This window comes from Rhododendron vialii, chromosome 6a (assembly GCF_030253575.1).
Source record: "Rhododendron vialii isolate Sample 1 chromosome 6a, ASM3025357v1".
In the NCBI taxonomy this organism is placed as follows: domain Eukaryota; kingdom Viridiplantae; phylum Streptophyta; class Magnoliopsida; order Ericales; family Ericaceae; genus Rhododendron; species Rhododendron vialii.
In genome coordinates, this window is record NC_080562.1 from 27063127 (window position 1) to 27134694 (window position 71568).

General features: G+C 41.4%; 7 protein-coding genes and 1 non-coding gene across 33 annotated transcripts in view; 3 read left to right on the forward strand and 5 right to left on the reverse strand.

The window, feature by feature from the left end:
- The first annotated feature begins 2956 nt into the window (after positions 1-2956).
- LOC131331621 (small nucleolar RNA snoR100) lies at positions 2957-3064 on the forward strand. Its single transcript, XR_009201431.1, has one exon. It is a non-coding gene; the product is annotated as a small nucleolar RNA snoR100 (small nucleolar RNA).
- A 10036-nt stretch (positions 3065-13100) lies between these two features.
- LOC131328553 (uncharacterized) lies at positions 13101-13451 on the forward strand. The gene has a single exon (XM_058361488.1). The coding sequence runs from the start codon at positions 13101-13103 to the stop codon at positions 13449-13451; it is 351 nt and encodes a 116-aa protein (XP_058217471.1).
- Positions 13452-16626: 3175 nt separating this feature from the next.
- Positions 16627-19315, reverse strand: LOC131328554 (uncharacterized). The gene is made up of 3 exons (XM_058361489.1): positions 18439-19315; positions 16878-16963; positions 16627-16689 (listed from the first exon to the last, which is right to left on the reverse strand). Exons 1-3 carry the CDS (start codon positions 19313-19315, stop codon positions 16627-16629), a joined length of 1026 nt encoding a protein of 341 aa, XP_058217472.1.
- Positions 19316-34860: 15545 nt separating this feature from the next.
- On the forward strand, positions 34861-40325 carry LOC131329997 (uncharacterized). 26 transcript variants are annotated; one of them, XM_058363445.1, is made up of 6 exons: positions 35112-35304; positions 35420-35559; positions 36559-36632; positions 37090-37147; positions 37297-37426; positions 38330-40325. In XM_058363445.1, the coding sequence occupies exons 1-5, from the start codon at positions 35257-35259 to the stop codon at positions 37403-37405; spliced, it is 429 nt and encodes a 142-aa protein (XP_058219428.1). In that variant the 5' UTR covers positions 35112-35256; the 3' UTR covers positions 37406-37426; positions 38330-40325. The 26 variants fall into 26 exon arrangements, 17 of the variants coding, with proteins under 17 accessions (XP_058219419.1, XP_058219420.1, XP_058219428.1 ...); XM_058363446.1 differs by having other exon boundaries at positions 38354-40325; XM_058363448.1 differs by having other exon boundaries at positions 38584-40325.
- Positions 40326-40613: 288 nt separating this feature from the next.
- On the reverse strand, positions 40614-43379 carry LOC131330003 (G-type lectin S-receptor-like serine/threonine-protein kinase SD2-5). Its single transcript, XM_058363458.1, has one exon. The coding sequence runs from the start codon at positions 43377-43379 to the stop codon at positions 42006-42008; it is 1374 nt and encodes a 457-aa protein (XP_058219441.1). The 3' UTR covers positions 40614-42005.
- LOC131330005 (EP1-like glycoprotein 4) lies at positions 43238-44570 on the reverse strand. Its single transcript, XM_058363460.1, has one exon. It carries the CDS (start codon positions 44537-44539, stop codon positions 43352-43354), a length of 1188 nt encoding a protein of 395 aa, XP_058219443.1. The 5' UTR covers positions 44540-44570; the 3' UTR covers positions 43238-43351.
- A 4592-nt stretch (positions 44571-49162) lies between these two features.
- LOC131330004 (G-type lectin S-receptor-like serine/threonine-protein kinase SD2-5) lies at positions 49163-50843 on the reverse strand. The gene has a single exon (XM_058363459.1). The coding sequence runs from the start codon at positions 50733-50735 to the stop codon at positions 49530-49532; it is 1206 nt and encodes a 401-aa protein (XP_058219442.1). The 5' UTR covers positions 50736-50843; the 3' UTR covers positions 49163-49529.
- Positions 50844-71440: 20597 nt separating this feature from the next.
- LOC131328555 (uncharacterized) overlaps positions 71441-71568 on the reverse strand; it is a 903-nt gene continuing 775 nt past the window's right edge. The window contains exon 2 of the mRNA XM_058361490.1: positions 71441-71568. This exon is cut by the window's right edge and continues 609 nt beyond it. Within this exon, the coding sequence (XP_058217473.1) occupies positions 71441-71568 (128 nt within the window).

Consider the following 71568-nt stretch of genomic DNA (forward strand, 5'->3'; position numbering starts at 1 on the left):
CAAGTTTCAACTTGTGTGTGAACAGAAATAGAACAGTACAGGATGGGGCCTAGTGTTGTATCACGTTCGTTTGATAGGTGCGAGTACATTATTGCAATGGTGGTCTATCAGTTTCCTTGGCCAGGTTTAAGTTTTGGGATTTCTTGGGGTTTGTTTGGGCCTTGTCTTTTTTGGGTTTTACACTTGGGCTGTTAGAGCTTTGTCCTCTTAGGTGTTTCGGGCTTGCCTATTGAGTATGGATTTTGTTCCATTTGCTTTTCTTTTCTTTTTTTTCAACCGGTGGTTGAATCCCTCTCTCCCTCTCCCAACTTGATGTGCTATTTGTCAAGTTTTCTTAATAAATTTAGTTGCCGATCAGAAAAAAAAACGACACAACTCTAACCCCATCACCATCCAACACCCCATTAGGAATCAAAGCCCTTCATTCTCCATGTGCAGATAAAATCCCTTACTTCTAATTAAACTAGTTTTTTTTTTTTTTTAAATTGGGGTGTCATGAAAAGTAGTATTCAAAGAATGAAAGGGGACGAGTGTTCAACCTAGCTTGCCCGGCTAGCCAAAGTATGGATGCTTTTTAATGGGGGAACTTAATTAGTCATTCTTTTTATCCTACTTATTTAGGTGCTCATCCTAATGTATTTAGATACTTATCTTTCTATCCTCAAATTCAATTAAATCCTAAACTACCATTTCTTTCTCCTGATTTTTCAAATCTTTCTCTTTTTTTTTTTTTTTATCTTTTCTAATTATCTCAATTCTCTCTCCTCTTTCAAACATTTCTCTCACCTAAATTTTTGAATTTTTTCTCTCTCCTAATCTTCTCTCTCATATTTTCATTTCCCAAAAATCTAAAAAGAAAATACTACTCTTACAAAAACGACTGTGTAAGCCGGAAAACATGATCAATTCACAAAACATGGCAAAACCTGATCGAGGTAGATGAACAAGACAAGATCAATTAAAAAACATGACAAAATCGAAAAACATGGCAAGTTTCGAGAAGTGTAGGTTTCGATCAAGGTAGATGAACAAAACATGATCAAATAAAAAACATTACAAAAATCAGAAAACATGACAAGTTTTGAGAAGTGTAGGTTTCAATCGAGGTAGATGAACAAAAACATGATCAAATAAAAAACATGACAAAAATCAGAAAATGTGACAAATTTTGAGAAGTGTAGGTTTCAATCGAGGTAGATGAACAAAACATCATCAATTCACAAACATGACAAAAATTCAAAAAATATAATACCTAAAACTGATATTCCTGCAAGGCAATCCGGTAACGGCGGCGATTAAGAGGACGAAAGCGATGTGACTCAACCTTAGAACCTCGACCATTCATGACTGTTTTGATGTCGTCCACTCTTATTTCTAACTATCAATGAAACGAAAAATTGATGACGACGGTGCCGTTCCGGGTTCTTCTCCAAGATCAATGACTACAATGGCGCTATTTTAGAACGTCGCCGTCGACTTTTTTTTTTTAATAACCCGGATGCGCCGCCGTTGACTTGAAACCCAGATCTAGAGTGGTTCGAAGTGGTAGGTCACCTCGGGTGCGGAGTGGGACGAACGGGGTGGGTCGCCAAAACACAAATCCAATCCATGGCTTCGATTTGAAACGTGCGTGCACGTGTGGTGGTGGTGATGGGGTCAAGAGGAGTTGTTTTGTTCGGTGCATTATTGGTTTGATTCATGTTGGAATGTATGGGGATTGACAGAGAAAAGAGCAAAGAGGAAGAGGGAGTAACGGGGGACCCCTTACTAGATTATGCATACGTGTTTGAGAGAAATGAGACTTCTCCGGCTATGTATTCTCCGAGATTTGAGAGAGAGAATGTGTTTGGATAGACATTAAATTTGAAGAGAGAGAGAGAGTTAATTAATGAAGAAATTAAATAAGGGCAAAATTGGTCATTCAACCAATTTAAGGATGAAAACATAAATATTTAAACTCACTAGGATGGACACCTAAATAAGATTTCCATATAGGATGTCTATTTAATTTTCTTTTTTAATGCCAATAAATGCGCATATCCCTGTACAAGTATGAAGGAAGGTGTTCAAGAAAAAGAAAAGAAAAGAAATCACAAACCTCAACTTAAGTTGGCATAATTCTATTTGCTTAAGTGGTCCTAATGAGGTGGATGGAAGCGATATATATCCCCGTACAACTGACATTAATTGGGGCCTTTGAGTACATATCACTATGTAGGAACTGTTGGGAAAAACTACAAAATCTTAGGGATATCAAACAAAAATCATCAAGGATCGATGAGGGGAAAAAGAAAATCTTCTCTCATACTTGGAGGAAAGTTCATCATCTTCCATGAGCTTAGAAGAATTTAGAGTGTTCTGTCCCATGTGAGGGTTATTTTCAGCCGATGGGATAAAAGTGGACGTAAGACTCTTTTATAAAAGTGGGAGCTTACACAAAAATAACTTCATCGGGGACGGCTTCTTTACGACGGGTACACCATATGTTTCTCTTCCCATCATAGAAACAATGAAATCAATGGTAAAGAATTAATCTCACCCATTATAATTGGGAAACTACTACCCAATAGGAAAAAAACCCATGCGAGGGTAATTTTCAGCCGATGGGATAAAAGTGGGCGTAAGACCCTTTTATAAAAGTGGGAGCTTACACAAAAAATAACCTCATCTGGGACGGCTTCTCTACGACGGGTACATCATATGTTTCTCTTCCCATCATAAAACAATGAAATCAATGGTAAAGCATTAATCTCACCCATTATAATTGGGAAACTACTACCCAATAGGGAAAAAAAACCCATGCTATCAAGTAGATCACATAATTGACTAGCATGACCCAATCTATTAAGTCCAACAATCAATCTAATTTAGAAAACACAATGCTTAGGACCACATAAAAAATAAATACTCTTTGTTTTTTTCCCAACATTGTGTGCATACCGATGATCTGGACTATCAATGAAAGAAGTATGGTAATGTGCACATAAATTGATTTGGATCTCTAGGCCTGCCCTCTCTGATGCCATTTGGCTTTGATTTGGGGGCATGTTTCTACAACAAAATGTCCCTGTAGCTCCTTGGTTCTTGGAGGTTTAGGGGGGCCACTGTTTCAGTGGTATTAGGTGAGCAGTCTTTGTGCATATATTGCTAAAGGTTAGGTCTGTCTTCAATCATCCCCCCCTATACCCCCAATGACTGGGGACTAGATGGGTTATGTTATGTTGTTTTATGTTGTTTTTGCCCAACAGGAACAACACAACGCTCCCCCAGGGGCGGAGGTAGCCATGGACGGAATTAAGGAGGCCCAACACTGCTAACACTCATCCTTGTACAGACGCGTAGTCCTCTCCTTGTATACACCCAAATTTTACTTCTTCAAGAAAATCATGTATGTTAAAAAGTTGTTATATAAGTACGAAATTGGCTTTTAATATTGTACTAAATAAGATTAAATTTGCTCTTCAATTCAGATAACTTCACCTTGACACTTTGGAAATTTCCATATTTCTTTTCGAAAAAAACAAACAAGTGCTATCTGACTAGATTGCCCGAGGATCTTTGACTGGTACCACCTGGTTTAAGAACTAGTTTTGCAGGTGTCGGATGAGAGAATGGAGTGGCCAACCATTTTTTTTGGCGGCGCCATATGTGGAAATGATTTGATTTCCATTTGATTCGTTGGAGTCTGAACAGTCGCAACTGAGATTTAGATTTGACAAATTTTGGGGGGCTTAGTATGGGCACATGATCTCCGCAACTTATGCTCCATTTAACTACCTGTCCTCACTCTTTTCAGAGATATATATGTATTTCCAAGAGTTGCCCGTCATCTCCTCTTCTATTGAAAAGACTATGTGTAGACACCCTATTCTGGATCATCTGGAATAGTCTATTGATACCCCAATGATGATTAAGGTCAAGAACATTCCGAGATTATTGGTGTGTTTGAGCTCTGAGCTTTTTCAAGCCTCATTCAAACTCTTTCGAACCTCGTTTCAAACCCTTCGAGCCAAAACCAAATGGCCTCAACCAAATCCTGCTTGCTTACGCCAGTACTACTCTGGCGTGCGCTGGTAAACTGCCACGTGTCGGTCATCAGCCGTTGACTCATTTGACACTGGCGCACGCAAGTACTCTCATGGCGTACACCAATCAAAGCCGGTCAAATCGTCACTATTCAACCACGTGCTCGAGATTTTTGTGCCCACCTTAACGTAGGCTACAGTCTCCTGATGATTATAATCGCGCAGCCGGCTCCCCCTCTCTCCTACACCACCTTTCAAGCCAAGTCTCATGCATTTAATGCATGGAGGCTCACTCACTAACCAAACCAAACCAACCCTTAACCCATCTGGTTACAGCCCCTCCTCAGTCATCTTTTGGCTATAAATACATCCCTTGCATTCATTTGCAAGGGGTTACTTCCTTTAAGAGCTTTCAAGCCTCTTCTTCCCTTTGTTGTTGGTCTCCTTGCTTCCTCACTCCCCCTCCATTGAAAGAGAAAGCAAGAAGCCCCTCTGATACACCACCCACACTCATACACTCATCATTCACCTCTCAAACATCAAGTTCAAGGCTCAAATCTCCTATCAACCTCAAAACCAAAGGTATACCACATTTGCGTAACTCTCTGTTCTGACCCTGAGTGGAGCTAGTGAGGACCAAGCTGGTAATCAATACCAGTCCTGGCTTCAAGCTGGTGGAATATTAACAGCCGTATGAAATGAACAATGGCGCACGCCAGTACTAACAAGCCGTATGCCAGTTGTGGCAGTACGTGCACTACTGGAATGGGGATCATTGATCATCTGTTTCTTGCTTTATTGCCTTTCTTTTATCACCATATAGCATGCTAAGAATCATTGTCCAGCTTTCTGTATTTTAGAACTGTGTAGTTGTAGTATCTCAATATTTACTTTCATTTGCTTTGGAAGGCCTCTGGGATCCTTCTGATCATATTCCAGAGCCCAGGTGATGCAAAGCCAAGCACTGGACAAGAGGCACAAATGGCGTACGGTCAAACATGACTGGCGTACGGTAGTGATGTCTTGGTCCAGTGGCTGGCCCTTGCATGGTAGCTAGTTCTAGCCTCTATCTATCTCCCCACACTATTTATGGGGTGTACTGTCCATCTTATTTCTTTAGATCCATTGTTGTTAGCCGTAACTGCTTAGTATATGATTGATAAACTGCGTGGTTTGTCCTGGGTGTGCACTAGTCCTTTCCAGAGCCCAAAGGGTTGAAAACAAGAACTGTGGGTCAGTGACAACTGGAGTACGCTGGTAATATAGTGGCGTGCGCAGGTCGTGCTAGCATGTAGTGGCCTATCCAATGTATGCTGGTGTGCTGCCTGCGCACGTTCTTTTGGGTCAGCGTACCTCAGTTTGTTTAAATCACCTGCAAGTGCTTGTTTTCAATCTATTTCCTATATCCATCATTTTAGTCAAGCATCCATAAACATTTTGCCACATAACTACAATTTGTTATGGTATTTAATCCCCATTAACTGTTTCCCCGCCCTAATTGGCTAAAAAGTGATCAATGAGAGAAAAATGCAAATGTTTTTACAAAATTGCCGAGTAGAGACCGATCTCCGGATTGGGCGAGAGGGGTGCCATAAAACCCTTCCCCTCTCGTAACCTGGCTCCCGAACCTCAGATATCGAAGGTGACGACGGACCAGTCTATGCCTTTTCAAAATCAAACAACGTAGCAAACGTTTTCAAGTTCGGTTCCTTGGGTGTTTTACCGCAAAACCCGAGTGACGACTCTGAATTGTGAGCGTTTCACCTCGCTTTCAAAAAGGGCGCACCCAATTTTAACATAAACGGAAGATTTTTGGGGCATGTGCCCACAGTGGCGACTCTGCTGGGGAACTCATTGCATTGATCAATATTTGGCAATTAATACATAAATGAACAATTTTCAAAAAGTTTGTCAAAACAGTACGCTCCGCGCTGCTGAAGAACGAAATGGTAACGTAACAGGATCTCAGCATTCGACCAATCCGAATTGGGGCTTTTACTATTGTTCGCTTGTGTAGTTTTCTCCAAGTATCGATTAATAAAATTGAGCCAAACTTAAAAGGGCATTTTTTTCAAAGTATTGCGATTCTCTCTCCTTCATCATTCTTTGGCACTCTCCATTTGCATCAAAGTTGGTCAGCCCCAATGAGGCGTTTTGGGTAACCGGCACAGTTTACTGGAGCTCGGGGCCCTCGAATGCCTAACAACCTTGGACGATGATGAGTCGTACTACCGTTCGACCATTACTTTGCTCTACGCATTGCAGCGGGAGGTATATCGCGGCTCTAGTCAGAGGAACCCCTTTAAGTCAAAATCGGCCTCTTCATGTGTACAAAGCAATAGAACCTTCCAACCTAGGACAGGAACCCGCAGGGTAGGATTATTTGCATCTAACCCCATATACTGTCTACGTGTTACTGCTTTCCATATCGCATGCCTGTACATACATTCATACCGTTTTGCGTAGAAGCATGCTAGGGCAGCTTTTAGGTAGTCTGTCTCATGCCTAAAAGGACGTTGTCTTGGCCCGATGACAAGTCGTGCATCTTGATGGTGCACGTTATCAATTTTCAAAAGTCCTTGAATCAACGAGACTTTGGGAAATCAATGTTCTCTAAATCCTTGTATAAACACTCGGTCGAAGTTTCAAACAGAAAACCAGGAACAACGGAGAGAATGCCGTGATACTTACACCATCCAGGTTAAAAGTGCTAATCACTTACACCACTCAAGGCTCCGGCACAGTGCTGCTTACGCCACCCCGGTTATGGTATCACGACATCTACACCGAGTTTTTCCGACTCTAAAAGTTGAGACTTCGAGAACGGGGTAGTCAAAGGCTTAGTCTGTGTTGACATCTCTTAGTGTTGATCGATTCAAATAAGGATACATTATCGAAAAGAGTGTTCGAGGATCTCTTGGCAACATCCAAATGGCACGAGACAGACTCTCCCTAGTTATAGAGTCTAGGAGGACACCGACGACGTTGACATGTGCATTTTCCAAATTCTTTCAAAATAAATTGCTGCAGGCTATCATTGAGCTCTTGTACTTTGCTGTCTAGCCATTCCACCATCAAAGCAGAACTTTAAGATCAAGAGCCAAACCTACTTGGGAACGTCCGTCAGGTCTGTCTGAAGATTTGGTTTGGGGTTAGCTTCTCGGTCAGTCACAACGGAAGCTCTTGCCTGTGCTTTGTCAAGAAAGGATTCGCCATCGACTACTTCGCACAAATCCCCTCCATCAACTCCACCCACATCACCAAAGCTTGTCAAGATAGAATTGCTAGTCATGGCTGACGTACCACCTCCGAATCTCGCTACAGATTTTGCAAACCTCCAGCATAACCTAGCCATCATGCAACAGAGGGCAGACCAGGCCGATGCCTCCATGGCTAACCTTCGTGCCTTGCTTGAAGAACGACTTCTGCCCGCAGCAGAAGGGGGTGGTGGTGAAAGACGAGAGCGTGAGATTGCTGTCGAAGAGGCTCCTCTGATTGAGAATCTCGCTCCGAGTCCAGAGATGGCCGCTTTGATCGCTAAAATGGCAAAACTCGAGGAGACGGTCTCTAAATTTGAGAAGATTGGTGCAGGAGGACTAGACATGGATCAACATTGCCCATTCCCGAATGCCAAATTGCCCGAAAGGTTTAAAATGCTAGACTTCGCAAAGTTCGACGAATCCGGGGATCAAAAAACCCACCTTTTAGCCTATCACGGTGCAATGAAACTACACGGAGTTGAGGAAGAAGCAATGGCCCAACTGTTCCCACAAACTCTAGCCGGCCCCGCCTTCTAGTGGTTCTTGTCGCTTGACATTTCCAAACGGAGAACATGGAAGGATATTGGTGCAGCGTTCAACACTCAATACGGTTACAATGCTTAGCTCAAAATGACCACCCGGGAGTTGGAGTCGACCAAGATGAACGCAAAGGAGTCAGTCTTTTACGGACTTCATTAAGAGATGAAGGGCCAAGGCAACACTCAAGACTGATCGTCCGAGCGAAAAGGACCAAATCCGTATCATCTCCCGCAACCTGCAGCCCGACTTTGCCAAAAATCTTGTATTGGTCCAACGAGCTAGCTTTGAGACTTTCTTCGACTCCGGTCTAGCAATCGAGGAAGCTCTCCAAACTGGTGTTCTGCCACGAAGTGATACCTCATCTTCCTCGGCTCCAAAGTCAAAGCCCCGAGCTTACACCGGAAATAGTACTGCACTGTTTGGTGGAAACAACTACGCCAACGCAACATCTGCCAACAACAATGCCTACTCTCCAAGCTTCAATCACATCGCTGATGTCAACCAAGTTCAAACTCCTCACAAGCCTCGGAATGGGAACCAACCCCGGAACTTTGCCAATTTCGAAGGTCCACTCTCCTCAGTATTGGAAAAGTTGATCAAGACCGGCCACCTTAGGCCCCTAGCTCCAACTTCACTTCCTCAAAATCTACCCCCGAGCCATAACCCAAGTGCTTTCTGTGCTTCTCATCAAATGCCTGGCCATTACACCGACTCTTGTTATCGGCTTTGTCACGCGATACAGGACTCAGTGGACAATGAAACCCTTCCAGCCCCACCTACCAAACCTAACGTCATTACCAATTCCATGCCCAAGCACAATACTAACCCTCAAATAAACCAGATAACTCTCAGCTCCACCATATTCAATCCCACCGACCATATTACCCCAGAAGACAACCCTAAAACGATCGTACCCTTTCCCTCTGAGGCAAGTGTTAACATGATGGCGGCTGGATGGGCCATGGAGGACAAGGCTAAGGAATGGGAGGAACTTTGCTCGGATTGGATCGAGCAGTACAACATAGGTTTCCCAGCATAGCCCCTTGTCAATCAAGTGTGGCTCGATCAATGGGAAGGAGCATGGAATGCCGCACAGGCAGACCTTTTGGATGGCCTATCCTTATTCATACTATTCCGCCAACCCGAACTAGACCAGCCTAAGGCAGAGGTCGAGGAATATGTATGGGATCCTCAGCCTGATAAAGGACAAATGGAATGGGGCCTCAAGGCTGATCTGGATCAAGGAGATATCAGCGAGGAGTATTGGGACTATTGTCAGGAAGGAGAGATGATTCCTGATGTCCGTCGGCCGCTTGGCGCCGTGCTTCCTACGGTAAACTCAATTGCAAATGCGCTTGATCGCCGTATTCACAAGTTTGACGTTACCCTTGACATCGTTTCCGAGGAACAGCCTCGTCCCGTTGTTTCAACTCCTGGGGATGATTGCTCAATTATGGTTTTGGAAGCACCTCCGAGTGATCTTTGGGATGCAGATAAGGCCGTTAAAACTTCGCCGCCCGCTGACTTGTGGGACGTGGACAACATTGTGGATCTAAACATGGGTGGCGAGGTGTGGACAGTCAACACCGCCTTGGTCGATGGGGGATTCTGGGACGTCCCGTTTGTTACCAACCTAGGGACACCATTCGAGGAAGCTACCGCTCAAGACCCCGCTTTTCGGGAGGGTTTGGTGATGGAGGATTTAGAAGGAAATGCACTCCCAGGCTAGGAATCACCAGCAACGGTCGCATCGCTCGACAAAGAGAAGCGCAAATTAGAAGATATACCGCAGACTTATGGGATTCTGATGATCTGTCCTTCTGGGGGGACATAGCCAACGTTACAAGAAGTGGTCGAGTTTTTCAGCTGCCAAACTACAGGCAGGGAGCTCATCCAATCCGACTATTCAAAGGTCTACCACTCCCGCTGCCCAGAAGAATGATCAGATCTTTCCGAGTGGGGCACCGGAAGAGGATGCCAGCCTAAAACAACTTGAACGGATTCCCGCCGCCGTATCTATCTGAGGACTGATATTGTCATCAAAGGAGCATCGCGAAAAGCTGTCCTCAGCTTTGGCCCGTCTCACAGTACCAATTGACATCACTCTCAAAGCCATGATTGCTCTGGTACTTCTGCTCCTTTCCAAACACTCAGTCACATTCACCGAGAAGGACTTGCCTGTCGAAGGGACCGCGCACAACCGCCCGTTGCACATCACTACCAAATACAGGGGACATTGGGTGTCGACTGTGCTAATTGATAATTGTTCCGCCATTAATGTTTGCCTGATGAGGGTCGCTTACCGCTTGGGCCTTACAAAGAAGGACTTCACGCCATTCAATCTAGCAGTTAAAGCGTATGACAGCACCCGCCGTGTGGTTGAAGGTACCATAATGCTCAAGCTCGATGCGGAGGGCTTTGAAATGGATGTGGAATTCCATGTGGTCGACATCCCCTCCACTTTCAATCTGCTGCTCGGAAGGCCGTGGCTCCATAGGCCCGACATCATGGCTGTACCATCCACACTGCACCAAAAGGTTATGCTAGGGCTCCCTACTGGAACGCTGACGATCTGCGGGGACTCTGGGATACGCCTGCTGAAGGAAGATGGAACACCCGTCTTAGGGATCATGCATGGGGAGGAGGATTCCGACTTTGGGGGCTTCTCTTTCGACACATCTGGCTCAGCCCTGTCCATCGCCATGGATGACGACTTTACTATCAGTTCAACCGCCCTTGAGATAATGAGGAAGATGTCATTCATGCCCGATTTTGGACTCGGCATTAATCAGCAGGGTATTGCTCAATTCCCTACATTCCCTTTTACTGAAGGCCACTGTGGTCTAAGGTATGTCCCACCTGCAAAGGGAGCTAAAGCTAGCAAGGACACGGGAAAGCCTCAAAGTTTGAAGGTGGAGGATTTGCTTATTCAGGGCAGATAGAGCCGTTTTGGGATGCAAAGATTAGCGCTTGGCTATCAGGCTTCGAAATTTTTGCTAACGACACCTGGTCGGACGATGAAGAAGACTTGGCAAAAGAAAAGCTCGCTGTAGAGGAGTTCCAAAGGAAGTTGACTCAGATCAAGGAGGAGGCCGATTGGCAGGGAGTTTTTGACTAGGGAAGCTTGGAAGTGCTATTCTCCCAAGTAGGTTTGGTTGGCGGAGGTGAAGAGGCGAAAGTGCTGATGCTTGGGCCCGACTCTCCAGACACTCCAGCAGATCCCACCACTCTCATCACAGTGGTGAAGGGAAGTATAAATAATTGCATCTTCACTCCACGCTTAACATGCATTGACGACATGTCTGAATCTGACACGAAGTCTATCGAGTCTAGGTCTAGCTCATAGTCGGAGTTTGTGCCTCTCGGCCCTTCACGTCATAGCTTTTACTTTGAGTTCGAGTCGTCTGTACTTGGCAACCCTGTTGGGTTTTATGAAATGCATGATCCTACTTCGGACTACTTTGCTAGCTTCTATATAAACTGAGTCGACCCCGACGATGAAGGAACAGACTTTGACGAGAGCATCCCGGTTGGGTTGCGTTCCCTCATCGAAAGGGAAGACGAAATGCATGCTCAGCCGTTAAAAGAAGAAGTGATTTCTATAAACCTGAAAAACGATGATGACCCTCGCATGATGCAAATTGGTTCAAATCTGTCTCCGGAAAACCACGCTGGAACAATTGAGCTACTCAAGGAATTCTCCAAAGTTTTCGCTTGGTCTCACAAGGACATGCCCGGCATTGACCCTGAGATAGTACAACATCGAATTCCGTTGGAACATGGAGCTATTCCTGTCAAGTAGAAGCTCCGCACGATGAGGCCGAATTGGGTTCAGAAGATCAAAGAAGAGGTCACCAAGAAAATTGACGCAGGGTTCCTAAGGGTTGCTAAATATCCCAAACGGGTTGCCAACATCGTGCCAGTATCGAAGAAAGACGGAAGAATCCGGGTATGTGTCGATTTCAAGGATTTGAACAGAGCCAGCCCGAAGGATAGTTTTCCTCTGCCACACATCGACGTGCTCGTGGACAACATGGCGAGATATGCCTTGCTCTCTTTTGTCAACGGCTTCTCAGGTTACAATCTGATCTTCGTGGTGCCAGAGGATCAGGAAAAGACAACCTTTGTCACTAAATGGGGTACCTACTGCTATGTGATGATGCCGTTTGGGCTGAAGAACGCTGGTTGCACCTTTCAAAGAGCACAAATAACTCTGTTTCACAATTTCATCCATAAGATAGTCGAAATCTACGTCGATGACATGATAGTAAAAGCAAAAGAGGAAAAAGACTACCTTCCCGCACTCAGGCAGTTTCTCGAAAGGCTCTGGAAATACAAGGTACGTCTCAATCCGTAGAAGTGCACGTTCGGAGTCACAGCAGGAAAGATGTTGGGGTTTTTAATTACCGCAAGGGGAATTGAGGTCGATCCTTCCAAAATCAAAGCAATTCTCGAAATGGAGCCACCACGGTCAGAAAAAAAGGGAGTGCGTAGCTTTCTGGGGAAAGGTCCATTTCATCAGCCGGTTCATTGCCAAGCTAACTCTGACTTGTGAGCCACTATTCCGTTTGCTCAAGAAGGATGTCCCGTTCGAGTGGACAGACAAATGCCAAGCAGCTTTCGAATCTCTTCAAAGGTACTTGCAAATCCGCCAGTGCTAATGCCGCCCACGCCGGGCCGACCTTTGATTCTGTATCTATTTGCGAATGCAATGGCCATGTGATGTCTACTGGCACAGGAAGGAGATAGCGGGGTCGAAAAAGCCATTTACTACCTGAGCAAGAAGATGGTAGGATGCGAGGAGCGCTATACCTCTTTGGAAAAACATGTTGGGCGCTAGTCTGGGCCACCAAAAAGCTCAGACACTATATGTTGGCGTATTCAGTTCGGTTGATTTCACAGATGGATCCCATCAAGTATCTATTTGAAAAACCAGCACTCACCCACAAGCTTGCACATTGGCTACTTCTGCTAGCCGAATTCGATCTCCAACATGTCACGAGGAAATCAGTAAAAAGGACGTGCTGTGGCAGAATTCTTGGCTGATCACCCGATTGATGGCCCAGCAGATGTGGATTTCACCTTCCCTGATGAAGATGTGCTAACGGTAGTCGAAGAAGTATGGATGCTCTACTTTGATGGAGCTGCCAATCAAAAAGGGTTTAGGATCGGGGTGTTACTGATCACGCCAGCCGGTGCGCATATTCCGCTTGCCTTCAAGTTGAATTTCGATGTCACCAACAATCAAGTTGAGTACGAGGCCTGCATCGTTGGAATGGAGGCTGCTATCGCTCTGGGAGTCGAGAAACTCGAAGTAATTGGGGATTCAAACTTGGTAGTCTCTCAGGCCAATGGAGATTGGAAGGTCCGTGAGGAAAAGCTGAAACCGTATCACCAAGATCTGGAAGAGCTGATCCCTCGCTTCAATAAGGTGACATTCACCCATGTCCCTCGATTAAAGAACCAGTTCGCCGATGCCTTGGCCACTTTGGCTTCTATGATTGAACTCCCGATTGGTGTCAAGCTGCGATCAATTGTGATCAAACAGAGGGATTTCCCTGCTTACGAGTACATCAACGCCATCGATGATGTAGATGATGGCCTACCTTGGTATCATGACATTTGAAACTTCGTGGAACCTGAAGAGTTCCCCGCTGAGGCCACTAGGAAGGATCGAATTGCATTGCAGCGACTTACTGCTCAATACATTATCTATGGAGGTAAGCTGTACCGAAGGTCTCATTATGGTACGCACAAACTATGTGTCAATGGCGCAGAAGCAACTAAGATTGTCACGTCCTCGAATTTTTAACATAATTATAAATGATTTTCAAAAAAAAATACTCACAAATATCCGTACGGTACCCAAAAGGTCACTGTGTTCCCATTCCCTCAATTAAACTCCCAAGTCCATAAGGTTCCAAAATATTACAACATTGGCTCGACGGCCCCAAATTATCATAAGTAGCGAAGTTCAAAAAAAGAATTTGTGGTTACAATATTCTGAGTCAAAAGAATTACAATTTTAGTTGCAAATACATCTTTCAAAATAAATTTACAAAGATGAATAGGTAACTCCTTCGGTTAACTTTCAAAAAATAATGTCCACACTCCAAGCACTCCAAGCAATGCAAGCTATGGTTCCGGGTTAGCACCTGAAAATAATATAAGGCTTGAGCTACACTAGCCCAGTAGAAAAGTCTACGCAAACTCTATATGCAAATGAGATAAAAGATGCCGATGAAACATAGACTTTCGGATAACAAAGGAGCATGGATAAGACATAAGTACTATATTAGAAATTTAGAACGTAAACGAACACTTCACTCTTGTCAATTAACCTATCTTTGTCCTTTGAATTCATTTTTACTCATCTTTCGATCTTCACACATCCACCTCATATGGTTACGTTCCAACCGCTTAGTATCTCAGAAGTTCCCTATGGATCCTTGATGGGCACACAAGAAATCCTTCACATCGTCACATCACGATATCAATCAAAAGACATTCCGGGCATTAGGACCCCGTATACCCAATTTACATTCCGGGTGATCATGACCCCGTACATCCAATTCTCATTCCGGGTTCTCGGGACCCCGTATATCCGATTCTCATTCCGGGTTCTTAAGACCCCGTACATCCAATCCATGTTCCGGGTGCTCGGGACCCCGTACATCCAAATCACACATTTGGTTCCCAGCTTCAGGTTCAACAGAAATCAACCCTTACATTACATGTTTCTCGTTTCATTGAATAGCTACCCTTTATGTCCTCTTATCATTCACCTGTTCTGAAACCGTCATTAATTCCCCTTTAAGCAATCTACTAACCTTTTACTTCAAGTTAAACCCATGACCCACGCATCAACTACTCACTGCGGTTTCCAGTTCAATTAAGGCGGTAACATAACACATTTTATCCGTAATCCATTAACGTCAATCCGTCGATCCTAGTTTCCGTGATAATTAACCCATTAAGTTCATTCAAGTCCATCTGACACGATTTTAGGTATGAAATATGTATTATCCTCTAAACACTAGAAATAATGCGCAAGCGAACCCAATAGAGTCGATGAAAGGCTCCAAAAAGTGGTTTGAAAGAACGTATGAAAAGCTGCTGAAAGACACTGTAGCAGCTCAATCACCTACCGGTAGGTGCTTGAATTCTACCGGTAGAAGAGAAGAATTCGACACCTGACCTACCGGTAGGTAAAGAAACCCTACCGGTAGAAACTGCGAACAGAAGAGCCAACATTTTGAATGAAACGACTTTGTACTTGGCCTACCGGTAGGCAAACAAGTTCTACCGGTAGGTGAATGAATACGTTAAGCAGCTTGAGCAGCTTGACCTACCGGTAGGTAGGAAGTTCCTACCGGTAGAAACTCGATACGTTGAGCAGCTTTTGAGCTGCTGCAGTACGTTTGAGCTGGTTGAGGGAAAAAGTTCTTACTTGTCCTACCGGTAGGCAAGAAGTTTCTACCGGTAGGGAGAGTGTTTTCCAGACGATTTTTGACAGAATTTTCCGATTTCGATCCAATCTCAATAACTAACAACACAAGCTCAAAAATGGTACAAGAACACTCAAATAACATATAAAGAGAGGTAGAATTCCCTACCTCGAGTATCCAAGCCGAAACCAAAGAGATTGAACAAGCCCTAGAACTTCAAACTCCAAACCAAGCCAACTACGGGTCACCGAGCTCCTACCAACGCGATTCAAGCTCCAATACGCATAGAGGTGAAGGATTTAAGGTTGATTGATGAAGGGTTGAAGTTGATTTGTTGGGTTTTGAGTGAGAGTGAGAGAGAGATGGAGAAGGTGCCGAGAGAGAGAGATCGGGAGAGAGACTGAGAGACTGAGAGGTGGAGAGGGGAAATAAATCCCCTGCCACACACACACACACACATATACACCAAATTGCACTAACACCCACATCTCCCAAATCCTTGCACATGAACCCACAACCATTATTTTCACATTAAACCATCACTTATCCCTTTATAAAACATAAAAATTTAACAAAGAAATTTACAGGTCTCTACATCCTACCCTCCTTAAAGAAATTTCGTCCCGAAATTTGTCAAACCGGGTCCAACGCTACCAAGTATCATATAGATACGCAAAATCACAACAACTTACGTATGCAACGGTTCAATAATCATGAAAGTGCTACGTCATACTCACATCAATCAACTAAAATGAAGGTGGATATCTCCTTTGAACTTCGTCCCCCCTTTCCCCATGTAAACCCATATTAATCGTATCGTATTGCCTCTCAAAACTTGGCTACACAAATCTAGGATACGTGTCGGATTCTCACCTTAGGACACGTCGGCTTTTAACTCAACTTCGGACCTCTCTAACACATGCAACGGATTCGTTTCATACTTCTTCAATACCTATGTATTAAAATGCCTCAAGAATACCCGATAGTCCAATTGACTTCCCGAGACTTCCATCTGGAATGGGCGGTGATCAATCGCCTCTTCCAACTGGATTTCGTCGGTTGTCGCCTGGGTATCCGAAAGACACGCACCGTATCCGATACATAACGCATTCTTCAAACTATAAAAGCTCCTCCTTTTTCTGCCTCAACGAAACTAACCTCAATGCGGCGATACTTTACGAAATATGTCCTCCCACTTCGAATGACAAATGGGTATCAACAACGGTCAACATCGTCCTTCGGTTATCTCAAACGAAACAGTGAGCTTCAAGACTCAGACAACACTAATCAAGGACTTAAAGAATGGGGACGAGGCATCCGGAATCCAAGGAACACATGAAATCTTTAAATTCGCTAAACAACCAACTCAACGTACCGAGGAACATAGAAATAACCGATCATGACCTTCTTATTGCTCTACAAGCCAAATGAGTTTGTGAACAATCTCTTGTAAATGATAGATTTCAATACTGAGGACAAACACATAGCAACAGGACAGCTCACTAAGTAAACGAACTGATGCAAGATCGACAATGTGTCCAATACCAAGGATAAGCAAAACTTCTAACAGAGTGAAATTGAGCAATATAGAATGAGTTTTATACTTTCAGAGTCAAGGGACTACCACGAAGGCTACAAGTTTGAACATCACAGAGACCAACTACACAAGTGAATTTGAATCGAACAACAACTATAAATCAATATTAACCAATAGGTCACCAAAAAAAATTGTCTCCAATAAGTGAGTGTTAAGACACAAGAACTTGAATAGAGTAGCAGTTTTCAATAAATAGACCAGAGGCTGCAATGACGGAATTTAGACCAATCGATAAAGTCTAAATGAGCAAGCCGATATGAAGCAAAAGTAAGTTCAAATCAAGTAACTTCATCTGCCCCACTAGTCCACGAGTCTAGGAAACGAGTACATATGCCTTGGCAAATGAGTATCCTGATACCAATGATGAGCACAATATGAAAGATAGGGCCAAAACTAACAAAAGATGCGCAACCATAATTAGACTAATACCGAAAGGTGCATAACTCTTGATAAGCCAGAACGAAACAGTATAGAACAAACCATGTACCTCCAAGGCTGAGGACTATATCAGATTTTTTTTTTTTTTTTTTTTTTAAACGCCCGAGAGAGGCCACAATCACAACAAGATTTGAATTTGACAACACAAAAGGATGCGATGTCGTTGAAGACATCACTACTAACTTAGCTTTGATAGATAGAGGTTGTAACAACAGAGATCAAGTGAATAGCAACTGCAAACTAAGAAACTTGTAACCATGGCAACAGAATTCCAATTCGACTAACGAGATTTTATACCATGAATCGTAACATAAGGAGTAGAATGAGAATAATAGGCGAGAAGTACTCATAGATATCAACAATAGTTACTTCAAAATCAATAGTAGGTACACCACATGGTATTTCATGACAAGGGTTCGTACAGCACATAGTAGCACTAGAAAGGATCGTGTGGTAATTGATGCAGATGTCAAAATCTATTCAAGCTAATGAACAAATGACTTCATGGATAACTTGCTCATATACAATTTCAACCAAGGTTCAACTAAACCATAGAGAAAAGAGCGGTAAGAGAAAAACTCGGATGAAGACACGCTCGACATATAGCAAACAATCACTGGTGTAGCAAATCTTTTCTCAAGACATGACCAAACCTCGCCTCACGTAAGACACTGAGATCACAGACAAAACGACAACCTGAAACAACCAACTCATAGTCTCGGCTAATACTATCTGGAGGTGTTACTCAACAATGAGAATGGTCTAGGAATCCTCGGTATTCAAATTCAAGTCAAAGAAAAGATGCAAACCACGGAAAGATGATATGTTCCCAAATTGAAAGAATCCTAGCAAAGGATTAAACGAGAGAGGAGAAATTACCCCACACATCTGGTGTCTCTGGAGTTTGAGAAATGGTAAGACTCGCTCCTCGCTCAACTCGTGACCCTTGACCTGAAGCAGACTGGAATTGGGAATGATGTCGAACAAGACTCTGCCCTGGTCTCACTGAACTAGGCCCACTACGCTCTCCTACTTTTTGAGGGCATCTTTTGCGAGATGATCAGGTGCACCGCAAATGAAACATGTCTTCTGTTGTTGCGAACACTGAGCACGAAAGTGACCTGACTGACCACACCGATGGCACACTATTTGCGGTTTGATAGAAACTCCATGACTTCCCGATGAAGTAAGTGGTCCAAAACTCTGCTGAACGTGAAATGATTGAGGTGGTTCCCGTTGTCTCTTCCTCCCTTGGCTCCCAGAACTTCCCGAAGGCAAACTTGCACTAGCGGTCGATTGCTTAGGTTCCCACACGTTCAATTCTCCTTGCACACCCACTGGATTCTCAACACTCCTTGCACATTCGACAATCTCAGAAAACCTTCCAATGCGCTGGCTCACCACCAACAACTTAATGTATGGGTGTAATCCCTTCTCAAAACGCCTACACTTCCTTTCCTCTGACGCCACTAATTCCGGCGCAAAACGGGACAAAGACTGAAATTTCGTAGCATATTCGGAGACGGTCATATTACCTTGTTCTAGTTTCTCGAATTGTTCTCTAAGTTGGTCGCGATACGTTTCTGGAAAATATTGATTCTCAAAGAGTTCTTCAAACTCAGCCCAAGTCAGGTTCTCTACATCAGGTTCATTTATTCGATTAACCACCCTTGTCATTCTCCTAGCGTCTCTTCTTGCTCCTAAAACCGATTCCCACCACTCATTCGCCTCGCCAGTAAGTTGAATGGCCACAATACTCACTCGTAGGTCATCTTCAGTAATCCGAAGAGCGTTAAAAATTTTACAAACTTGTGCAAGCCAATGGTCAGCCACAAGAGGATCGCTACTCTCCCCATCAAACTCTGGTGGTTTCATACGGCGAAACGCCCTCATCGCTTCCATGGCACGGTTATTCGTGTTAGCCCTAAATGCTGAATTCAAAAGATTCGACTCCGCAAGTGCCGCTACAATCTCCCTAGCAAGGTTATTCTCACGTCTCGGAGGCATCGCGCTACAAGGATTGAAAACATAACACAATCAACGACAACAACCATCAACAATAACAACCACGACTCCATCGTGAGACTAAACGTTCGACTTTCCCAACACAAGCCAACCATGCTTTGACAATCTACATTATCGTAAATGCGATGTAATGCCAATGTACAGACTCCTTAATGCAAGCACACATATCATGTAAAAATTTTGCTATGATTTTGAACCCATGAGACTAAAGTCTCCCCACGGTCTCAAAGTATTCAAACCTAAACGCTTTGATACCAAGTTGTCACGTCCTCGAATTTTTAACATAATTATAAATGATTTTCAAAAAAAAATACTCACAAATATCCGTACGGTACCCAAAAGGTCACTGTGTTCCCATTCCCTCAATTAAACTCCCAAGTCCATAAGGTTCCAAAATATTACAACATTGGCTCGACGGCCCCAAATTATCATAAGTAGCGAAGTTCAAAAAAAGAATTTGTGGTTACAATATTCTGAGTCAAAAGAATTACAATTTTAGTTGCAAATACATCTTTCAAAATAAATTTACAAAGATGAATAGGTAACTCCTTCGGTTAACTTTCAAAAAATAATGTCCACACTCCAAGCACTCCAAGCAATGCAAGCTATGGTTCCGGGTTAGCACCTGAAAATAATATAAGGCTTGAGCTACACTAGCCCAGTAGAAAAGTCTACGCAAACTCTATATGCAAATGAGATAAAAGATGCCGATGAAACATAGACTTTCGGATAACAAAGGAGCATGGATAAGACATAAGTACTATATTAGAAATTTAGAACGTAAACGAACACTTCACTCTTGTCAATTAACCTATCTTTGTCCTTTGAATTCATTTTTACTCATCTTTCGATCTTCACACATCCACCTCATATGGTTACGTTCCAACCGCTTAGTATCTCAGAAGTTCCCTATGGATCCTTGATGGGCACACAAGAAATCCTTCACATCGTCACATCACGATATCAATCAAAAGACATTCCGGGCATTAGGACCCCGTATACCCAATTTACATTCCGGGTGATCATGACCCCGTACATCCAATTCTCATTCCGGGTTCTCGGGACCCCGTATATCCGATTCTCATTCCGGGTTCTTAAGACCCCGTACATCCAATCCATGTTCCGGGTGCTCGGGACCCCGTACATCCAAATCACACATTTGGTTCCCAGCTTCAGGTTCAACAGAAATCAACCCTTACATTACATGTTTCTCGTTTCATTGAATAGCTACCCTTTATGTCCTCTTATCATTCACCTGTTCTGAAACCGTCATTAATTCCCCTTTAAGCAATCTACTAACCTTTTACTTCAAGTTAAACCCATGACCCACGCATCAACTACTCACTGCGGTTTCCAGTTCAATTAAGGCGGTAACATAACACATTTTATCCGTAATCCATTAACGTCAATCCGTCGATCCTAGTTTCCGTGATAATTAACCCATTAAGTTCATTCAAGTCCATCTGACACGATTTTAGGTATGAAATATGTATTATCCTCTAAACACTAGAAATAATGCGCAAGCGAACCCAATAGAGTCGATGAAAGGCTCCAAAAAGTGGTTTGAAAGAACGTATGAAAAGCTGCTGAAAGACACTGTAGCAGCTCAATCACCTACCGGTAGGTGCTTGAATTCTACCGGTAGAAGAGAAGAATTCGACACCTGACCTACCGGTAGGTAAAGAAACCCTACCGGTAGAAACTGCGAACAGAAGAGCCAACATTTTGAATGAAACGACTTTGTACTTGGCCTACCGGTAGGCAAACAAGTTCTACCGGTAGGTGAATGAATACGTTAAGCAGCTTGAGCAGCTTGACCTACCGGTAGGTAGGAAGTTCCTACCGGTAGAAACTCGATACGTTGAGCAGCTTTTGAGCTGCTGCAGTACGTTTGAGCTGGTTGAGGGAAAAAGTTCTTACTTGTCCTACCGGTAGGCAAGAAGTTTCTACCGGTAGGGAGAGTGTTTTCCAGACGATTTTTGACAGAATTTTCCGATTTCGATCCAATCTCAATAACTAACAACACAAGCTCAAAAATGGTACAAGAACACTCAAATAACATATAAAGAGAGGTAGAATTCCCTACCTCGAGTATCCAAGCCGAAACCAAAGAGATTGAACAAGCCCTAGAACTTCAAACTCCAAACCAAGCCAACTACGGGTCACCGAGCTCCTACCAACGCGATTCAAGCTCCAATACGCATAGAGGTGAAGGATTTAAGGTTGATTGATGAAGGGTTGAAGTTGATTTGTTGGGTTTTGAGTGAGAGTGAGAGAGAGATGGAGAAGGTGCCGAGAGAGAGAGATCGGGAGAGAGACTGAGAGACTGAGAGGTGGAGAGGGGAAATAAATCCCCTGCCACACACACACACACACATATACACCAAATTGCACTAACACCCACATCTCCCAAATCCTTGCACATGAACCCACAACCATTATTTTCACATTAAACCATCACTTATCCCTTTATAAAACATAAAAATTTAACAAAGAAATTTACAGGTCTCTACAAAGATAATGGAGGAAATTCATGAAGGGGTTTGCGGTCCTCACATGAGTGGAGTTATGCTTGCTAGGAAGATCCTCAGGCAGGGTTATTACTGGTCTACGATGGAGTCACAGTGCATCGACTATGTACGGTGCTGCTACAAATGTCAGATCCACGCTAATCTGCAGCACGTCCCTCTGTCCAAACTGTACGGCATGAAATCACCTTGGCCTTTCTCTGTGTGGGGCATCAACGTTATCGGCATGGTCAAACCATCTGCGTCAAACGGCCATAAGTTCATACTGGTGGCAATCGATTACTTCACTAAATGGGTCGAAGCTGAATCTTACAAAACCCTGACCACGGTTTAAGTTGCTCAGTTCATTCAAAAGAACATCATCTACCGGTATGGTGTTCCTCAGGCGTTTGTATCAGATAATGGAAGTCATTTCAAAGGTCGGGTCTTGGAGCTTTTCAAGGAATTCAAGATCGAGATTCATCACTCTACGACCTATCGTCCCCAAACAAATGGTGTAGTCGAGGCCGCGAATAAGAATGTCGAGATGATCATCAAGAAAACTGTCGAGTCTGCAAGGGATTGGCACGAACAGTTACCATTGGCCCTCTGGGGCTACCGCACATCGATTCGTACTTCAACTGGTGCAATACCGTTCTCCCTGGTTTACGGGATGGAGGCAATGCTTCCCATTGAGCTCGAAGTTCCGTCCTTAAGGATCATGGCTGAAAGTGGTCTTGAGGAGTCTAAATGGTTAAGCGGGAGGTTTGTCGAGTTAATGTTGTTTGATGAAAGAAGACTCCGTGCTTTGTATCATGTGCAAGGATATCAGCGTCGTATAGCCCGTGTGTTCAACAAGAAGGTGAAGTTCAGGGGCTTGGTCGAAGGAGATATGGTTACGAAGGAAATCTGCGCTCCAGTGTTTGATCCTCGTGGGAAATTCCGGCCAAAGCGATCAGGGCCCTACATAATCAAGACTATCCTATCCGGAGGTGCCGCTAAGCTCATCGACCTCGATAGCAACGAATTCAACACCCTGGTCAACTTGTATCAACTCAAGCGTTACTATCCCTGAGAGATGCTCGTTGGATCGAAAACCACAAGGGTGGGCGATTCCAAGCAAAAATTAGAGCAGCCTACTATACCAAAAGCCTAAGAAGGTGGTCTAGGTAAAAATAAATAGGCAAAAGTCGAAAGCTCGCTAGACCGAAAACTTGAAAAGGCAGTTCTAGGCAAAAGTTAAAGCGTAAAAGGTGAGGTAAAATACACGAGAGAACCTTGGCCTGAACTACGTTCTGACCTGATTCCCTGAAAAGGGATATGTAGGTCAATCTCACCTTGAGATTTGGTCACATACTCTATCAACTCGATCCTTGGTTGACATTTTGGGTCCACATCAAAGGCTGGAAAAGTCGAACACCGCATTGGAGAAGTTCAAAAGGGGGAAATCCTTCGTTTTTCAATTTTATTGCAAATCACTACTTTTAATACATGAGCCGAGCATAAAAGCCCTAAAACAGTTAAAGCATAAAAAACAAAACAAAATGCTTGGGAAGCCTAAACGGATCACAGCTTATTCTAAGCATAGCAAAACGGTCCGGAGTCAGTCGATATTTTCTCTTGCACTTACTTTCGCTCGTACCATTGCTTGTATCATTCTTCAGCTTTGGAGTGAACTCAGCATCTTCTGCTTGAATACCTCTTAAACCCTATCGCTTCTGATATCCGTAAAGTGTTTGAGCGTTGAAGTTAGGGACACGAAAATTCCCAGTGCTAATGCGATTGTTCTCTTGGGAGACGCCAAGCTGGCGAAGAATGCGTCCAGGGATGTAGAAAGTGAAGCTCATCAGCCCTGCGATCACCATCCTGTCAAAACCATCAGAATGAGTAGCCATGTCAGGAAGGTCCAACCAGGGGCACCTCCAGACAATCTCATCAAGCTGCATATGCTACAAGAACTCATACCAGCCCTCAAGATCCATATCAGGATACCGCATCTCTCTTTGATGAATCCTCTTCGAAAAAGGTTCCATCCATCCACTGGTGGGTTCAATAGCCCAAGTTTGTCTAATAGTCATAGCTACAAGAGCGAAAAGACAAGTGAGAAGCCAGATAAAACTTGAGTCAAAAGACAAGTAAGAAACTAGGAAGCAACCTAAGCTGAGTGTCGAGGTAAAATGAGAAAGTGCGAAAAGCCAGTAAAAGGTGAGCTGAGCGAGCTAACCTGAAGTAGAAGTGGACTTCCACTGAAGGTGTTGGTCTGACCAATGTACACTAAATCCAAGCCTAAGAGGGTTTCCGCCAGAACAAGGGGTACCACGTTCCTCCGAGTTCCCATTTGAGCAGCAACACTAACAAGCAAGGGACTGACTCGCCCGTCAGCAGGGATGAGCAGGTAAGCAGCCAACAAACAGATCACCAAGGCAAAGCGACAACGGGCTTGCTCTTCATTGCTGGATAGATCACCATCAGGGTTGTATCTCTCAATTAGGCAAATAATATTTATTTGGCCGCCTTTAAGTATGGTGTTAGCCAGACCCCTGGAAATGTTGAGTGAAGATGCTAGCAGGCCCGACATGCTCACTTGATAGGGTGGAACAACGAGTGTTGGGGACGCAAACGTCCGGAGATATGCTTGGAATTCCTCGACGATCGGGCACATCTCGTCATCCCCAAAGCGAAAGACATGAACGTCAGGATCCCAGAACCGGAGAGCAGCTCTCAGAAGAGCGGGACAAAGAGGCACATGTCGGAGGTACCAGAACGAGGCAAGACCGTGATATTGAAAGTTTAACCAGTCGATGCTCAAAAACTGCATTAACCAAGGCCTGAGCAAAGTTGGGAGTGGGTTCTCCATTAGGCAAAATAAAAGAATACTGAATTTTGAGGTAGAAAAGGAGTGTGAATGCAGTACATTCGGACACCTTCTATTTATAGGACAAAAGAACGCCTCGTTTCTCGTGTCCAAATTCAAATCCAAGCATTAAAGGCCAAACCATGATGGCAAGTAAGGACTCTGCCTCCTGAAAACCCAAAAACCGTGTGAGAGTGAAGACAAGAAACCCTCAGAAAATGGACAGTGGGTCAGACAAGTGGATCTGTATCAGGAATAACTGGCGTGCGCCAGTTCTACTGGCGTATACGTGTCCCCTGCTATTGGCGTACGGCATCAAATAACTGGCGCACGCCAGTTAGGATACCAGAAATAGGTTCAACAGCAGCTACTGCTGTCAAATCTCCGTTTTCGATTCCGAGGCCTATTTTTGCAAGTTTGATGGTTCATGCAAGTCGTAAATGGTATATGGGACTGTGTCAAAGTGTCAGATACCGAACGTCGAGCTTAATGAAGATTTCGGACCCCCGATGGCTCATTTCAAGCTCAAATCAAGATGTCGGGAGGTCAAAATTTGTTCCAGGGGCTTTTGCCAAGTCTTGTCATACCACGCAAGTCATATGGACCTAATATGACTGAACGGGGGTGTCAGTTTCAGTCCGGGACTATATTGAGTCATCCTTTGTGTCTTATGTCCGTTTTTGCGACATTTTGAGCGTTTTCCGATACATTCCTTGCTTCGGGACGTTTTTGTCGGTTTGGTCGATTCGTACAAGTCATTATACGTCTATATGTTCGTACAAAAGGATCAGTTTCCTTTGTTTAGGAAAATTTTGAGTTTTGGCCCGTTATTGTTAATGCCCGAAATTTCATTATTTTTCCTTGTGTTTGAGGGTACGCTCCATATCCTGTGACTTTCCAACCCTTTTCTTTCGAGCTGAGCCGTTTGTGTGCACATGCGAGTGTCAGTATGTCGATTCAGACCATTAATCAATGCATGTTGAGTATTAGTGGAAGGTTTATTGTTTTCCTTTGCTAAAATTTCATCGAAAGGGAAATTAATAAACAGAAAGCGCAATTATATACTAGCAAGTCAATATCTGTGAACAAAAGGTGGAAATGTACGGAAGCGGCTCAACAGCCCAAGCAAAAATAATGTGTACCAGGCACATCCGCCCTAAAGTCAAAAGGCACGCAGGCCCTATCTCATAATCAGTATACCAAATGTCAAAAGGAAGTAAAGTAACTGAGGCTCAGTGATAGCCCTCAATCGTCAGAAAGGTCATCATCGTCGTCGTCATCCTCGTCGTCGTCCTCTCTCTCTCTCGGGTCTCTCTTGTACCCCGAATCGTCGGCTGAGTCATCGGAGCCGCTACTAAAAGGTGAGCGCCCCTCCCCTGCTCTTCTTCTTCCTCCTCCTCCTCGCTCTCTGTAGAGGTCGCAGCACCTTTCCTCTTCTTCTGAGCTGGCCCCTGAGCTGGCCTCTTCTGCGTCGGCCTCTTCCTCAGTTCTCGACAAAATGGCGACTTGTCGCTAGTAGAAGTGATCACTACTCCTCTCTGCACGCTCGCTGCTAGCCGTGAGGCACCTGCCTGTCTCTGTGCCGCAATAGGAGTCATAGTGGTACTCGGTGCCGTCTTCTTCTGAGGAGGTGGCTGCACGATTTTCCTCCTAGGAGCTGCCCTAGCCGGTCCCTGCATAATCATAATCATTTCACATTCAGCATCCATTGTACATATTGTATATATTGAAATTTTGAAACAGGAAGCATTAAAGGCAGTTCTACTCAGCATACATTGTATCGAAAGCAGATCTATTAAGTGTCAAAGGCGGAACACTCCAAATTTTAAGAATATACCTGGGTCTGAACAGCAAGAGCTGAAGCCGCCGGTGGGTAGTGCAACTGCAAGGTGGCGCCCCGCTATCTTGTGAAACTCTTTCTCCATGGCTAGCATCAAGCAGACGGCTTCTCGCACCCATTCAATTGGGGCTTGTATGTCGGTATGGGAGATCAAAACCAGATGTGTTTTTTTTATATAGCAGCTCAAAGATGGAACAAGCAAAGAACAGAACGGAAAGCAAAGACATACCTGCCCTGTGATCGCCGCCGGCTCTGTCCTCGCCGACTCAAACTGAACTGTAGCTGCTTCCCCCCGAGCATCTTGAATTGCCAAGGTCCACGAAAGCCGAGGAAGCCCCGTCGCTAACGTGTAGTCACTCCTCTCCCTCGAGCGAGCTGCCTTGATACCCTGGCCCAGTCTCTCCTCACCAGCCTCCAGAGCCTCACCCTGCACCTCTATGTGCTCCAAAACCCCAAGCGGCCTCGCCAAGTGTTGCCTCCTATAGACGACGTAGTCACGCTCCGCCTCAGGAAAGCGGCAAGGCCTGCCAGAATAGTGAAGAGTCGCAGCTCCGCTAGCGTATACCTGTCTGTATAGGAAGCATGAGGCAGAAGTGGCCCAGGAGCCTGATACTCGAGAAAACCAAGTGACTGTCGTGTCACCCGGTCTCCCAAGTACCACTGCCACCCGAAGGCCGACTCTAGCAACACTCAGCTCGCGGTCACCACCCTTCTCCTCGCTAGGTACTCAGGCTCAGGCTCTGCATTGCTCCATGGGGTCCAGTCAACCTGCATGTTGATCAAAGAACACAGACAAGTAGACCTCAGCGACAACATTAAAGCAATTCAAAGGTGAAGTGATTGGTAGAGGAATCGTTTACCTGAATACCCAACAGCTCATCAAGGTTTGACCTGAAGGCTAGAAGGCTCCCTCTCGACTTCTTCTTACCTCTGTGCAAAGGACCCCAAACCATGGCACGGGGAAGCATCCACAAATTCGGGCAATTGTTCTTCGGGGGATACATCTACAGCACCTCGTAGGCCCATAGCTGCAAGATTGCAAACAATCAAAGCGTCAGAATACGATCCATATGCGAGTCAAAGGCAAGTGCAAGAATGAATCAAGTTACAAATTTGGTTTCCTACCTCCCATACTCTCCAGTAACCCACTGTCGCCTTCTTTCCTCGTGAGAACTCACCCATGAAGCCGTAGCAGGTCCCCAAGGCAGCTCCGCCCCAGTCATACCTAGAAGCCATACGCAAGTCACGGAGGGCCGGCAAGTAAGATAGGTATACTGTAGCCTGCTTATTTGGGTACAGCGTGACCCTAAACAAGTACAACAGATAGGCTCTCGCCATCTGCTCCACCTCATGCACTGTAACCGGTACCCCCACCTGCAAGTACCTCCTGAATTGGTCGTAGTGGATCATCTCCGCTTCGCCCGCTGGCGCCTGGCCCAAAAACCACTCTAAAGCCGCTGTATCTCTGTGAACCCCCGAGTCAAACAGGATGGGCTCTCCTCCTACCCTCAGGCTAGTAAGAGCTGCAACGTCTGACGGAGTCACCGTCATCTCCCCGATCGGAAGGTGGAAGGTGTTAGACGAATCCCACCACCTCTCAGCCAGTGCAGTAAGTAAGGCGTGGTCGCTCTTCACCACCGTCAGAGTGAGAATGAATGGCCCTCACCCTGCAGCATCCACCAGAGCTCTCACCCTCTCGGGCAGCCCTTTGTATAGGTCAAGCGAACTCGCAGGACCGCCATGCCCTCGAGTACTAGCCGCTCCTCTCTGCCCATCACAAGAGTCAAAACAGGTAAAATCCCGTCAGCATATACAATTTGAACAGACAGTCGAATCAAGAATTTCAAAGTCTAGTTTCAAGTTACAAGGCATTCTACCGGTCGATCGCAATCAAGGGCATTATTTCTAGTCAATTACATCGAGGTACGTTTTCCAGTCGACTTCAGGAAGTTTTCTACAGTCAGTCGATCAAGCCATTAAGGACTGAGTCATCAATCAATTCAAGCTTTCAGGTATGTTCTCCGGATTTGTATTGCATCATAGCATTCTGCTTAGACGATTTCAAGTTCCAAGGTTATTTTACCATTCAAAGCAGCCTACGGTTGGGTCAAGCCCACTATTGGCAATTCCTGTCTAGTCTAGAGGTACTAGCAGTCAAGTCAATTAATCAGGGCATTCTACCAAGTCGAGTCCCAAATTCAAGGTGCGTGCATTGCAAGGCTATACGATACAAAGTTAAAGGCAATACAAGCATGATAGTACAAAATGGAAGCTGAAGCAAATTCAGAGATATACCTGTGCCCAAATCACGGATAAGTGTCTGTCGGGGTCCCTCAGCACAAGCTTTGCGTCATAGCTATCGTGACGAGGCGCGTAGCTCTCAACCCCGGAAGGTATAAACAGGTGTGGCTCCGGCGGGGCGTAAGTCTCCGCAACAAACCTAGCACGGGGTGCCAGCCGCAAGGACTCGGCCAGTGTCACCCCGCGTACATGCACCCATGCCTCCTCTCCAGAAACCCGCTCGTCTATCTCAGTCTCCTGCACAAAGGCCTCTTCCTAAACTCTGGCCCCCTCAGCCTCGGCTCTCAGGCGCTCCTCCTTCTAAGCCCTCGCTATCTTTCTCTGCCTGTCCTCCCGTGCCGCGACCACCCTCGGGTTCTCTCGGAGCAATCGGCCAAGCTCCTCCTTCGTCACGAACTCCGCAAAGTCTCCACGCGTAATGGGAACATGTGCTAAAGACCCCGCCGCCGGTCTGAACTCGCCCGCCTCTATCGGTACTTCTCCGGATGCTTCCTCCACAACCATCGGATCCTTACCTCTTGCCGGATCTCTCGGTGGTGTCTCTGAACGGTCACCGCCACCACCTCCGCTACTGCCGGCTCCGATCGAGCCCGTACCGGTCACCACCAAAGCCTCCACACCGCTCCTGGGGTCTAGTCAGCTCACCCGCGGGCCCTCCGAACCAGTCGTCATAGGCGTACGCCCCATCCCTTCTAGCGTACGCCCATTGCCGTCGCCACCAACCTCCGTTGCATGGCCACCGTCGCCGCTGTCACTGCCTGAGACTTCTGCACCAGTGATCGATGATGCTTCTAGGGTTGCTTGATCGTCGATTTGAGGCCCCGAGGTCTCAATTCCGCCCTTGGGTTGGCTTTCCTCCTCTCCAACACTGCCATTGCCGCCACTGATTTCAGCCATGGATGAGTGTGAATGAGTGGTTTTGGAAGAAAAATGGTTAAGTGAAGACGAAATACGGAGATTTGGGAGTTCAAAAGTCAAAGTATGGCGGTTTTTCGTCGTTTGCAGAAGTTATACGACATGGGAGCAGTGTTGGGCCGGGCCTGGGCCGGATCGAGGCTTGAGTTTGCTACAAACCTGGCGTACGCCAGTCCACTAGCGGCGCACGCCAATAACATCTGGGCCGAAGGCCCAAAATCATTTTGGATTGAAGCCCATTCTCAATTGGAGGCCCAGCCGACCCCGAATCACATTGACGCCGCGAGGAGATCATCCCCAAGCAAAGAACCGTTCAATTTCAAATCAACGACGATCTATCCGTCTGATTTCAAATCAACGACGATCTATCTGTCCAATTTCAAATCAACGACGGTCCAACCGTCCAATCTCAAAATCAACGACGGTCGGCCCGTCCAATTTCAAATCAACGACGATCCATCCGCCCGACTTCAACTAACGACGGTCCAACCGTCCAATTTCAAATCAACGACGATCTATCCATCCGATTTCAAATCAACGACGATCTATCCGTCCAAATTCAAATCAACGACGGTCCACCCGTCCAATCGCAAATCAATGACGGTCCGCCCATCCAATTTCAAATCAAGCTAGCAACTCGGAGTTATTCTTGATGGATTATTCCCCAGGAGAGCCTGCTAAATTACTCTGCTAAAGGCAACCCATCTCAACAGCGGCAAGTGCTTATTCAACCAATCAGGTTCTTTAAAATTCATGTCATATGCAACCTATCCTGGGTAGCCGAAGAGGGCGTCTAGAAAACCTTTGATGTTACTTGTGCCAAACCAATGGTGCTCCAAGTGCCGTCAAAGGGGGGCTACTGTAGACACCCTATTCTGGATCATCTGGAATAGTCTATTGATACCCCAATGATGATTAAGGTCAAGAACATTCCTTATTGGTGTGTTTGAGCTCTGAGCTTTCTGAAACCTCATTCAAACCCTTTCGAATCTCGTTTCAAACCCTTCGAGCTAGAACCAAATGGCCTAAGCCAAATCCTGCTTGCTTATGCCAGTACTACTCTGGCGTGTGCTGGTAAACTGCCACATGTCGGTCATCGGCTGTTGACTCATTTGATACTAGCGCACGCAAGTACTCTCATGGCCTACGCCAGTCAAAGCCGGTCAAATCATCACTATTCAACCACAAGCTCGAGACTTTTGTGGCCACCCTGACGTAGGCTACAGTCTCCTGATGATTATGATCTCGCAGCTGGCTCCCCCACTCTCCTACACCACTTTTCAAGCCAAGTCCCATGCATTTAATGCATGGAGGCTCACTCACTAACCAAACCAGCCCTTAACCCATCTGGTTACAGCCCCTCCTCAGTCATCTTTGGGCTATAAATACACCAATTGCATTCATTTGCAAGGGGTTACTTCCTTCAAGAGCTTTCAAGCCTCTTCTTCCCTTTGTGGTTGGTCTCCTTGCTTCCTCATTCCCCTTCCATTGAAAGAGAAAGAAAGAAGCCCCTCTAATACACCACCCACACTCATACACTCATCATTCACCTCTCAAACATCAAGTTCAAGGCTCAAATCTCCTATCAACCTCAAAACCAAAGGTATACCACCTTTGCGTAACTCTTTATTCTGACCCTGAGGGGAGCTAGTGAGGACCAGGCTGGTAATCAATACCAGTCCTGGCTTCAAGCTGGCAGAATATTAACAGCCGTATGAAATGAACAATGGCGCACACCAGAACTTACAAGCCGTACGCCAGTTGTGGCAGTATGTGCACTACTGGCGTGGGGATCATTGATCATCTGTTTCTTGCTTTATTGCTTTTCTTTTATCACCTTATAGCATGCTAAGAATCATTTTCCAGCTTTCTATATTTTAGAACTGTGTAGTTGTAGTATCTCAATATTTACTTTCATTTGCTTTGGAAGGCCTTTGGGATCCTTCTGGTCATATTCCAGAGCCCAGGTGATGCAAAGCCAAGCACTAGACAAGAGGCACAAATGGCGTACGGTCAAACATGACTGGCGTACGGTAGTGATGTCTTGGTCCAGTGGCTGGCCCTTGCATGGTAGCTAGTTCTGGCCTCTATCTATCTCCCCACACTGTTTATGGAGTGTACTGTCCATCTTATTTCTTTAGATCCATTGTTGTAAGCCGTAACTGCTTAGTATATTATTGATAAATTGTGTGATTTGTCCTAGGTGTGCATTAGTCCTTTCCAAAGCCTAGAGGGTTGAAAACAAGAACTGTGGGTCAGTGACAACTGGAGTACGCTGGTAATATAGTGGCGTGCGCAGGTCGTGCTAGCATGCAGTGGCCTATCCAGTGTATGCTGGTGTGCTGCCTGCGCACATTCTTTCAGGTCAGCGTACCTCAGTTTGTTTAAATCACCCGCAAGTGCTTGTTCTCAATCTATTTCCTATACCCATCATTTCAATCAAGCATCCATAAACATTTTGCCACATAACTACAATTTGTTATGGTATTTAATCCTCATTAACTGTTTCCCCGCCCTAATTGGCTAAAAAGTGATCAACGAGAGAAAAATGCAAATGTTTTTACAAAATGCCCGAGTAGAGATCGATCTCCGGATTGGGCGAGAGGGGTGCCATAAAACCCTTCCCCTCTCATAACTTGGTTCCCGAACCTCAGATATCGAGAGTGACGACAGACCAGTTTATGCCCTTTCAAAATCAAACAACGTAGCAAACGTTTTCAAGTTCGGTTCCTTGGGTGTTTTACCGCAAAACCCGAGTGGCGACTCTGAATTATGAGTGTTTCGCCGCGCTTTCAAAAAGGGGCGCACCCAATTTTAACATAAACGGAAGATTTTTGGGGCGTGTGCCCACACTCTGTAAGTGCATTTCTTCCGCGGGCTCTACACTTTTCCTTCCTTGAGGATTTCTATTACCATTGACAACAGAACTATAGAGCTCTACCCTTTTCTCTGATAGTTGAGGTCAGCCATTCTGGAGTCATTTACCCTGTTCCTTTCATTGTCGTGACAACTTCACATATATTTTTATCCCTTACCATTAGTTTTGACAATCCGAAATCATAAGCCTTTCTTTGAAATTATCATCTTGAAGGATATTTTGGGGCGTAATGTCTAAAAGGACTACTTTTTGTCGGCACTCTATGTGGAGATGGGCCAGTCCTCGGGCTGTCAAGGATAATCCTTCCGGTTTGCCAAGTTAGAGCCAGTGCCGGCCCTTACATTTGGGTTGTCCAAGCCCGACCTTCCGCTTAATTGCCCACTAGTGTTAAGTATAAAAAAAAAAAAGATATACAAGAAAAAAAAATTATATTGTCCATTTAGCTTGAATTACATCATCCAGGTATAGTGCTTTATGATTAACACGATCCTATTCAAAGAAAATAACTTCTCCTTGCATTTTTTGAAGCAAATTCTTTAATTATTAGATCATCATACTTTAACTTATCCAAATACTTATTTTCAATTGATATCATAACCAATCCACTTAATCTCTCTTGTGACATGATAGTCTGAAGATAAGTTTTCATCAACTTCAACTTTGAAAAACTCCTCTCCGCCGAAGCAATTATGATCGGAATATTCAACAAAATCCGATAAGCAACCCAAACCATTTGAAAACCGTCATATTTCCAATAAGATCTTATAAAATCAAGGATGCCGATCGATTTTGTTACTTCTCTTGGCAATATTGTTTTCAAATGTCTAAGTTTTTAGAATAACTCCTTCCCGTGAATATCAACATGTTGATTGTATTCCAAGAAACTTTTTATAGTTTAGTGCAATGCTCTATCAATTGCTTTTCAGCAAACACTCTTGAATTTCACGTTAAACAAAAATCCAACGATTGCTTCATAAAGTTCAAATTACTCAAACCGGTCCTTAAGTGATGCAAGAGCTTGATCTATGATGCGGAGAAAATAAGAAATTTTTTTTATCTATTATTTATCCCAGGTATAGAAAACCTCACTTTGCCTTCGTAATTTTCTTAAGTATCATAACTTTTTTAAAGTGGGTGGAGACCATGCATATTTACTTTTTTTTAAAAATTTGAACAAAATTTTTTGGATGATGCCCTAAAATATATTTTTTTGCTGGATTTCTATTTTTTTTTTTTGTATACATACAAATTTTTTTTTTTTGATTGCCCCTTGCCGGGGGTTGCCCGAGCCAGCCTGCTTGCGGGGCTTACCCCTGGCCGGTCCTGGTTAGAGCAACCTCTTGGTTTCGTTGAAATACCCATCGATCCAAGGACTCATTACACATGTATTCTATTTGTAGTCTGTGATTTCTCGGCACAAAACCCGACCAATCGTACCAAAATGAGATGGTGGATGCTGCATGCCTATTGTCTTGACTTCAGTCGAAAGACTTCTTATTAACATGGCCTATGCCATCTGGATGCTTCACTGCAACTTTGGTTCCATTGCTTAGAGTATTTTCAAAGACCAATATCTCTATCCAGTAGCGGCCTTGAATCTTGTTACCATTCCTGGCATTTGATCAAAGTAATGCTCCCACGGTTTAAACCCCTGTATTGAGATTATGATGCATATACGAAAGACTGCTCTGAAGCCGGATAACAGCGTGATCACAGATCCCCTTGTTTTTCTTTTAGCGGTATAGGGAACCTCTGATGGAGCAAGAACAGCAGAGTTAGATCTGGACTTTCAGGAGTAAAGGAGGGCCACCGCGGCACTGCCTATCCACCATTTACTGATGATCCGCCATTTACTGATGAAGCCTTTCAATGAGATAAACGACACATCATTGTGAAGAAGGGATAATTGGTGCATGCAATGCTGCTCCAAACAGATGAGGGGTCATCACCCATAGAGGCAATAAATTTTTTTGTTATGATTTCTTTTTGGCAGAAGGAAAGGAGATTAATCTATATCTATCGATTCAGTGGTGTAGCCTTGAAATTAGCTTGGTGGGGACACTATTAATTAACTAACACCGTCTTAAATTTTTTATTTTATTTTTATCTTTCATTGTAAATAATTATAATATAAAAGAAATAAATTTAAAATGTAAAATTTGCTACAGTATACATATATATAACGTTTTATGAAAAGTAAATACCTAAATTAAAACTTTTGTTTGAAAACTTGAGAGATGTATGCGTTAGAAAGAGGAAAAATGTGTACAAGTTGTACATACAAGTTATCACTGTTTCCAGAGTCCTCAAACCCTCTCCTGATGCCCCGGCCGTCGCATCCCTCCCGTGAACTCCAAACATCACACAGGCAGGCAAACAATGGACACACCCAGCTGCCTCCCAAACTCATTCATCCGTTGTTCACTTCAAATTGATGATTCAGTCACTTCAACCATCGTCAAACTCGCCTGCGTTTGGTACCTTGGACTCTCTCTCTCTCTCCCTCTCTGACACACGCACGCTCAGGGTATTCTTCTTCTAATCATTTTGTATATTTTTTTAAAAATATTTTTCTTAGCCGTCGAACGGAGTTACGGAGTGTCTTCCTGTAGAATCGGTAGCTGATATATGGAATCCAAAAGCCTCTGCAATCCACCGAACAAATGTTGGAATGCGGTAAGTAATCAAGATTGTTGGATTTCATTTGTTCAATTTCTTCCTATTTTTCCTTTTGGCTTGTTTCTATATTTAAGTTTGGTTTAACCATCTATAAATGATATTGTAAACGCAGCACCCACAGCATTCCAGTCTTCAAATTTTCTGTAACATTCAAAAGTCAGATGCAATACCTTCCGAACACCGCACCAGTCTTGCCAAAATCGGTAGCAAGCAAAATACCTTCAGATCACCGCACCAGTCTTGCCAAAATCGGTAACTATATTACCTTTACAAAACTTCCATCAATTTTTATATTGGAACAGTTGTTGAGAATGGGTAACTTACATCCCTGAAATCATATAATTCGTGATTGGTTGTGCCTTTGTGAGCATCCATATGCTCACATTTCTACTTGAATTTTACATTTTTGACAAAACGTGTGAGAGAAGCATGTATGGATATCCCATCTTGCAAGTTTTAAACAGTTAATTGATTTCCTTGGTGGATCAAGAAGGATTAATATGTCATCAATATAGAGTACTTTTTGGTCTAATGGACAATGCTTGGTAACTGTTTGATAGACTGCACGATTGAAAATTTAATGCGAAAAACAATGTGATAATGTATTACAATAGTGCTAGAAGGGGGACCAGGCACAAACTTTTAGGATCCCCTTGCTTTTTTAAGAGAAAATTGCCTCACGACATTTCCTCAATGTTCTTAAAAACTTGTTTAGGAGAACACTGGTAAATAGCTATGTTTTGAACTTGTGCCAAAAATGTGGCGCTTATCAATTTTTTGCTTTCCTAATCTATCCAATAAATTTTTATTTTTTTCGCACTTTTATTGTTGTCTTAGATGGCTATTTTGCAAAACAGTAAAGCAACCGGCAACCACCCATCAGTTACCGTTACACCCATTATCTATTGTTGTTCTTTTATTTTGCAACTACGAATATGGATTGCTGTTCTTGATTAAATCATTTCTATTTGCAATTCCTATTCCTAAATACTTTTAAAAAACAAATCTTCCTGTATTTGGTTTGTTCCTTTCGATCCTACAATCAAAATCAAATTCTGTTGGTATATGTCAATAGAGATGATGAATTGGAAAATGGGCATCACATCCATTGGACGAAATGGATATGCAAGATGAGGGCAGATACCATAAACATGCCCTAAATGGCGTGGCAAAACTCCAATGATATCAATGTCAGCTATCTATGTCATTTGCCAAAAATTTTCAAGGGTAAATTTGTTGACGCACATGCAGGTATTTAATGCACATGCTGAGGTATTCCTTCAAAATGCATAGTGGCAGAGGCTATTTGCCAAAAATAATCAAAGGTAAATTTGTTGACCTCAGAAACTGAGACAAATCAAATGTCAAAATTATGTGATGGGGTAAACAAACCCATGGCCACCAATATAGATATCCACATAGCTGTATGCTGAGGGAAAATGCAGAGGGAAAGAAAAGCTTTACCACGATGGGGATCTTATTCAGTACTTTTACAAACTTTTACCTGGAGATGTGCTTATTTTACTAGCTGATCTATTGTGGGCTGAACTCATCATAGATTAGAATGGTACTTCTGTGAAACAAACAAGGAAAAGGAAAAAGTAATCGACATTTGATGGTATTCCTGTGACTAGAAGAACATGATTCTCACCAATATATAGACATGAAACATTCTTAGGTGTTCCATTTACTTTTTAAGAAGTGATTGTGTTCTTTTTCATCTGGAGACTGGAATTCCTCAGAAAATCTCTTTTGTACTCTTCTTGTTTGTTAATTTTACAGTGTCCATATTTGTAACCGAAAGTAGGGTTCTTGTGATGCCATCATGCCACCATCAAGAGTGAGCTTTTTTTTTTTATACAAAAAAGGGTGCCATTTATGATTCCAAAGTATCTAAAGTAATAAAACTTTAGCTTTGCCCTTTAGTATCTCAGAGTTTGTGTTCTATCTTTCTCTCATACTGATGTTGCCATGTTCGTTGTAAACCAGATGGCCAGCACATGAGCATGTGGTACAGGATGTGGCGTGCATTATCGTGTCAACTCCATCTAGTAGAGGTGCAACTCATTGTTCCATTACGAACTTGGAACTTGAGTAGATCGTTCACGCAAAAGCTGAGGTATATCCAACAATTTCTCTATTACTGTTTTGGAGCAAAAGATTTGAGCTTGAATATGTTTCTTGAAAATGGTAAAATTGTCCATTTATATGCAAAGCTCCAAATACATAGCCACAAACACCCCCGCGTTGACTTTTTGTACCAACTCACCTTCCAGTGGTCTGTATCAGATGACAAATGGATTTGTCTGAGAGAATCAGATGATCAAGCTAGCCGCTCTCACTGACCTGGCGTATGTGGAGTTACAATTAGGCAATCCTCTCAAAGTCCTTTCAACAGCGAACTCTCTCGTAGAACTTCCCGTATGTTCCAGAACATATGTATTTCTCGGAAACATGTATGCAGCTAAGACACTCTGCCTACTAACCAGCCAAAGGAAGATGCCGAGCCCTTGTTAGTCTATTTATCCAACAGGAGACACGTTGAATCGCGTATAGTGAAGAGGGCTATGAAAAAATTCTAGAGGAGAAACTTGCAGATTTTGAAAAAGTCAAATGGTGGACCATTGGCAGCCCAAAACCTACCCCAAACCAAATCACAAGATTTTGTTCCTCAAACCCGAAGAGGCACGTGGGGCACTTAACTCAAACTTAGCTGCTTTTTTCTGCAGTGAAGGGTGATCTTGATCAGGCTCACCGGTTTTGGATTCAAGCTTTGTCCTCAATACCTAATAGTCCAGAAGCAGTGTTTCCAGCAATTTACGTAAATATAATGGTTGGTAAGAAAAAAGTTCTCTCCAAGTTGAAAGATTGTAGTCAATTTAGATTCATCTCCGGTAGTTTACCGGTATAAGGCTTTTGTGATTGTTGTGTTAGTAGCTTTTAGTTGGTCGTGTCGCAATTTTAGGAGGTAGGTAAGTTCCGTTCTCTCAGGATTTGTAACATATATGTATTTTCAACCTAGGAATCACCATTTAAAAATTTCCAGACCGAGAAATTATTGGAAGGAACAAAAACCATCAAAGGTAATGCAACCCTAGGCTAACGAAGGGAATGGCAAGGTGTCTCGTATGAAAGGATTGTCAAAGAGTGTAAAAGTACTCGTGGAATACCTATACGGGACCACACATTGAGATACAATGCACTCATTTTGCTAATTGCTCAATTCCTTTGCAATAAAATGGGCTTAGGTATAGTATATTTTCTTGCTTCCTGCAGGTAACCATTGTTGAACTGTCAGATCGACTAGAATAACAATACAATGCTATTATGAAGACCTGCTCAACAAAATTTTTTTTCCAATAGTTAGATGATTATTTCGAATGTAATCTTTATTCTTAATGTGTTTGCACTTCTACATTCATTTATTTGGTTCACTTATAACATAATGATTTATTTCACAAGGACACCCTTGACCGCCTTATTTGTAAGTTGTGAATATTGGATCAAATTAAAGTACCATGGCCTTTCGCTTGAAGGGTGGGATTCAGTCTTGCAGAAAATATAGTTTCCCTAGGAGACAATAATGGTATAAATTTTGCCAACAAAATTGTAACAAAGTCATTACTACATCTTAATATTGATGACTCTGATCTTATTGAGACACCCAGCTCCAAACAAATTTACAATCCCTAACAGCTGGGCAAACACAACATACCCGACACCACTAGTTAGAGATAAATGGTTTGAAAGCTGCAGAAACAAATTGGAGTGAAACTGATTCGATATTCCATTCCTAAGTCGTTACCTCCCTAAATATTCCAGAAGTGAGAACATCAAAGAACAAGGGTTCTATAGTTTCGAATCAATGTTGGCAGACACCCTGGATATGCATTATCCGAATGAACTCAAGGACTGATTTTCTGAAGAAATCTAGGAACTTTATGTTGGAGTTTTAAATCTGGAATGCACTTTCAAATTGCACTCCACTATCACTATGTGACATTTCGTTTTAAGAGCCTCAAGAAAGGCTGACTTAGAAGTATTTTGAAGCTAATTTTGGTTCAAAGAGCCAAATGGCAACTAGGAGGGAAGTTCTGTCATGTTTGTTCCAGAAACTGCTGGTAGGCCAGCGTTTACAGCACAACTATACTGCCAACTCTTCTCATGCAGTTAGATGACAGGTTGCATTATTTTCTGGCCCCGATTGAATGGATCTTCGTATGTTAGCCTAAACACACTGCTCTTTTGGTAAGTGCCTCTATAATGTGCTTAAGAATGTAGGAAACTAAGGTGTGACAATTAAAGTTGAGTTGGCTAATTCTCCTGCTCGATCTAATCGTTAATCTTTGATGTTTTATTTGCAAGCTTAGAAGGTTATAGTAATGAAGGGAAGTCCATCGGTTAGGTGTTTGCCGCTCCATCTGGAGATTTTAGTCTGTCTAATGCTTGCCCGACTGAGTCAAGCAGGCAATCACCGAGTTCACGTCAGTGATAATCAAAACTCTTAGGCTTACAGGAGTTAGCCATTATGCAGTCAACTTGCACAAAAAGATTCGTCCCTCAGCCTTGTAAAATTCTATGCACATTTCTGATAATCTCATTCAAGAATTCATGTTTCGGTCTGTATGCAAAGTATTCTTCTGCTCAAGAAGGACAACCATGACTGATCGTCTCACAGGTCAAAAAATGAAGCTTCAAGGTTCAGGATTGAATAAGACCTGCAGATCCAGAATTGGAAGACCCGGATGCTGTAAAACTTACTCAAAGGGTGTCATCTACAAGAAACTGAAGGTGCCTTCTTTCATTCTCTTCATTCTGATTGCTACATTTTATAGCACACAGTAAGAATAACGAATGTATTATGATAAATTTGCATATTTTAGTGTTAACTTTTGGTGTTTTAAATCTCTAGTCTACAAGAAAATTATTCTCCACTACGTGACATTTCATGTGATGATCATAAAAAGAGACATACAAAGATGTATGTTTTTTGTTAATCGAATCCAGATTATTAACAATTACATGATCATATTAACTGGTCTCCATAGTCCAGATGCCAAACCAAATGAGCCATGCCCAAAGCAATCAGTAACTCCATTATGCAATATAGTAATTGGTACACTGAGAGCAAATAGATGACGAATTCACAACTGATCTACACTGTACATTGTTTGATATATGTTAACCTTGTCGTGTACTTACATGAAAAGTTTCAATTGTGAACAAGTTGAAGCTTCCATTTTCATACTTTATATATCACACAACCCCCCCCCCCCCCCCCCCCCAATCCCTTTTGTATTGCTTTGGAAATAGGATGTGGGCATGTTAGTTTCAGCGTAAACACACAAAGAATTACGAGTAAAAAGTAGTGAATATAAACCTCGACTCTGGTTTGATGGAGATATGTTGGCGATGAGCTTTTGGGCAAGAACCAAAGTCTGCCCAACAAGTAAGGAGTCGGTTGGGTGATCAAAAGATTGCCAAACCGTTGCATTGCTCTCATCAAAGAGCACGAGGTTTCTGTCTTTAGAGTCAAGTTTAGGCCAGAGACAGACTTTCCACTTGGCGTCTGCCAATACTAAGTCTCCCTCTCGAGTGAGCTGCAAGGTTGCGTTTAGATTCATGGTGTGGTTCCACATTGCTTGATTTATGTAATGAGAACTTTTGTTTACCCAAAACTTACTGTCAACAGAAATGGGCATGGAAAGCTCGTGCAAAAGATGCAACGGTCCCTAGAAGCAGTAGATATCAGGAGAGGATCCCGAACTAAGGCAAATATAAAAACTGTGCCGGTAGAAAAGTCATAGTTGAGTCTGTTGATGCAAATTCAGCTTGGATTCTATTCGACACAAGAGAAGCAAGGCAAGTTTCTCGAGTTACTTCCTATTCATCCCCATCTATGCCTATGATTTACATTGATGGCCATCGGGTAGATTATAACAACCTCATATGTAGAGCCGCGTTGAGCTAGTGAAAACTAGTGTAACAAAATCTGTTGGGCATTTTGAAGACGGACCAAATTAGTGAGACGACTTGTGTGTTTATTCAAAGTATGACACTACTGAAGCGGGCATGCCTTTTTTTCTTTAGAGGTGCCGGTGGAGTTGGAGATTCCTGCACTTCAACAAAAACCATAGCACCGGATCTAATTGTCTATAAGAGAACGACTTCAAATAGATCTACGCAATATATTCTTTAGAAGGATCACCCCAGCCATATGAAAACATACACAGAGTATGGTTAAAAAGATACACACATAAGCCAATTGCTATTCTTGCACAGCAAATGATATATAAAGTTCCAAGTTAACTTGGATTTCCTTTAGCCCATGATTCTTTCATGGTTTCATGAATATAAACTTTCTTCATTATGCTCTCGACGTTAGTTGCGAAGCATAGCAGACACTTTATGTTAGCTAATATCAAATCCACCAAAGAGTGGCAGAAACAATAGGTCTCCAAATCGAATCATTGGGTTGCTAAATATCTGCATCAAATAATGACCAAGTCCAAGTATTTTTGAACTCGTTCACCTAAGAGTGGGAAAACAACCGAGGATACCAACAAAGTTAATGGATAACATGTTTTCAACACGAGACTACAACTTGAAAGAAACTTCCGAAACGACCAATTATTTTGTCGATGTCATTTACAGTTACACTCAAACGAATGTCTTTTTGCTTTTTAAGAAACTTGCCATCACCTTGGCCCTGATAGGTCCGATGCAAATAACGTAGTGCCATCATGAACTGCATCCCTATCATCACCCGTAGTTGCAATTGTTCTTCTTGCCGGAGCATTTATGAAGTTAAAGTCCAAATTGTCTTGAACACTAACGAAGCCCTCCAAGACCTGAATCGCCAGTGTCATTGAAGGCCGCCTCTGGTAATCGCTTTGTAGACACCACATAGCAAGCTTCATCATCTCCACCACTTCTGGTCCGTGTAATTGCATATCAGCATTGTGTTTATCAACCATATCCAAAAGTTGTCCCTCTTCCCCTTTCTTTTCAAACAAACCTAATAAATGCATCTCTTCCTCTGGCTGAGACCTATCCAAACTTTTCCGTCCGCACAAGATCTCTAAGACCACGACCCCAAAGCTATAGACATCTACTTTCTCTGTGATAATTGAGCTCAACCATTCAGGAGCCATGTAGCCTGGGGTTCCCCCCAACGTCGCTACAATTCGGCTTTGGTCCTTATCAATTAATTTTGCCAATCCAAAATCAGAAACTTTTGCCTCAAAGTTTTCATCTAAGAGGATGTTTTGGGGTTTGACATCCAAATGATATATTTTTTGTCGGCATTCCTCATGGAGATAGGCTAGTCCCTTGGCTATATCCGCGATGATCTTCCTTCTGGATTCCCATCCAAGAGTGAGCTCTTGATGTCTTTTGAATATCCATCTATCCAAGGACCCATTGGACATGTACTCGTAGACTAGAAGCCTATTAGAGTTTTCAGCACAAAATCCGATCAATCTCACCAAATTGACATGGTGGATGCTGCCTATTGTTTGAACTTCAGCTAAGAATGACTTCTTGATTTGACTTAAACCTGCGAGACGCTTCACAGCTACTTCAATGCCATCACTCAACGTCCCTTGAAAGACTGACCCAAATCCTCCTTCCCCGAGCTTATTTCTAAAATCATTTGTTGCGGTTTTCAAATCATTGTATGAGAATCGGGTAGGCATCCCCGGTACCTTATCAATAGAGAACTCATCAGGTTCCTCTGGTTCTCTTTTCATTTTAAAAACGAAAATGCAAGATACAACCAAAAGACATACGCCAAACAAAGCTCCAAGACTAGATCCCAGGATGATTTTGCCACTTGTTGATTTCTTTCGAGGAAAATCTATTGGCGGCAATGGGTAGTGCCGTTTGGATCGAGCATTCGTCACTTTAAGAAATATAGAGGTGTTGTGGGATCCTCCCTCATCGTCTATAAGAGAAAAAACTTCAGACAGTAACATGCAACCTCTCGTTTCTGGATAATAGTATGATGTATCCACGAATAAAGCTGCTTTGCAAGAATAATTTCTCAAACAAGCATTTTTGCAATCCTCCATTCAGTTTTTTCATCCAACTCGTTGTATAAGTGTCGCCAATTTAAGGTGAAGTAACTAATATTCTTAAGCTCCAAAAGACGGGTATACTGAGAATGATCACAAGAAATGGGTGTAACAAGGGAGCATCCGAGGTTTGTTTGCTGGTAACTTATTTTCTTAACTTCATTGCTGCTTCCCGCAAAACAACCACACTGCCCGTTTGAACTACATATCCCGTATTTGCCACACACCATTGGATACCCGCAGTCACCAAAACTTGAAGTGAGCAAATCCGCCATGGTCTTCCATTCGGATTGAACCCATTCGTAAACCTTCAAATGCCCGTCGGGTTCCAGCCTCATGAACTGAGCTGTCGACCCAAGAGCAAAAGTTTGACCATTGAAGCTTCCGTTCTTGAACACAACATACTCTTTTTCCAAATTTATGGAATTTGGGTTTGCCTCCAAAGTGGATATGTAATAGACCGCCGGTGGATTGGCTTCAATGTAACCGAACAAACTACTGTTCCGAACAGAAAGCGAAAACAAGCCTCGGCTAAAATCAGATGATGATGTTCTAGCTATCAGCTTTTGCCCCGAGTTTGACACCAACTTTTGTCCAATAAGTAATGAGTCTGTGGGGTGATCAAAAGATTGCCAAACTGTCGCGTTGTTGCTATCAAAAAGCACGAGGTTTCCAAATTCAGTGAATCTTAAGCCCGCGACGGACTTTCCTCCAGTGTTGGTTGACCATACCATATCTCCATCCGCGTCTTCCAATATCAAATTCCCATCGCCCGTTAATTTCAACGTCGCATTAACTTCCACTGGACAGTCCCGGTTGGCAGACCATACTGGCTGGGGACCATCTAGTTCGGCATAGTTATGTTCTTGGTATCTTCCTCCACATATGACGATACCAAAGAAACATGAAGATCCATCGGAAAAGCAGTAGAAGCCGGAAACGAACTGTGAGGCACTGGATGGGGAAAGGACTGGAGTCATTTGATACGCGGGAAAAACGTAGCTTGGGTTGATGTAAATTGTTGGGTTGTTATTGTTGATCCATGTAGTGGACAAATTCGCTACTGATTGAGAATTGCTTAAATGTGCAGAAAAGATAAAGACGGTGATACTAATAATAGCAAATGAAATGATCAAACGCAGACTTGGTTTACCCATTACTAGTAGCAGATCCCGTTTTTGATCAGTGGGAATGCATGGGGGAGTGGATCTTGATTGTTGTTTGTAGAAAAGAGGATTAAGCCAATAGAATCCCGAAGAAAGAATAAAATGGCACATTGGTATTCATCGATAGTTAGCGGGAAATTTTCAAAATACGCCCAACCTTTATTCTAAATTTCAATTAGACTCCCAATCTTTTAAAAAAATCAATTTTACTACCAATGTTATCTGCCGTTAATCAAACGCCCCCTTCCGTCTGAATGACTAACGGATTTCGTTAAAGGCTCCGTTAAATAGCGTCCCGATCGAATTTCGATGATGCGAGCCGCTCAATGTGTTCAGAACGTGATTTTAAGGGTATATGCGAGAAATAAGCACAAAAAAAATGACCGGAAAAGGCTTCATCCGAATAGTTTTTTATTGAAAAGTTCAATAAAAAACTGCTCAAGTCAAGTCCATCCTAGTTTTTTTTTTTTTTTTTTTTGCTGATTTCTCTCGCATACCCTTAAATAACGTTCTGAACACATTAAGCAGCTCGGATCATCGAAATTCGATCGGGAAAGGGGAGGTGCGGATTAATCCGGATTTTGTTCTAGTCAGGACATCCGAATTTTACTTTGTTCTGCACCTCCCTTTTCCAATCGAATTTTGATGATCCTAGCCGCTCAATGTGTTTAGAATGTTGTTTAAGGGTATACAAGAGAAATCAGCAAAAAAAAATGACTGGGATGGACTTGACTTGAGCAATTTTTTATTGAACTGTTCAATAAAAAACTATTCAAATGAAGCCTTTTCCGGTCATTTTTTTTACTTTTTTGTCGCGGATACACTTAAAACACGTTCTGAACACATTGAGCTGCTTGCATCATCGAAATTCGATTGAGACGCTATTTAACAGAGCCTTTAACGAAATCCGTTAGTCATTCGGACGGAAGGGGACGCTTTGATTAATGGAAGATAACGTTGGGAGTAAAATTGATTTTTTTAAAAGGTTGGGAGTCTAATTAAAATTTAGAGTAAAGGTTGGGGGGTATTTTGACAACTATCCCATAGTTAGCTCTCGCTGTTCCGGTCAAAAAACGACGTCGACGAAGGCATGTCGGTGCACTATTCCGTGATGGGGATTGTAACTTTCCATGAATTTCTGAGTGGTCACTCACCGAATGAATCATACCATATTTACACGAAAAAATTTCTCCATTGAGCGATACTATTGGAGAAATTTTTGGGTGTAAATAGGGTACGACTGATGTGGTACTTGATGCGCATATCCGGGTAGTCCAAAAATGCAACCGACTGTCCGGATTAAAACACACTTTTCCTTTTCATTTTCTTTTTTTATAAATCTATTATGTATTTTTTAATCAAGACCGTCGGTTGCATTTTTTGACAGCCCAGATGTGCGCGTCGGATACCAAGTGATACTTGATTTGCAACCAAATATTTCTCCTGAAAATGTGGAAAAAAGCCGAGTTTGTTGAATGGTGATATAGGAAGTCTTCCTTTCTCTTTATAGTGGTGCATTCTCTCCCTTAGTGGATGACGGATGGTAGATTTCCCGTATCAGAAATGCTAAGGGTATCGACCATTGTTGTATATACAGTGTACATCGTCTTGTGGGGCCTAAAGGTACCACCCTGCCCCGTGGGGTTAGGGTGTTGGATTAGGATCCCGTAGAGTCCTATTAGGGTTGGCCTTTCATAGAACGTTTTGGGTTTGGAATCCCGTTAGATTTGGACTTATCCAATCGTTTGTAAATATTAGCCCCTGGGATATTTGGGGTTTGGATGTTTATCCTTAATGGAGGGTGCTCCCAGCGTGCTAAACCCTTGGCTGAGCTCCTCCTTATTGTTTGACGACTTAGTCCCAAGCTGAGCCTTAGCTCATACAGCTATCTTTTATGCTGAGCTAACCTTCTCAGTTCAGCTCATACTTATCATTAAGTATTCGTAATCGTATCTTTCTGCAAATATGACGATACCAAAGAAACATGAAGTTTTATTGGGAAAGCAGTAGAAGCCGGAAATGAAATGTGACCTATTGGATAGGGAAAGGACCGGAGTTATTGTGAATCCCCTGTTATGAATATCGCTCGAGTTGGCAAAAATTGGGTTGTTGATCCATATTGTAGATAAATTGGCAACTGGTTGATACTTAAGTGATTGGGCATTGATCAAATGTGCAGAAAAGATGAAGATGGTGATAATAGCAAGTGAACTGATCAAACATAGACTTGGTTTACCCATTAACAAAGCTTGTTTCTGATCAGTGGGCTATGGGAAATGGGAAGAAATGAAGAAAGACTATAGAGGAGTCTAAAATTGATTGTTGTTAAGGGTCACTTGCACTCAATGTGAGAACTGTCAAAAAAGCCGAGTCTTTTGACGGAGTAATTATCCTTTTCCACCACAAATTCATATGGATTCATACTTTTAGTTCTGGGTTCCACATAAATTAGTAGTGGAGAAGGGAATTGGGGCACCAAGCGTTTGGCGGTGCCCCATAAGACTAGCCAATAATTTTTCTTGTTGACCGGTGATGCACGAAGTCTTTTTTTTTGTTTCCCTTTGTGTGCTTTCTCACCAATTTATAGTTGATTCATCTGAGTTTATAAATATATATTTTGGGTTTGAACGGAGTTTTTTTTTTATAAATTTGTCTACGATAACGTTTATGACTGAGACTATACCCGAATTTGTTTTTGGTTTATTTAGTAGGATGTGTCATTTGAGCTTGCAAGCTGCATCTGCTTACGTCTAGCTACGTGATTGGTAATTTTGGCCCTTTCTTGAATCATGAGATGAAAATTCTTGAATTACCTTTGGACTTTGAATCAAATTCGCCCAAATGAAATTTCCAGCGTAAAAAAGACGAAAAGGGAGAAAGCCCAAAATGGAGTGGAAATTGATTATTGTTTGGCCCCTTAGTGGCCACTATCATTCATCAATGTGAGAAATGTCAAAAACCAGCAGAGTCCGTTGACTGGTGATGTATGTTACGAAGTTTTCTTTTTATTTGTTTTGGGTACAATCAAAGTCTTATTTTTCTCTAGATGAACAAAGTACCCCATCAACCAAATAAATAAGTGATGAATTGGTCCTTAAAATTTGTCAGCTTTCTTTCTTTACAACTCATTTTAACTTGATTAGCCAAGTTTGAATTCTAAATTCTGTTTAACCCCACTAATTTGAAGTTTGAACGTCTTGTTTTACTTGATTACGAGATAGAAACTCATATTATCTCACATGGATAGACGAATGAACATAGGATTTTATGTAATTTGACTTGTGCTTCGCTAATGCCTAACAGTAATTGATCATGTAAATTCTATATATGTTATAATACTACTTGTTATCCTCAATAATCGATCTAACTCCAAACCAAAAATAATAATCGATCTAATTCTCGTATTCTCTTCCATCGATGTATAGTAAAAATTGGTACGGTGTAAGTCGTAGATATACTCAACTATAAAGTTGGAGAACAATGATAAAATTTGTGTCATTTCTATTTGTGACGTGACGTGACACAACATTATGGAGTATAATTTACGGAACGCGATGCTCGAACTATCCGGAGTGCGATCTTGAAAAAATACCAAAATATTCATGTTGACTTAGAAAATCGTGGGCAACGTCACCATGTTATTAGAATTTTGGGGAAAAATCTATAATATCGGGTATAAATTTGCAATTCGTCTGATTAGTATCTGAATCGCATCGCACTGGACCCACAATTGCACCATTTACGATGAAGTCTCCTAAGACTTCAATTAATAATAACAATAATAATAATAACGATTTTATCACTTTTTAAGCCGTAGATATACCCACAGTTGGAGTTGCGATTTTATCATCGTAACACGCACCACAATGGGCTTCAACTCACAAGAAGTACGCTCCAAGAAAGCAGAGTTTGAATCGAATACAAACTCTGTCAATCGTTAGTTCTGGAACGTTCTGCAGAAAAACCAAGATCAGCGATCGCCAGAAAGAAAGGCGATTGACAAAAATGATAAAGGCGGTTGTGGTTCTAGACCAGAAGAAAGTGGCGGGGAGTGTCAAAACTGGCGATTGTCTGTTTATCTACCTCACAAGTGAGGATTACGATTCAACTATAACCGGGATAGTTCAATAATCTGCAGGGCCCAGTTATCCTAAACACAAGAAATTCACATGTATGATTGTTACAGGTGAATGAAGATAGAATATTGGAACATGTTACATGCGTATACATGTAACGCGTATCATATTGGAACATTCATTCTATTCTATGAGTATAGCTACTAGTGCGTGATCGGCGCAGTTAAGGTAGAGAAGGAAAGTGGCGATCTGTTGTATATGTAGCGATTGACAGAAATTAGTGGCGATCCCCACTTCTGAAAGTGGCGACCAGTTCAGAAAGTGAAGATAAGGGTGTGATCAGGCTTAGAAAGGGGTTTTGGAGGATGTTCCAACAACTTGAGTTCACAATCGTTCAAGCAATACTTCGTACTCTTAGACACGACAACATGTTCATCATCGAAAAATGCTCAATGTGAGGCTTAAATATTTTCTTAGCCAAATTAGGATGTCTACAGTTGAAAAATGTAGGGGGATTTGCTGGATTGTACTTGTTGGATAAAATGATTTTTTAATTTAATAATTAACGAAACCATTTGGGAGTGAATAAAAATTGACTCCAAAGCAATCACATGATTTTTGTTTGAAGTATGGAAAGTGTTTTGTATTTTACATTGGTTCGGAATGTGGGAAATAATTGGCAATTCTTGCCTCTACATACAAAGAAAACTTGCCTGTGCCATCGGAACCACTTATTTTGTACACGTCATTTACACCCCATCAAATGAATGTCATTTCGTTGCTACATACAAAGAAAATTTGTGCCGAAAGTATTCTGAAAAAGGCAATCAGTTTCTCAACTACTGATTTTTTTTTTCGGGATAAGTTTTCTTTGTACCTAGCATTACTGTTTCTAGAAACTCGCCTCACCTTGGCCCTGACAGATGCGATGCAAATAATGTAGTGCCATCAAGAATTGCATCCGTGTCTTCATCAGTAGGCGCAATTATTTTTATTATTGCGGGAGCATTTGTGAAGTTAAAGTCCAAATCGTCTTCAACAATAACGAAGCCTTCCAGGACCTGAACCACCACTGTCATTGAAGGCCGCCTCTTGTAATCACTTTGGAGACACCACAGAGCAAGCTTCATCATCTCCGCCACTTCTGCTCCATGCGATTTCATATCAGCATTATATTCATCGACCATATCCAAAAGTTGCCCCTCTTCTCCTTTCCTTCGGAATAAACCTAATAAGTGCATCTCTTCCTCTGGCAGAGATCTATCCAAAATCTTTCGTCCGCACAAGATCTCTAAGACCACCGCCCCAAAGCTATAGACATCTACTTTCTCTGTGATAATTGAGCTCAACCATTCAGGAGCCATGTAGCCCGGGGTTCCCCCCAACGTCGCTACAACTTTGCTTTCGTCCTTATCAATTAGTTTTGCCAATCCGAAATCGGAAACTTTTGCGGCGAAGTTGTCGTCTAGGAGGATGTTTTGGGGTTTGATATCCAAATGATATATTTTCTGTCGGCATTCCTCATGGAGATAGGCTAGTCCCTTGGCTATATCCGCGATGATCTTCCTTCTGGATTCCCACCCGAGAGTGAGCTCTTGATGTCTTTTGAATATCCATTTATCCAAGGACCCTTTGGACATGTACTCGTAGACTAGAAGCCTATTAGAGTTTTCAGCACAAAATCCGATCAATCTTACCAAATTGACATGGTGGATGCTGCCTATTGTCTGAACTTCGGCCAAGAATGACTTCTTGATCTGACTTAAACCGGCGAGACGCTTCACCGCTACTTGGGTGCCATCACTCAATATCCCTTGAAAGACTGACCCAAATCCTCCTTCCCCGAGCTTATTGTTAAAATCATTGGTCGCGGTTTTCAAATCATCGTATAAAAATCGGGTAGGCATCCCCGGTACAGTATCGACAAAGAACTCGTCATCAAGTTCCTCTGGTTGTCTTTTTCTTACGAAAACACACAGCAAAATGCAAGTTCCAACGAGAAAACATACACCCAAGATTATTCCGACTATTGATCCCTTGGCGATTGATCTAGACATGACGGTGGTGAAAATAATAGATGTTATGCCGGAACAAAATTTTCGTTTGTCCATTCGTAGATCTCGTTTCTGTGGGTTATGGTAAGGCGAATAAAGGGAGAAATACCTTTAGGGAGTGGAAATCGATTTTTGTTTGGGGTCAGTACCCCTCAATGTGAGAAAATGTAAAAGAGGCTGAGGCTATTAATCCGCGATGCACAAACTCTTTCTTTATTTGTTTTTTAGGTCAACGACGTACCCGGCCGACCAACCAAATAAATAAGTGATAATTTGTTCTAAGAGTTAGGGGGTGTTTGATAAAACTAAAAATCGAAAGCTGAAAAATGAATGATGATGGGTGAAAAATAATAGTTTAATCATCTCATTGGGAGCATTATTTTATTTGAAAGAAAACGATATTTTTTCACTTATTATAGACTCTTGAGAGTTAAGACCCTCTCTTGAAGAACGAAAGAAACAAACATGGGGTGTGGAAGGCTAAGATACAGCGCAGATGTTATTTTCAAAAAAAAATCTATAACTCACTGAGTTGAATTATTCAAATTTGAAATCTAAAAAACTTAAGTATTTCTTCTTTTAATAGCTAAAACTATTGTATGAATTATCAATATATTTAATTATGACATTACCCCATAGTTCTGGTTCAATTCCAGTTGACTGAAAAGCTATTTGATAAATATATTAAGCACTAATTAAAAAAAATGATGAATTAATGTTAGTTCCGATTCTCTCTTAATTTACTAATGCTACTTATGATAATAGTGGAGTGGTGATTATGGTGGTGGTGGAGTGGTGGTACGGTGATTGAATGCAAGCACACAAATTCAACCAGAATTAAGTAACTCAAAGCTACTTTTTTTTTTCAATTTTTTAGCCCACATTTTAAGTTGCACTTAATTTGTTAAGTAATATACAATGTGGTTATCAAACATACTTAATCAGTTATTACTTAATTGATTCAGTTTTAAGTACTGAATTTAGGTTATCAAACAACCCGTCAAACATGTGAGCCGGCTTTCTTACATTACAACAAATTTACTGTTTGTTAACAGGGATTTAGTAGGCAGCTGGTTTGAATGAGAAATTTATAGACCGACTAATTAAACTCTTGTTTCTACTTGATCTTAAGAGATAAACTCATATTTCCTCACATGGATAGATGAAAGGATAGAGGATATTTGTTACTCCCTCCGTCCCTATTTTAGAGTCCAGTATTCCATTTTGGGCTGTCCCTTAATAAGTGTCCATTTTGTAAAGTTAGTGGGTAAAAGTTGGTGAATTTTCCATTTTGCCCCTAAAAGTAGATTCCATTTTGAAAAGTTAGTGAGTAAAAGTGTAATGATGATGGGTAAGTAGGGAAAGTGGAGGAAAAAGTTGATGTGAAAGGTATAATGATGATGTCTTTTTAATAAGTTGGAGTTACGAAGCAGAACACTTAAAAAGGGACGGAGGGAGTATGTTTTTTGAAGCCTGATTTGGTTTGTGTCTTAGTCACAAAATCTTTCAGCAGGATCTTCCGCTCTCAATCATCGTTCTAAGCTCGCGCGCGTTCTCAGTCATCGCTCTCGAGAATTTTAAGGGTTTGGAATTTCTTTCAAAGACGCTTTCACTCTCTTCATCAATGTGAAAAAATGTTAAAAAAGATGTGGCTGTCGATTGGCGATGCATAAAGTCTTTCTTTTTTTTTTTTTTTTTGTAGGTCAACAACGCACCCCATCCACCAAATAAATAAGTGACAAATTGGTTCTAAGATTTTGTCAAACATGTGAGCCAGCTTTCTTGCTTTAGTTATTGTCACCTTGCTCGTCTGGGGGACTGAACATGTGAGTCTCCCCTCTCCATGAGGGAGTCTTTACTTAGGGATAGTTTATTAGTTTAAACATTAGGCAGATCCTGGACTAGCTAGGTTTTATCTTTGCTTTGTACCTTTGATGCGGATTATTTCTCTGTTTTAGCTGAATGAAATTCCGAAGTACCACCAAAAAAAAAAAAAGCAGCCAGATTGGAATAAGAAATTTATTGACCTGACTAATTGACATCTTGTTATTTTCTAACATGGATATATCATGCCCTGAATTTTTCTTTCTGCCCTTGAGGGGGTCGATGGGAGTGATTCATGTTCATTGAATGCGACGTAGTTCTAAGGAAGAGCTTTGTATTTAAAAAAAAAAAGAGGGGTTTTGCAGCTATGGCCGCAGAATATTTTTAGAAAATAATCAGAGTGGCCACCAGACATTGAGTTTAGATTTGTCGTGTAGCAGACTCATTAAGTGACAGTTAAGATAAGTTAACTGTTTAAGTGATTTTTATATAGTTCTATTAATCAGCATTTAGTTAGTTGGTTGGTCAGAATCCTAGCTGGCATTCATTCCCAGTGAATTTGAGTTCATTTGAATTGTAATTTGAAGTGATTCTCGATTGAGTTGTATCTGCACCTGTACATAGCTGAGATAGGAAGAGAAGTTATACCAGCATCAAGTTGTAATCTCAGAATTCAAAATGAAATGAAAATCTTCTTCTACTATACTTTTGCCAATTAAAAAATATTCTTCTTCCCCTTGGGTTGTGGGCGGTATATGATTGCCCAAGTACTTGGTGTCATCATTGTTGAGTTTTGGTTCTTGATTTTGATATTGTTGTTCCCGTGTTCATAAAAAAAAATCGTCTTTATTGAAATCTTTTCATCTCTAGTGAATTAGTTTGTCAGGATCAATATTTTCTTTTTCAATTGATCTTGCCTAGAAAATTTGAAAAATAAAAAAAAATGGAGCAAGTTTGAAATTAAACCCCGTACTTAAGACTAAAAGATTTCAGTTCAAAACCATATGGAACCATCTTTTTATCATATCACGTGGCAAACGGTAGCATTATCAAAGTAATTTTTAAACTTCTCTTCCGTTACCTGTTTCGTTAAGGTTTTTATTTTTTAAGTACTTATTTTCCATTGAAAAGTCAAGCTTATCAAATTGGTTGTCTCATTTCTCTCCCCAGTGGTGACCGGAGTTCGAGTCCCACGAGAAGTAGCTTTGGGGTTCAGGGCTATAGATAGCCTCTGAATCCTCTGTTGACAAACATACTAACACACTGCTAACCTTGCTGATGTATAACGTATGAAAAAAAAAAGTATTTATTTTTCATTTTACGAGACAAAAAGATAAGTACTTATGCTAATGAAACACATAATGCGGATTTGCTGGCTAAAGCCTAAAGATGCTTTTGACATCTCCTAGTAATCTTGCTTTAATTTCTCTCCCTTCCTTTATTTGGAACAATTATGTAATGACACTGCCAGCGCGGGGCTAAATACTCCAGACTCTGTTATGTTTAGTTGTTTGAAATCTTCATTTTACCAAAAAAAAAAAGGTTCTCTTATGTTAGTAATCATCAAAATCCTATTATAATATACTACAAAGACGTGCAGTTCACTGAGTGGTGACCCTAGAAGAAAGAAGTTTGTGAGCATGTGGTCATTTCGTATTCATGTTTATATTCTTAAACATTTATTTTAGTATATAAGAAAATGACATTTGTACTAACGAATGATTAATTAATAGTGCTAAAATCACTCATCATGAAGTCAACTAAACTTTTTAACTGTTAGTAAAAGATATCGAAAGACATACTACTATTAAAGATATTTATCCATTTAAAAAAAATAAGAAAATAAATAAATATCCTGTTTGGAGCCCCTATTTAAGTTCTCATCATAAAATTGCATAAATTTTATATTAAGCCCTTATTAATTAACTAGCGAATTGTCCGTGCTTACGGCACTACCCACCCCGATTGGAATTACCTTTTGAATCTTGATATTGGCTCAAAATACTAAATTGATTCATTTCTTGGTGGCATAAAAGAGAATTATTTGAGGGAATTAGCCATGCTAGAATCCAAGTAAATACACAAACGATGAACAAAAGAAAATTTGTTTAAAATACCCTATTTGCTCCAGCACCCTTCAAAATAAACCAAATTACCAATGATCCTTCTAAAATACTAATTAAGCTGAGAAAATGAAAAGTTAGTTTATCGTACAGTTTTCTCCAAAAAAATACTCCTATATATGACCAACAAAATCTATTATATCTCGATGCAAGGTGTCTATTTTATCAATCAAGATATCTCCAAAAATTTTAGTTGCTCAAAAGCATTGACGGATAAGTGTTTGTGAAATTCTACCACTTGATGAACAAAAATTTTCTTTCCCTTAGACTACACATATGGCCTTTCCTTTCCATTTAGAAAATTTCATTGCTTCTTTATTTGGAAGTAAAAACAAATAAACCACTCGTTAGAATTGTTCTCACTTGAACAGAAGAAAAAAAAAGAAGTAAAGCCAATATTTTCACTCACATAATCAATAATATAAAACTACGTAAGAAAGAGCAGAATTTCTCCAGAACAACTGTTTCGAAAAACACACAGAACAAAGAGAAGGGTGGGTTTCGTCGATTTCGTTAATTTGTGTCGAAGTCTAATATAAACCACAACTCAACAGTTCCTTTATTACTAATATAGACTTCGACACAGCTTCTAATTTGTGGTTTATATTAGAGCATCAGCAGTGGAATAAGTAAATGTGAATAATCAAAACATACCACATCAGATTTTGATTATCCATTTAGAGGTTACTAAAGTTAGCAATGTCAAATCCCACATTGGTTATTTTTTGCCAATAATCAAAATGGGCCCTCCAAACTTTTTCCCTTCATTTCACGCATATTTTTTGAAAAAGCAGTTTTTGAATGAAAAAAAGCAGTTTATGTTAGAAACAGTTCAAAAAAAATAGTTTTTCGAAACAAAAAACAGTTTTTCAAAACACACACTTTGTTCACTTAAAAACTATAAATACAATTTTGAAAAAATTGTATTTACACAATTAGTTTTGAAATTTTAAAAACATAAATACGGTTTTTAAAAAACAAATTTTGCGTAAAAAAAATAGTTTTCTATAAAAGAGTTTTGTAAAAAAAAAAGTTTCTGAAATCTGAAAGTTACAGTTTTTTAAAATTATTTTTGAAAACATTGTTGAGAGAGAGAGAGAGTGAGTGGAAGAGAGAGAAGATTTTTGTGTAATGTTGTACTTGATTGAGAGATAAAATTTGGTTATTGACAAAATATTGCTAACTTTGATTATTGAAGAGCCAAAATTTGATGAGTTGTTAAGAGGTTGCTAGGTTTGGTTATTCCAATGTGAACACTTTTTTATCAAACATTGCTAAATTAGCGGATCAAAAAAAAAACATTGCTAATTTTAACAATTTTTTATTTTGCTTATTCCACTGTGAATGCTCTTAGAACATTAATTAGTTGTTAGATTCAAAAATCCCAACAGTCTAAAACTATTATGGATCAAAGCATTGGTTCTCACCTACCCCAAAATTATGGATCAAAGAATTGGTTCTTACTTCTTACCTTCCACACATAGCATTGGATTTCGACACCAATGCCAGCGGTAGATTTCGTCGCCGGTGACACTAATAAGAGCGGAGGATTCGAAATATGAGAGAGAGAGAGAGAGAGATTACTAGAGGAACCCAAAGGTTTTTTGGTCAGATCATCGGAGAACCCAAAGGTTTTTTGGTCAGATCATCGGAGAACCCAAACGTGAGTAGGAAAAAGCTGATGATTATCAAGGGGAAAAACTGATGGCATTTGTGTAATATGTTTGAAAGAGTGAGGGTAAAAAACTTTTGGCATTTGTGAAATATATTTGAAAGAGTATGGATACTTTCTTAAGAGAGTTGGAGAGCACACCTAATCTCTTAGATCAAATCAATCTCAATCTTTTTTTCAACTTGTATTTATGTGGACCCTACACCCTTGTGTTTTATTAGGTAGATTCTCTCTCTCTCTCTCTCTCTCTCTCTCTCTCTCATAAGCCCATAATAGTGTCAATAATTGGGGCTCTCTCTCTCTCTCTCTCTCTCTCTCTCTCACATAAGCCCATAATAGTGTCAATAATTGGGGCTTATGTGAATCCTATTATGCCATTATTAATTCTCTTGAGATGAGGTGTATCTTTTCACCATAGTAGGATCTGTTACCTACACATATATCTCATTAATCTTTTTTTCGGTCAAACGGGAATTCATTAAGGATTATGAAACGAAGTACCACATTAGGGTTACACACATAATCATTAGTCTTACAGATAAAATCTTTTTTTCGATCAAACGGAAATTCATTAAGGATTACGAAACGAAGTACCACATTAGGGTTACACACATAGTCATTAGTCTTACAGATAAAAACTAAACCTAATACTAGTCTAGCACTTGCTTGATATTCAGGTTTTCTCTTAGAACAAATCTCTCATGGCAATGTGCATGTCCACAACAAATGTAAGCTCATCAGTCTGTTCGATTCCCATTTTGGCAAGATGATCGACATATTGGTTGGCCGAGCGATAGGTGTGTCCAATCAAGGTGTTGGTCCTAGCCATGATGTGGTGGGATTCATTTATCAACACACTTTGCGGATGATGGCTTGGGTTCCATGATTAAATTAACTGCTGTGAGGGAGTCCGATTCGATTGTCACGTTAGTCAGCTTTCTGTCCAATATGATTTCCAGCCCCTTGTAAATGCTCCAGATCTCCGCTTCCAAACTTGAGGAAAAATATCGCATTTCATAGAATCCCATGATCCAGTCGCCTTTATGATCTCTGAAAAATCCTCCAAAACCTCCTCTCTCATTAGTTTCGTACCGGCAGCCATCTGTGTTAAGCTTGATATTATCTGCAGTTGGATTAGACCAAGATATTAGGCATGCCTACCGAGAGTACGTAATGAGGGGGGACTTGAAAGCTTCTACAATTTCTTGGGAATAAGAAATGATATTCCTGGCATTGACTTGGCTGGGCATTTCAATGTTCTCAAAAAATTTCCTGTTCCTATCCTTCCAGATTTGCCACAAAGTGGTGATGAACATAGTGTGCCAGGGTATATTATTTCCATTCCCTAGGTCTCTGTTGCTTTGCAAGTTAAGGGACATCCAGACATGGTTAGAAGTATCCAAATCCCCTCTCATTAAGTGGCTCATGAGAATGTTACTGCAAAGCTCTTTGGCTTTGTTACATTCCCTGAATAAATGTTTAATGTTTTTTGAGCAGGTGTTGCATCTTGGACATAAATCCGAAGTTGCAATACCTCTCCTGGCCCGGAGTTGATTTATTGGAAGGCTATTGTGGAGAATAAGCCATATAAAAGTTTTGAGTTTTTTTGGAATTTTAAGTTTCCAAAACCACTTCCAACCCTTCAAATCCGTGTCCTCTTTGTTTATAAGATCATAGGTAGCAGAAATAGAAAATTTGCCATTCCTAGATCCCACCCAAGTGGAGTGATCTGCAGTTTGCGTGGAAGTTGGGATGGTGATGGAGCTGATAGCCTCCAAAGTGTCAACATCCACATGTTGGGCTATCTCATCCAAAACACAATTTCCATCCATTAACAGAGTTTCTACCTTTTGGGTAGAGTTGCTATGTTCCCCAGGATGGGAAAGGGCTAGGGGTTTGTCCCCACACCACCAATCATGCTAGATACTAACAGATTTTCCCTCTCCAATGATGCATTTCACACCCTTTTCAAGAACATGTTTTGTGTCCAAAATACTTCTCCAAAGATAAGAAGCAGACCTATTTCTAGGCCAAGAAGAAATAGATTGATTACTCATGTATTTGTCCCTTAGAATCGAAACCCAAATTGGAAACTTTCCAATCCAGCTTAATTAGAAAGAAATGCCAAACAATCAAACTAAAAATGTGGCAAAGCTGCCCGAGCCATGTCATGAGCAGCCTTAACCACCAGTCTCGACACTTTTACAACTTCTACATACGAAAACATAGAACAGAGGAAGAGCAAAAGGGCAATTTGTCTATGATGCCCCAATGTGGTATTGGGGCATGATGCCCCCATTTAATATGGGCCTTTAGATTAGGTTTTGGATGAATCTCAACCCTTGGATTAAAATCACTTCCAAAAAGTATGGTGTTTTTGCCTTTTTTTTAAAAAAAAACGCTATTATACTTACCATGAACACTGGTTCTACTTATCATAGTTTATGCTGACACTTACCACAAAATATTGTATACTTACCATAACAAAAGACAACACTTCAATGTTTTTGCCCTTTCTCTCTCTAACCGGTTCTCTAGGTAGCCGGTTTGGCGGGAAAATATTTTTTTTGGGCGGAAAAATGAACCTTTTTGCAGAATTTTTTTAATTATTATAAATTTATAAATTGACACCACTTTTTGTCCTATTCCCCCTACTTTTTGACATTTTTCTAATCATTTGTGTAATATACTACCAAATATTTGGTGAAAATATAAATATAATTTAATAATATTTAATTTGTAAACCAATCTTTTTTAACAATTTTTTGAAACTAATTATTTAAGCCAAAAAATTCCCTTCACTTTTATAATTATTTTTAATATATTTCATTAAATTAATTATAATTACTTATTTAACAAATATTATTGTGAAAATAATTATTCATTTATTGTTTTGAATAACTTACCATTAATGTTGTTAATATATTCTATTAAATTTTTACTTTGTGTATATATGTTTCTTATAACAAATTTTTAAAAATTAAAAGTATAAACCATATAATTGTAATAATCTCTGAATTATATTTAAATAATTTATTTGAAATAACTTCTGTAATCGATTGACATGATATTATAACGATTAGTAGTTATAATTCGTTATAATATGACATTAGACTATTCAATTAGTGGTAGGGTAACGATTAATCGCTATAATCGGCTATAGTAGTCAGAGTCATTTGACTAAGAACTTAATTAATTGATCATATTCAATGAGTGATGATTGACTATAGTAGTTGAGTCATTGGCCAATTGTACTAATGCTATAATGATGATTGAGCATTAATAATTGGCTAAAATGAATTGGTTAATGTAGGTTGATAGTGATCAAAGTCATTAGTAGATGTAGTTGTGAACTATAGTGTTAATTGTGATGAATGAGTGACTGATACAATTGGTTAACGTAATAGTAACTACTAACTATTGATCCCTAATGCCACATTCAATAAATCATTTAGCTAGTTTCATTAATCATTACATACAATGCTTTAATTACAAGGTAATACAAATTAAGTAGAACTAAATGACATCAAATTTTGTTGTAATAGTTAGCTTATTAACTATCCTTATTAAGTTATTATGGTGCATTAGTTATGTTAGAAAAATGTGTACCTACCCGTAATTAATGCCATAGTTACCACAAAATAAGGCTATGCATACCACACTACATGATCATTGTTGCCACTATAATACTCGACTATTATTTCATGATGTGTGCATACCACAGTTTATGCTAGTACTTACCTTTTGAAAATGATACACTTGCCATAAAAGATCAATGATTACGTTTTTGGTTTGTATAAATATAATGTATATCAATCGATTACCACGATATATGAAATTACTTACCCCAAACTATGGTCGTATTTGACCATAATTTGAATTTATCTCAATGATTACCTTTTTTGTTTGTTTAGATCACGTTGACCATAATGTATTACATTTTATACCACTATATAAGAAAACACAACTGATTGTGGTCGTTGTTGACCAAATTTGGAGAGATAGATGACAACGTTCATTCGAAAGGAAAGAATGTCATGATAAACATTAGTGATGACACTAGCGATGATGATGGAAATGACTATAATCGGTTAATAAAATTGGTTTGTTCAATTCAACACAAAAAAAAAAAAACTAATTAGTCTGATAACTCGACATCTTGAATTGAATAATGAGTTCACTAATACATCAGAGATGATATCTTGTTAATTTCATATTTTTTTTATTTTAATTACTATTTATTATTATTTTTACAGTGTTTCCAATTAAAATTACCTTACGACCTTATAAACCTTATTATTAATGCCGAAGTAATTTTATTTAGACTCCTTACCTTCCCAAGATAAAAATTTATTTACCTCAACCTATTTTATTTATTAAATAATTTATTATCCATTTATTTTACTTTCGACAACTTTTGTTAATATCTTATTTAAAATAATCTCACGACCCTCCGAACCCAACTTTTGACACTCAACTGGTTGCATAGGACCTTTAGGACTTTTATTAAGGCCATGTTAATTATTCTAATATTTTTACCTAGTTAATGTATTTAATTAGTTTTTAATCAATCTAATTACTTAGAAATAATTAATGAGAGCCTAAAAAAATATTTTTTTAAAAAAAATCTTTTAAAAAGTTCTTACTTATTATCATCTTGGTCATACGAGATTAAGGGCAACGACCCATTCATAAAAAGTTGTGTGATTGCATTATTTACTAATTGTTTTGTTTATTATTTGATTAATTGTATGTGGCACCACTACTTGATTTGAATGCTAGATTAGACCCTAGAGATATGGGGTAGTATGCGAAATAGAATTCACTTAGATGATGCTAGGTAATGGATAAATTGAGAAGTTTTTCCTTTTTAGAGATTGCCTGCAGGCAGAATTTTGAGATGTGATGAGATTTGTGATGAGAATGAAACTGGCGGGAGTCCAGTGACGAATTGATAGACTGGCGGGAGTCCAGTGATGATTGTGAAGTATTTGTGAAGTAGTGTATAAGATAAGCGAACCCTAGTTGTGATTCAGGCATGATAAGCTTTCCTTTTGTTGTAGTTATTGGGGTGCACACTCGGTATATAACTTAGGTGTATCTGCGACAGCAAAGGGAAGTGATCTCATGGGACCGAGCATGGCTAGCGGTTGGGGAGGAAATATCTCGTGGATGAGATCTTAGATTTCACATTAGAATAATGGATAGTAATAAATTGGTGTTTGTGAATCTCTGTTCTACTTTTCGCATCTTTATTATCCTATTACTTGCTAGCTGTAAAGTAAGAGGGGTAGTTGAGTTGGATTATACTACGGGGTGAACTCTATCACTCAGGTACGGATTGCCTGGCATCCGTGTCAGATTTTGCAGAAAATCAAGAAGAGACACAGAACCCCGAAGGCGAGCAGTTTTATGCAGAGGAGAATCCAGAGAGGGGAGCCGAGCCAAAAGATGTTTGGGATCCGTATCAAACTTAGGAGTCGGCTCTATACTCTGTTTATTTCTTTATCACAAAGACTAGTTTTAGTATTTCCACAATGGTTTGTAATAAATGAATCTTTATGTTGAACTATATGTTTTGGATTTTGAACTTTAATTTAATAAAATTTTCAGTAATTAATAATTAATGCCTCCGGTTTTATTTCCGAAAATTGGGGCGTTACAACTTGGTATGAAAGCCTTAGGTTCAAACCCTTGGCCTTGGGTAGTTTGGGTAGGTCACATCAGATTGAGTATTTCACTACAAATTTAAAATAACACTAATTGAAATATACCGAGACCTAACGATAAATATATTTTTCCTTACTTTATAGATGGACCCCACGTTTGCAAACCAACTAGCCGATGAATGGAGCAGATTGCAGGACTTCTTGGAAAACACCATAGGATTCGACTTCTCTTTCCGAGACCCTTACGTACCAACTGAGTTTCCTATTATGTACGGCCAGTATCAGCAGCTAAGGGCGAATTCACCAAACTAGAGGGAGGTATACACGGCTCAGTATCCAAGCCCATGGAGAAGGGCTAATCTCGAGAAGGAAATCCGTGACATTCTAGAAAGCATACCAGGCTTTGACATCAGGAGCGACCCCTATAACTCACATTATAGAGATATGGATAACCAGCCCCCGATTCCTACCCCAGACTGGAACCATAACCCTCCCAATACTCAGGAAGAGGATGAGGCGGCCCAGCTAGCTACGAAAGTGAAAAACCTAAGAGCATTCATGACAGCCACCCCAGATTTTTCGATGGGAGATGACTACTTGGCCGGAATGTTCCCTACCCTCTATCGGATGAGACAGGCTCACCGAAGGATTACAGCTCTCACCGACGCCGTCGCTCGCTCCACCGTTGAAGACTACGAGATACGAGGCATGCTAGCTAGCCTACATCCTCGGAGTAGAAGTAGGACCGCAAGGAGATCCCGAGGAACCCCCTGAGCAAGAAGAGGATCCTAAAGAGCCCTCTGAGGAGGAAGAAGACCCAGAAGAGCCTCCATTTCCAGGATCAGAGCACGATTACCATTTGGGCCCCTGGCAGCCAGAGCAGGAGGAACCAATAGTACCAGAGGAAGGACAGAACCAGGATGAAGAGATGGGCAATGCTGAGCCGAAATTGGAAGAAGATGCAGAAAATAGCAGTGACAGTGAAGATGGATTTTTGGTAGAATCGGAGATGGATGATTATGGCTGGCTCTTACCCATAGATGCACCAATAGACATGGATGCCGAGCTGCAGTGGTGGCTAACAAGCCAACGGCTCGAGATGCAAGAACCTCCACCTTCTCCAGCCCCCGTACCAATAGAAGAATCTGATAGTGAGTGTGAAGTCATAGACGCCGACCCTCCACCTCGTCCTAAGATGGCTCGACCCGTAGGAATTCCATGGGTAGGACACCATTCCGACTATGATCCAAACACTTGGGTCTATATACAGCTGGAACTGCTATACCCTTGCCCATTTAAGATCAGGGCACAATCAGCCTACCTAGGGCCAGTAAAGATCCAAGCCCCATGCTATAATGGATACTATCTCATTGCTGTACCCCAAGGATTTGGGGAACACTACACCGACCGCATCCATTATTCACGAGTCGCAAGGTCCTGTCCCGAGCAGGAACATCGTATCATTACATAGAATGCCAACTTCACCGATCACGTCACCTATACAGAGATACCCATCCGCCTAGAACCTTATAACAACCCAAATCCCAACGAAGGACAACAGGAACCACTATGGCTAGTAACATGGCATTGCTACGGGCTCACAGAGGACACCGTCGAAAAGCAGAGTCTTCTAGAAGAGCATTTTCCAGTACATTTCGATTGATCGATTCCTTAAGCATCTACTAGTCGTTTCACGCACAACACTTTTTTTTTTCTTCTTTCTAGGAAAACAATTGTGGTAGTGGGAATTATCTTGACTTTTAGTAGCTACACATCTGAGTAGTATGTTTTGACATGAATGGTGTGTTTGATTCATTTTGTTAATAAAAAAAAATTTATTATGATGTTCTGCTTCCATGTATATAATAGATATACAAATATATATGTTCTTCTAATAAACCCCCCCTTACTAAATTATAACATAACGGTATCTAGATAGAGGAAACAAGAGACAACCAGAATAACGAGCAAAACAATAGACAAAATGGAGCCCCTCAACTCAACGGCCAAATTGGGACTACCCAGCTAGTCCAACTCATGCAAGCATTTATTGCCGCTGCGACTGCAAATAACCAGACTCAGCACACACCTCGAGGGCCAATGACCAGGAGTCAGGCACTGAATGAATTTTGCAAGCGTCTCCCGCCCTACTTTCAAGGAAAACCTAACCCCACAACTGCGGAAGCTTGGCTAGAAGAAATCAAAGAAAATTCTTGAAACCCTAGACATTCAAGAAGCCAGCAATCGAATTGTTCTAGCTACCTATTAGATGCAAAGTGAAGCTCAGCATTGGAGGAACCTGATGAAGAACACCCATGATGTAGCAACAATGACTTGGGAAAGGTTCGAGGAAATTTTCCTTGACAAGTACTTTCCAAAACCTGTCAAACAAGCACTGGCCTTGGAATTCATGAACCTCGAACAGGGCACAATGACCGTGACCTAGTACGCAGCACGATTTGAAGAACTGTCTCGCTATGACACAACAATCATACCTACTGATGACGACAAGGCAAGAAAATTTGAGTGGGGACTCAATGAGACACGCCGAGCAGTGATGGCACAGACACTTCCCACCTACTCACAAGTGGTGCAATGCGCACTTAAGATGGAGAGAGAAAACTTGGATTTCAAGACAAGGCGTGAACAGAAGAAGGCAATACCTGCAGTTGGAGGACTTATCTGCACCAACCCTAACAACAGGGGTACCCCAACCTCTCAACCCTACCACCAAGACTACCCTCGCCCGCAACCGTCACAATCCAACCCAGCTTGGAGAAACCGCAATCTAGGGTTCAATCGAAACCCTAACCCTAATCCGAACCAGATTCAAGCACCGAACCGAGGCCCAAACCCCAATCTTGGACCAAACCGCAACCTCCTTCCCCAGAGTCAAAACCTAGACCACCGCTGTTATTACTGCCCAGAGGATGGACATATCAGGAGGAATTGTCCTAGGTTGAACGGTGCTGGAAACTATGGAGGACCGCCGCAAAATCAGGTCAGGACTGCAGGATTTGGAAATCAGAATCAGAATCAAGCTAGGCCGGTTTGGAATGGTAACCAACCCGGAGGACAGAACCAGCCTCGTGGTGGGTGGAACAACCGCCAACTCGCCTTTTTCAGAACAGAGGATCAAACGGGCCAATCCAACCCAATGCTGGAAGGGTGTTTGCACTGCAAGGAACGGAAGAGGAGATGGACCCTGCAGTAATCCAAGGTACCCTCACTCTTTATACTACATGCGTTCAAGCACTATTTGATTCTGGAGCTTCGCACTCATTCATATCTGCCGCGTGTGTATCTACACTTGGATTATAAACTGAACCTCTAAAGACAACTATGCATGTGACCTCACCATTAGGGGGTAAGATTTCGGTAGTACTAATTTGTAAAGGGTGCGAACTAGAAGTGTCTAACTTGCGGTTAACATGCGACTTACGAGTAATCGAAATGATGGACTTTGACGTCATACTCAGGATGGACTGGTTGACTGCGCACCGAGCTGTCATAAACTGCCATCGAAAGATAGTGACAGCCTATTCACTAGATGGAACGAGTTTCAAGTTTAAGGGGGATAGACAAGACCCTTCTGCACCCCACGCGCACAAAACGAAGTGGCATAGGAAGCTCGCTGGATGGTTAGCGAGTTTCAAATTGGAGGAAATGGACCGAATGGAGTTGGGCCTCCTTCACGTCGTCTGCGAGTACGAGGACGTATTTCTAGAGGAATTACCAGGATTACCGCCACCAAGGGAATTGGATTTCACCATCGAGCTACAACCCGGCACGACCCCAATCTCGATGTCCCCGTATCGAATGGCTCCAGCAGAACTACGAGAGTTGAAGACACAACTACAGGAACTTTTAGAAAAGGGTTTTATCCGACCTAGTACCTCACCATGGGGAGCTCCACGCTATTCGTCAAAAAGAAAGAAGGAACGCTCCAACTTTGTATCGACTACCGCCAACTCAACAAAGTCACCATCAAGAACCGATATCCTCTACCGAGAATAGACGACTTGTTCGACCAGCTGAGAGGGTCAACTTGTTTCTCGAAGATCGATCTGAGATCTGGATATCACCAATTGCGAATTCGAGATTGTGACATACTTAAGACGGCATTCCGCACGCGTTACGGGCACTACGAGTTCATAGTCATGTCGTTCGGTCTAACCAATGCTCCTGCTATTTTCATGTGCCTGATGAACCAAATTTTCACGTCGTACTTGGACAAATTTGTGGTAGTGTTCATCGATGACATCTTTGTATACTCTCCAACAGAGAAAGAACACGAAGACCACTTGAGAATTGTCCTCCAAGTACTTCGAGACAACCATTTGTATGCGAAGGCCAGCAAGTGCGAATTCTGGATGAAAGAAGTCAAATTCCTAGGACACGTGGTGTCAGAGAAAGGAATCTCAGTCGACGAGAGCAAAGTAGAAGCAGTCATGGACTGGAAAAGACCTTCTACGGTATTCAAGATTAGAAGTTTCTTGGGATTAGCCGGCTACTACAGAAGATTTATTCAGGATTTCTTCATCTTGGGAAAACCATTAACGCGACTGACCCAAAAAGGGGTTAAGTTTGAATGGAACGAAGCATGTGAGAGATCCTTCCAAGAACTTAAGAAGAGGTTGACTAGCGCTCCTATATTGATCATACCCGAACAAGACGCAGGGTATACCATGTACTGCGACGCATCCAAAGATGGATTGGGAGCTATACTCATGCAAAATGGAAAATTCGTTGCTTACGGATCCCAACAATTGAGGCCGCATGAAAGGAATTATCCGACTCACGATTTGGAACTGGCAGCAGTGGTATTCGCCCTAAAGTCTTGGCGACATTATCTATACGGAGAGCAGTTCAAGGTATTCACGAACCACAAAAGTTTGAAATACTTGTTTACCCAGGAAGAGCTGAACATGAGGCAAAGGAGATGGGTGGAATACTTGGAGGATTTCAACTTCACGATGTCCTATCATCCTGAAAAGGCAAACGTAGTCGTTGATGCACTAAGTCGCAAAAACCGAGGACAAGTGGCTAGTTTAGCAATAAGAGAATGGAAGATGATGGAGGACCTTAACAGATTCAAACTACAACCAACCGCAGAAGGCGCCAACGCGTGTCTCTTCACCGTAGTCGCAACCTCAACCTTACACCGAGAAATTCTTTTAGCCCAAACATTTGAACAAGAATGTGATTTCATCAGACACCAACTCTCAATTGGAAAAGCAGCAGCCGGGTGGACAATCCACACTGATAAAAGTCTCCGCTTCCAAGGAAGAATTTTTGTACCAGACACCGGTACCCTCCAGGAAGCAGTACTTAAGGAATTCCACCATTCCAATTTCGCCGTCCACCCAGGGAGCACCAAGATGTACCAAGACCTCCGCCGACAATACTGGTGGGCTGGAATCAAGAAGGACATGGCCAAATACGTTTCAACATGCCTCACCTGCCAACAAGTAAAAGCGGAACATCAGAAACCCGATGGAACCCTGCAACCCTTGCCTATACTCGGATGGAAGTGGGAACATATCGCCATGGATTTTGTGATAGGACTACCTGGGTCTCCGCAATCAAACACCGCCATTTGGGAGATAGTTGATCGTTTAACCAAATCCACCCACGTTTTACCCATGAAGATGACAGACTCAATGGACTCTCTCAGCAAACTCTACATCCGAGAAATCGTGCGATTACATGGTGTACCCGTATCCATTGTGAGTGATCGAGATTCACGATTCACGTCGACCTTTTCGGATAGGTTACAGAAAGCATTGGGAACCGACCTTCATCTCAACACCGCATTTCACCCACAGACGGACGGACAATCCGAAAGAACAATCCAAATCTTAGAAGACATGCTCCGTGCCTGCACTTTGGACTTTAAGGGAAGTTGGGAACGACACCTACCCTTAGTCGAGTTCGCCTATAACAACAGCTATCAATCCAGCATAGACATGGCACCATACGAAGCTTTGTATGGGCAACCTTGTCGATCACCAGTTTGTTAGGCTGAATTGGGAGAAGCAAGCTTACTAGGACTAGAATTAGTTCGAGAGACAACAGAAAAGATCAAAACCATTCGCCAACGGCTCCTGGCTGCGCAGAGTCTACAGAAGAGCTACCTCGACAAAAGGACCAGACCATTGACCTTTCAGGTTGGAGAACATGTGTTCTTAAATATCAGACCACGAAAAGGAGTTATCCGATTTGGAAAGAAAGGAAAACTATCACCACGATACATTGGCCCTTTTGAGATCCTCAAGAAAATTGGAGAAGTGGCGTACCGCCTGGCACTACCACCACAACTGGACCGAGTTCACAACGTGTTCCACGTGTCAATACTCCGAAGTACATAACACATCCTTCCCACATCATCAATTGGGAAAACATTGAACTCAACGAGGACGTCACTCTCGAGGAACAGTCAGTGGAGATCCAAGACTATAGTGAGAAGTGCATTCGAGGCAAAACCATTCAACTCGTCCGAATCCTTTGGCGACATCAAGGAATTGAGGAATCAACCTGGGAACGAGCGGATACTATGCGCGCCAACTATCCGAATCTGTTTCCTCCTAAAGGTACACTCTAATTTCGAGGACGAAATTTTGTTAAGGGGGATAGGTTGTAACGACCCGTAAATTTTATCATTAATAATATCATTTAAAAAGTATTATTCGTATTAATAAAATTCTTTCTCTTAATAGATATGTACAAATATAATTATCTTATCTTATTTATCTTATTTTTATTTTTTTTTCAAGTTGCATGCATGCACACTCCTTCCGTCTCTCTCTCTCTCCTACTCAGTCTCTACTTCCTCCCTGATCATATATTCGTCCTTATCTCGTCCATATCAAAGCCCAAGAGATAGAATTTTCATTAAAATCAATCCTATCCTACACTACCAAAATTCACCTATAAATACCCCACCCCATTGACCCACGAGCATACCACGATATTTTCCATACTCCACCGACCAAAAAAGAAGAGAAAAACAAAAGTAAACCAAGCTCCAATCAATGGAGTTTTAGAGAGAGAAAATTAGAGTGAGAAAAGTGGGTTTCATAACTACGTTCAACCAAAACCCAATTCCCCCGTTCCAATCACTTCCTACAACTCCAAGCATCACCAAACACCCCTCAATTCGATCCCAAGGTCTCCCGATCAAAGAACTCGAAGTCTTCTTCCCCAAAATTCAAGATTCGTTTTTTTTAAATCAATCCGATCCAATTCAAGGTATTATAATCCATTCCAACCTCCTCTCTACATATATTAAGTGTTTTTATGTTTAACCCAATAGCCCAAATGGACCCATGCATCGAAATCGGAGCGAAAAACGAAAAAAATCGAATCTGTCATCGAGTTTGCGGCCGCAAACTTCGGGCCGCAAGAACCAAACCTGAGTTTGCGTTTCGCTGCTTAGCCGCAAAGTTGACTCGGTCAGACCTTACGGCAGCTGTTCTTTTGGTTCGAATGTGTTTTGCGACCTCCCGAACAATGTTTTTGACCCCTGGACTATTTTTCTAGACTTTTCACATCTCAAAGATCATACCTTATTAATATCATATTTTATTTATTTATCTATTAATTATTTATTTATTCGTTATCTTTCAAGATTTTACAAACGAAAAATCGTTACGACCTTCCGAAGAACATTTTGCCACCCAAACTATTTTTCCTAGACTCCTCGCATCTCAAAGATGATATCTTGTTAATTTCATATTTTTTTTATTTTAATTACTATTTATTATTATTTTTACAGTGTTTCCAATTAAAATTACCTTACGACCAAATAAACCTTATTATTAATGCCCGAGTAATTTTATTTAGACTCCTTACCTTCCCAAGATGAAAAGTTATTTACCTCGACCTATTTTATTTATTAAATAATTTATTATCCATTTATTTTACTTTCGACAACTTTTGTTAATATCTTATTTAAAATAATCCCACGACCCTCCGAACCCAACTTTTGACACTCAACTGGTTGCATAGGACCTTTAGGACTCTTATTAAGATAATGTTAATTATTCTAATATTTTTACCTAATTAATGTATTTAATTAGTTTTTAATCAATCTAATTACTTAGAAATAATTAATGAGAGCCTAGAAAAATATTTTTTTAAAAAAATCTTTTAAAAGGTTCTTACTTATTATCATCTTGGTCATACGAGATTAAGGGCAACGACCCATTCATAAAAAGTTGTGTGATTGCATTGTTTACTAATTGTTTTGTTTATTATTTGATTAATTGTATGTGGCACCACTACTTGATTTGAATGCTAGATTGGACCCTAGAGACATGGGGTGGTATGTGAAATAGAATTCACTTAGACGATGCTAGGTAATGGATAAATTGAGAAGTTTTTCCTTTTTAGAGATTGCCTGCAGGCGGAATTTTGAGATGTGATGAGATTTGTGATGAGATTGAAACTGGCGGGAGTCTAGTGATGATTGTAAAGTATTTGTGAAGTGGTGTATAAGATAAGTAAACCCTAATTGTGATTCAGGCATAATAAGTTTTCCATTTGTTGTAGTTATTGGGGTGCACACTCGGTATATAACTTAGGTGTATCTGCGACAGCAAAGGGAAGTGATCTCATGGGACCGAGCATGGCTAGCGGTTGGGGAGGAAATATCTCGTGGATGAGATCTTAGATTTCACATTAGAATAATGGATAGTAATAAATTGGTGTTTGTGAATCTCTGTTCTACTTTTCGCATCTTTATTATCCTATTACTTGCTAGCTGTAAAGTAAGAGGGGTAGTTGGGTTGGATTATAGTACGGGGTGAACTCTATCACTCAGGTACGAATTGCCTGGCATCCGTGCCAGATTTTGCAGAAAATCAAGAAGAGACACAGAACCCCGACGGCGAGCAGTTTTATGCAGAGGAGAATCCAGAGAGGGGAGCCGAGCCAGAAGATGTTTGGGATCCGTATCAAACCTAGGAGTCGGCTCTGTACTCTGTCTATTTCTTTATCACAAAGACTATTTTTAGTATTTCCACAATAGTTTGTAATAAATGAATCTTTATGTTGAACTATCTGCTTTGGATTTTGAGCTTTAATTTAATAAATTTTTCAGCAATTAATATTTAATGCCTTCGATTTTATTTTCGAAAATTGGGCCGTTACAGAATCATTCTGTTTTGCCCTACGAATTCTGAGAAAACCCTTACAGATATCCGTTGGAGCTGATTTTTTTTAGGAACCCTCTAGAAAATATTTTAAAAAAGATGAGCGATTCGGATCATTTTGTGGAACTCCAATGTAGGCCCCACAAAAATGTATGTGCAAGATTATTTGTGCAAGTAGCACAGTTGTTCTCCTTTGCTGGTGCCGAGAAGCTAACATAAATGAACAAAGACAGAGAGAGAGAGAGAGAGAAGAGAGAGAAAACTGGTTGTAACCGGTTGGGCCTTTTCAAAATCAAAGGTTAAAAATCAAGTGAGATGATCAGACGGTCAAAAACATTTGGGGGCATGATGCCTCAAAACCGCTTTGGGGCATGGAAGCCTTCGCCACGCTATTTGGATCCTTCAAGCCCTGCACAAGAGTTAAACAATCTGTCTTGATGTAAATCC

Bases quoted from the DNA above. Each gene is read 5' to 3' on its own strand.
- LOC131330003 (XM_058363458.1), bottom strand. From the start codon at position 43,379: ATGGAGGATTGCAAAAATGCTTGTTTGAGAAATTATTCTTGCAAAGCA.
- LOC131330005 (XM_058363460.1), bottom strand. From the start codon at position 44,539: ATGGGTAAACCAAGTCTGCGTTTGATCATTTCATTTGCTATTATTAGT.
- LOC131329997 (XM_058363436.1), top strand. From the start codon at position 35,257: ATGGAATCCAAAAGCCTCTGCAATCCACCGAACAAATGTTGGAATGCG. The intron at 35,305-35,419 runs GTAAGTAATCAA...TTGTAAACGCAG, and splicing joins CGAACAAATGTTGGAATGCG to CACCCACAGCATTCCAGTCT. The intron at 36,633-37,296 runs GTAAATTTGTTG...GTTGTAAACCAG, and splicing joins TTTGCCAAAAATAATCAAAG to ATGGCCAGCACATGAGCATG.
- LOC131330004 (XM_058363459.1), bottom strand. From the start codon at position 50,735: ATGGACAAACGAAAATTTTGTTCCGGCATAACATCTATTATTTTCACC.
- LOC131328553 (XM_058361488.1), top strand. From the start codon at position 13,101: ATGGAGGCTGCTATCGCTCTGGGAGTCGAGAAACTCGAAGTAATTGGG.
- LOC131328554 (XM_058361489.1), bottom strand. From the start codon at position 19,315: ATGCCTCCGAGACGTGAGAATAACCTTGCTAGGGAGATTGTAGCGGCA. The intron at 16,964-18,438 runs GTCAGTCAGGTC...ATTGATTTATAG, and splicing joins AATAGTGTGCCATCGGTGTG to TTGTTGTTCGATTCAAATTC. The intron at 16,690-16,877 runs GTATAAAACTCA...TTTGGCTTGTAG, and splicing joins GTAGTCCCTTGACTCTGAAA to AGCAATAAGAAGGTCATGAT.